The following is a 72,089-nucleotide window of genomic DNA, read 5'->3' as shown; positions in this document are numbered from 1 at the left end:
AGTTTGCGTAACAAATTGTCAGCTGTATGCCTGTTAGTGAAGCCGGTGATACAAAGAGTGGCCCGCCTGTGACAAATGTTACGTAGTGGTGTACATGCTTCTGCTGTTCCTGCTGGTGAAGGTGAATGACCAACCCAGGGGGCTGTCACAGTCATATAGTCTTTGGTTTGGCCACTTCAACTTGTCCACATATCTGTGGTTAAGTGGACAGTGGGCAGAATGGCATTTTTCAGCGCAATCTCTGCATTTTTACACACTTTTTGGTATAGTTGTGGAGTTGCTTTACGGGGGAAATGGTGTCGTGATGGAATTCTGTAACACGGACACAAAACCTCAATTAACTGTAAAAAACCAGCTGCATTTATTGTGGAGATTGGACGCAGATCTAACACTAACATTGCAGCCATGGCGTCTGTGATTCGCTTAGCGACTGGGTGACTGCTGTCATATTTGCTTCCCCTCACAAATGATTGTTTCACAGTTAATTGCTGAAATGTAGGACTGCTCATTTTCTTGACCTGCCTCTGGGATGACGATTCACCCACAGCAGCAGCAACAGCAGCAGCAGTGGAACTAACGCTTTCTTCAGAGGAATCAATAATAGTGCAGGAGTCATCCAGCCTTAAGTAGGATGCCGGGCTAACTTTAAACGCTACTGAGGATATTGATGAGGATGGTGTGGTGGGTGTATTTTGTAGTCGTCGGGATGTCGGTAAGCGGAGGGTCCTAGCTGATGATGGAGTGCTTGTATTTTTTTGGGAAGAACGTTCAGCTTTTCCCAACATTTTGCCATGAACTCTCGTTAAATAGCGTAACATAGACGAGGTTCCAAGATGGTTAAGGTCCCTCCCTCGACTGACTGTGGCTTTACATACACTATAAATGGCTATACAATTATTGTCTGGATTTGGGTAGAAATAATTCCACACATAAGAAGTGGATTTTTTTGTTTTATGCCCAGGCATGACAATGGCTTTTTTCTTGTCACGTGCCAGAACTGCTGCCACTGGTGCAGGACTTACACAAACAACCTCATCCTCATCAACATCCTCATTAGCGCCCTCGTCGCCTACACAAATCTCCCCCTTATCCTCTTCTAATTCCCAAGTGGCATCCTCAATTTGGGTATCACCGGCTACACTCGAGCTATTAAAGCACACATCAGCAGAATGCTCACGATTAGACATCCCACTGTTGGATGGACTCTCAACAGGGATTGTTGTCATTTGTGAATCAGAGCAAACATTCTCCTCTAATGCCTTACTGTTATCTTGCAGCTCGGCTTTGACGCATAACAGTAGTTGTGCACCAATTGTAGGCTGGGTAACTTTTTGGGATCTGCCACTAATAGTCAAAGGTGAAGGCCTCATTCTCTCTTTGCCACTGCAAGTGTAGAATGGCATGTTTGCAATTATTTTTTTTATCGGCACTTAACTTTTGCTCAGTAACACTTCTTTTTCGCTTCAACACAGTAAAAAATTTTTGGGTTTTTGTTACTGATTTGGAAACACTCTGTTGTTTGACATCGCCTTGGCCAGATGACGTACTGGGAACACTAACATCAGGACTGGTGACAGAACCTGGTTGCTCATTCTAATCATATGTGGACTGCTTTGAATCCATTCTGAGCGCAAAGCACTTGTAGTGGTAAAAATTATTTGGTAAGATGCTGCTGACAGATATAACTTTTGACAGCCAGAAATATTTATGCACAATTAGGGAGGACACCCCAAAAGCACTGGGGAGTGCTAAAAATTAGTTGGTAGATACTGCTGACAGATATGACTTTTGACAGCCAGAAATATTTATGCACAATTAGGGAGGACACCCCAATAGCACTGAGTGCTAAAAATTAGTTGGTAGATACTGCTGACAGATATGACTTTTGACAGCCAGAAATATTTATGCACAATTATGGGGGACACCCCAAAAGCACTGGGGACTGCTAAAAATTAGTTGGTAGATACTGTTGACAGATATGACTTTTGACAGCCAGAAATATTTATGCACAATTAGGGAGGACACCCCAAAAGCACTGGGGAGTGCTAAAAATTAGTTGGTAGATACTGCTGACAGATATGACTTTTGACAGCCAGAAATATTTATGCACAATTAGGGAGGACACCCCAATAGCACTGAGTGCTAAAAATTAGTTGGTAGATACTGCTGACAGATATGACTTTTGACAGCCAGAAATATTTATGCACAATTATGGGGGACACCCCAAAAGCACTGGGGACTGCTAAAAATTAGTTGGTAGATACTGTTGACAGATATGACTTTTGACAGCCAGAAATATTTATGCACAATTAGGGAGGACACCCCAAAAGCACTGGGGAGTGCTAAAAATTAGTTGGTAGATACTGCTGACTGATGTGACTTTTGACAGCCAGAAATATTTATGCACAATTAGGGAGGACACCCCAATAGCACTGAGTGCTAAAAATTAGTTGGTAGATACTGCTGACAGATATGACTTTTGACAGCCAGAAATATTTATGCACAATTATGGGGGACACCCCAAAAGCACTGGGGACTGCTAAAAATTAGTTGGTAGATACTGTTGACAGATATGACTTTTGACAGCCAGAAATATTTATGCACAATTAGGGAGGACACCCCAAAAGCACTGGGGAGTGCTAAAAATTAGTTGGTAGATACTGCTGACAGATATGACTTTTGACAGCCAGAAATATTTATGCACAATTAGGGAGGACACCCCAATAGCACTGAGTGCTAAAAATTAGTTGGTAGATACTGCTGACAGATATGACTTTTGACAGCCAGAAATATTTATGCACAATTATGGGGGACACCCCAAAAGCACTGGGGACTGCTAAAAATTAGTTGGTAGATACTGTTGACAGATATGACTTTTGACAGCCAGAAATATTTATGCACAATTAGGGAGGACACCCCAAAAGCACTGGGGAGTGCTAAAAATTAGTTGGTAGATACTGCTGACTGATGTGACTTTTGACAGCCAGAAATATTTATGCACAATTATGGGGGACACCACAAAAGCACTGAGGAGTGCTAAAAATTAGTTGGTAGATACTGCTGACAGATATGACTTTTGACAGCCAGAAATATTTATGCACAATTAGGAAGGACACCCCAAAAGCACTGAGGAGTGCTAAAAATTAGTTGGTAGATACTGCTGACAGATATGACTTTTGACAGCCAGAAATATTTATGCACAATTAGGGAGGACACCCCAAAAGCACTGGGGAGTGCTAAAAATTATTTGGTAGATACTGCTGACAGATATGACTTTTGACAGCCAGAAATATTTATGCACAATTATGGGGGACACCCCAAAAGCACTGGGGAGTGATAAAAAATAGTTGGTAGATACTGCTGACAGATATGACTTTTGACAGCCAGAAATATTTATGCATAATTATGGGGGACACCCCAAAAGCACTGGGGAGTGCTAAAAATTAGTTGGGAGATACTGCTGACAAATATGACTTTTGACAGCCAGAAATATTTATGCACAATTAGGGAGGACACCCCAAAAGCACTGGGGAGTGCTAAAAATGAGTTGGTAGATACTGCTGACAGATATGACTTTTGACAGCCAGATATATTTATGCATAATTATGGGGGACACCCCAAAAGCAATGAGGAGTGCTAAAAATTAGTTGGTAGATACTGCTGACAGATATTACTTTTGACATCCAGAAATATATATGCACAATTATGGGGGACACCCCAAAAGCACTGAGGAGTGCTAAAAATGAGTTGGTAGATACTGCTGACAGATATGACTTTTGACAGCCAGAAATATTTATGCACAATTAGGGAGGACACCCCAAAAGCACTGGGGAGTGCTAAAAATTAGTTGGTAGATACTGCTGACAGATATGACTTTTGACAGCCAGATATATTTATGCATAATTATGGGGGACACCCCAAAAGCACTGGGGAGTGCTAAAAATTAGTTGGTAGATACTGCTGACAGATCTGACTTTTGACAGCCAGAAATATTTATGCATAATTATGGGGGACACCCCAAAAGCACTGAGGAGTGCTAAAAATTATTTGGTAGATACTGCTGACAGATCTGACTTTTGACAGCCAGAAATATATATGCACAATTATGAGGGACACCCCAAAAGCACTGGGGAGTGCCAAATATTAAAAAAAAAGAATAAACCTCTATCCTCCTCTCTTCTCTAGCAATTTTTGTTAGAGCAATTGCAAGAAGAATATTGGATTCTCTGTCCCTGCTCTAATCAGCCTGTGACTACACCCAGCTCTCTCCCTCTGTCAAATGGCGATGGATTTCTGTGGAGACGTGTAGTTATAATCTTGAAGTATCGTGAGAACCGAGCCCCGAGGTCCGACGACGTCACGATGACGTTCGGCCTCAATTTGGATTCGGAGCGGGCGGGAGAGTACCGAGCTACTCAGCTCGGTACTCGAATAGGGAACCGGACCCGCCCATCTCTACTTCATACACTTAGTATTTGTCAACTGGGATCATGGACATCTGCAGTTAAATCAAGTTACTTTACATCAGGGCTGTAAGAAGAACGGAAAACCTGTCTGAAAAACAGATGCATGTAGGTAATAATAATGACTCATAAAAAACAAAAAAAAACAACCTGACCGCTAAAACATCCAGACTTGGTAATTCATCTGTCAGGATTCATCTTTATTCAGCACTTATATATTACCAAGTCTGGATGTTTTAGCGGTCAGGGTGGTTCCTGGATATCATTTGATATAATATACTTTTCAGTTCAGAATCTAGAGATCTAACTGTTTTGTTTTGAACATAACAGTAATTGTGCTCAGCTCCAATAATACATTTAGATCTATATTCCATCTATTGATAATCTATGGTTTCCATTGCGCTATACCTTTGTAAGATTGGCTGAATGCTTGCTCAGAGCTCATTAGTAATCTCTGTGTTTTAGTGGTTTATTTTATATATATGTTTTTACATGTTTTGAATTCTTTATGATTAAAACATATTTTTCATTATTGCAGCCTATCTATCTGATTTAGTACAACACACACTACTGCATATTTGTTTTTTGGGAGTCATACTTTTTTGAGGCTAGCAGTCCTCTTGCATATTAGTGTGTCGATTGCACCAGCCTATCAAGCACAGGGGGTTATCTTGTTGAATTAGGTAATAATAATGACCTTATAAGATTGATATGTTTTTCATTCAATTTTATTATGCCATTATTTATAATTGGGTAGGTAATCATAGGATAATGTGATCATACCAAGATATTTGCAGAGATTTAATATTAATATATGTTTACATTTTGACATAAAATCTCTACAGACTCAAAAGAGCTGACAGGTTTTTTTTAATTGGTTAGACCAATTATTCTAACCCTTCTGTTTAGCTGGGACACTTGGGATTAAAGTGCCTTTGCTCTGGGATGCCAAAAGAGGTAATTCTTTATATATTGTATAGCATATCTGACAATCAGAGAACCCAAACACAGGTTGTTGGTCTAGAACAGAGTTTCTTAACTTTAGTCCTCATGCACATCCCACAGCTCATGTCCTCAGGATTTCTTTAATCATGCACATGTGACATCTCTGATATGAGCTGTTGGGTGTGTGTTATGACTGGAGTTAAGAAACACTTGTCTAGACAGTTATTTAAACTGTCTGTTCTAGCCTTAAGGTACATTCTCAATGACTTAACATCTATCCACTGTGCATTGCCCTGCAGTGTACATCAAAAGGTGAATGCAACACCAACACTTATTTAAATAATGTTCTAGTACTTACTAGGACAGGAGTATTAAGTATATTGACTGCAGATTTTACAAACACCATACAGACCATAAATGCAATAGGCCGAGTCCATATTGGTCAACCCAGCATACGTAAAAATTGCCAATTACATGATTTTAGACCATAGAAAAATTAATAAGTTACATAAGATCTCGGAGCCCCCCAGATCTGCGCAAGGTCATCAAATACTTCCAGATGGAGGAACCTAAATCCCAGTTGCCCACCCCCAGAATGTAATCCACTATAATATTTGGAACTAAATGCACTGCTGACTGCTGAATGCAAGATGCTTTCCTCATGGTCTAAGGGCTGTGAGTGCTGCCCTGATGGCTCAGTTAAGCCACTACTATGACATTGTCTGTCTGGACCCAGACTGCTTGGTCCATGAAAAGCAATGTCCAGGTGCTCAGAACCAGGTAGATGTCAGTAGATGCACAGTAATGTAGGGAATCTGTTTCCCAAATCAAGAGACTGATATCCATAGGAACTACAAGCCAAATTGAAACTACTTAATTCTGTAGCCTGAATCCATGCAAACTACAGAGGAGCTGCTTTTATACCGGTGGTCTTATTGGACAGCCACATGCACTGAGAGTATTCAGGGGATGACCCCTAGTTTGAAACATAATACACCATCTGTGTTACCCTACTGCTAAAAGAGAAACTCTGCTTTTGTGGAGATTGATTGTTAATACATATCCTATCTATAAGTGTTTTCTATATACAGAAAGTTCCTGCCATAATCAGGGGGAGCCCATCATCATGATTGCTCTGCCTATATCCAGCCCCTCCAATGTAACACAAACCCAATTTAATATGCTTTGAACTGAATAGATTTCTGAAGATTGTAGGGGCTTCAGGATTGGTTAGTGCTGTGAACCATGTATCCTATTAAAGAGAGCAAAATGAAAATAGTTCTAGACAGTTTAGCTGTTAATCCCTAAAAAAAAGCCTTTAGCAACCGTATTCACCCATGCAACAAAGTGTCCAGGTAAAATGAGAGACATCACCATGAAATTGCGTAATGACTGATGGTTTTACACAGACACAAAACCATGTTTAAATACAAGGGGTGCAAATTAATTTATTATTTTGCGCATAAGGAAAATACTGGCTGTTTTTTCATGTAGCACACAAATGCTTGATAGCTAATTTGTACACTGAAATTGAAAGTTTGTGTGCTACATGAAAAAACAGTCAGTATTCAACTTATGTGCAAAATAATAAGCTAATTTGCACCCCTTGCATTGCAACATGGTTTTGTCCAGAAAACTTAAGTAAGAAAATTTACCCAATTTCTTGCCTAAGTTTCTTAATGAATCAGACCCACAGTGCTGAGTAAAATTTCAAATCAAGATCAATAAATAATAATATCACTAGCAGTATCCAGAACATTGTAGACTGCATTACAGTAATAGTCACTAGCCACATTTTGCCAAAATCTAGTCATCTAAGACAGTGTTTCTTAAACCTGGTCCTCAGGACCCCCAACAGTGCAGGTTTTCCATATCTCTTTGCTGGAGCACAGGTGTATTCATTACTGACTGACACAGTTTGAAAGGTGGTATAATTATTTCACTTGTGACTTGGAAAACCTGCACTGTGAGAGGTCTTGAGGACTGGGTATGGGAAACGCTGATCTAAGCAACACAGAGGTTACTGTATGTAATAAAGAGAGATAAGTTCACTTTATATCACAGTGTATTATATAATAATGTGAAATATTAAGTATTGCACTCACAAACATTACATACAGTTGCTTTGTATAAGATGTGTAGATAAAGTCTTGATCCTGTAGAGGAAGTTACATGTTTAGTAATAAACAATCATAAAGGTAAATTAACTTCTCAGTTTGTGGTTTATGTTTTGTGTTTCATCTACAGATTTTAAAATGTGGGGCGAACTTCTAGAGCGTTTAAAAGCAGGATTTTTGAACATACAAGATTTATTAAAAAGGTTCATATGTACATGAGACATATTGTCACTTATCCAATGTACATGCTAACAATCCTGAACATCTGAAATTATTTGGATTTAAAGGGGTTAATTTGGAGCTAGGAATGGTGATTGTATCATCCTACTATGCAGGAGTAAAACTAAATGGATTTTTAAGCTTGGCATGTTGATACTTTTGGGTTTGAACAATAGTTTTGATTTTTCTGTATTTTGCTGTGTATTTTTAATACACAAATACAAAATGTAACTTTTTGCTATATATTTATGCCGTACATTTTTCTGATGTTTTGTCTCGTTGGATGTTTAAATTGGTAGCGTTAATTGGTTTCAATGAGTGCAATTTGTGCTCCTCCCCACCACACAGACATCCATGTCCTGAGCAGCCTGTAAAAGAAATGAGCAAGTTGAGATGCATTGCTGGGTGGCATGGTCTGTCGGGCATTCCCTGCTCTGACATGGGTGGTGTGTGTCTCAAAATGATCATATTGGTACTTACTTATTATTCACTTTATTAAATGTGCTTGGATATATTGGGAGCTTCTCTCTCTTACACCCAGCACCCTTGATTAATGACTGATGCCTGTTAATGATTCTGCCTTCCTTGTGATTAACGCCTCTCTGAAACCTAATTCCATGTTGAATTAAACTTATTTAGCAGCAGGCAATCACTTCAGAAGAAATAAATAAATCATGTTAACGGCACTCATAGTAATTCATATCCTCAGTGCTGTATGTTATTAAAATGTACTTATCATGCAGATCGAAAGAGCTAAATGATAACAAATAGCATAACCTGTGTAAGTGTGAAATCTTTATTTCTTAAACTAAAGAACGAGAGAGGGAAAGAGGAAAGCAGGCTGCTTTCTACGTGTGTTATTTACAAAAGGTCAGACAAAACATTAGCAGTGTTTTTATCTCTTTTATTGCTCAATGTATATAACATTATGTATTTTTCCACAGGGTCTTATTCGCCTCAGTTGCCTTTTAACAGAAGCTCTTTATCATGACTCGTACGTCTGGTTTTCCTGTTTTGTCGACAATAATTTCTCTTCTGTCATGCCAGCATGAACATCTGCACTGGCGGAAGGGCTTATGGCAAGTTCTGCACAGCTGTAGAATTCCTGTGGGTATGACATCTGTACATGTGACTTCTTCCATTCTGTAGTTCTCTGCTTATTTATACTTGTATTTGTCCCCAGCACGAATCATAATAATAAAATAACTTACTAGAATAGAATTTCACTCAAAACTATAATCTAAACACAAACGAATGGTAGTTTCGGTTGGAGCAACACTATGAAAAGAGGGACTAATAAAGCTGTAAGTCACTGCTGCTGTATTTCTGTGTGAAGTATTATGTAACAGCAAGTCAGATAAAATAAGACGTGATTTGTGTGACGGCAGAAAATGAAGTGCTAACCTAATCCATCAATGTCCAAGGGGACAATGTAATATATTGCTAGTCAATCTCATAGGCTTCTCTCTCCTTGTAACTCACTGAGAATCTATTTGACTGCATGAACTTCAGACCAATAAATTTTGTTGATGAACATGAATACAGATAACTTCATTAGGTGAGGATCAGCATGGGTTTAGGCCTTTACTTTTAAATGCATGAGATATTTTCATGACTTTGTACCCAGAGACGTGAATGTTTTCGCAGGAATATGACTAAAAATGTTATTTAAGATGCCTGAAAAAGGTAGAGCATTTATGACATATCTATATTTATACAGATAAAAACAGATAACACATATACCAGCTTCAGGAGAGTTGATTGATATAGGTAGGCAATATAGTTGTATTCTCTGGTACAGATGAATGTCAAGGCCAAGAAAAAAATCAAATATAGTGTTCACTGTATGTTACTTCAGAATCACACTGTAGGTGAGATTAAGGTCGTTAAATGAGAAAGTATTCTTGATATATGAGCAGCTTCCTCCAATTTAGGACCATGTGAGAAAAAGGAAATATATTGTGTACACTGTGTTACTTTGAGTCCTTAACGTAACTTTTGACTTGGAATTTATTCATTATTAAAATGATAAAATAAGTTCTTTCAAAATGTAGTCTTTAATATAATATAAATCCCCTTTCTCTATTTTTACCCTCTTTACCTTCCTTCTCCTCTTTCCCACGATTACATTTTGATACTTTTAAAGATTATTTGTATGTATCCAGTTTATATAATATGTGATGTAATGTAATTTGAATTTTTTTGCAAATTATATGCCTACATTCTTCTATAATGTTTGAATATACTTTTTAGGGACTCCTGCGCCATCATCTAAATCTCTTACTTTCTGTATCCTTCCCTATTTTATTTTAAAAATGTATATATTGATTTTTCTTCAAAAAAAATAAAACAAGGAAAATATGTTCTCTCCAAATACAGGTGTGATGAGGCTTATTTCCTGAGGAAAGAAGCAGATGTTCTCACGAAACATGTGTTAGGACCCCCCCCCCCCCCCCCCACTGACCACTTCTGTCAGGCACGCCGGCGCTACAGCTGTCAGACTAAAGAAGCTCCTTTTTAGTTATCTTTGACTCATTTAGTGAAGCAGGTCCCGTTGATGAATATTCGGACTCCAAAGGTAAGTATGAGGCATAGGAGGATCTGGGGGCATAACTATGAGGCATAGGAGGAACTGGGGGCACAACCATGAGGCATTGAAGGAACTGGGGGCACAACCATGAGGCATTGAAGGAACTGGGGGCACAACCATGAGGCATTGAAGAAACTGGGGGCACAACCATGGGGCATTGAAGAAACTGGGGGCACAACCATGATACATTGAAGGAACTGGGGGCACAACCATGAGGCATTGAAGGAACTGGGGGCACAACCATGAGACATTGAAGGAACTGGGGGCACAACCATGAGGCATTGGAGGAACTGGGGGCACAACTATGAGGCATATAAGGAAGTGTGGGCACAACTATTAGGCATATAAGGAACTGGGGGCACAACTATGAGGCATAGGAGGAACTAGGTGCACAACTATGAGGCATAGGAGGAACTAGGTGCACAACTATGAGGCATAGGAGGAACTAGGTGCACAACTATGAGGCATAGGAGGAACTAGGTGCACAACTATGAGGCATAGGAGGAACTAGGTGCACAACTATGAGGCATAGGAGGAACTAGGTGCACAACTATGAGGCATAGGAGGAACTAGGTGCACAACTATGAGGCATAGGAGGAACTAGGTGCACAACTATGAGGCATAGGAGGAACTGGGAGCACAGCTATGAGGCATAGGAGAAACTGGGGGCACAACTATTAGGCAAAGGAGGAATTGGGGGCACAACTTTGAGGCATAGGAAGAACTGGGGGCACAACTATGAGGCATAGGAGGAACTGGGGGCACAACTATGAGGCTTAACATGAATTGGGGGCATAACTATGTGGAATAAAACTGGGGGGTACAAGTTTTAGGCATAATATGATCTGGGACACAACTATGTGGCATAATATGAACTGGGGGCAGTATTGTGTGGTATAACATGAACGTTTATTTGTAGGTCCCATTACTATTAATATTATAATGATATTAGTGGGATAAAATAATAAATAATAAATATATATATATATTGTAACAAAAGGAGGCATTCAGCTGGCAATATGCAGAGAAAGCAGGGAAGTAGAGTAAAACATTGGCACAGTTATGTACCTAGGTGGAGATTAAACCAGGTAAAAACATATGTGTAGTTTAAAATTGGTTTACTTACATGATTTAAAAGCTGCTTCCTCTCAGCAAACAGACAGGGTGGGTCTGATAGTCTAAACAGAGCCAGGGATGGGCGTTTCCTTTTAAAGAGAAGGTGGGTGTATCACCTGTCCATCAAGCTAGGCCTGTGGGAGGAGTGTCAGGTATAAAACACTGCTTGTTTCATTGTTCAGGGAGATCAACGCTGGGCTAGCTGGCTGATCTGGACAGAGAGCTGGACTATGTATAGTAAGTGTTGAGGGTCTCCATAATTGCTGTGCAAGTATACAGTGTCAAAACATTATTACCATCCTGACAATAAAGAAGCATAAAAAGGAAGAAGTTGTACGCGTGTGCTTCTGCAGTAGCGGGCTCTTTCCACAATATATATATTACACACACAGTGGTCAAATAGGATATTTAGTAATTTTTTTACGATCAAAACAGTAAAAGAAGTGGCGTATGGCATACCACCATATACAAACAAATTGCGACCACTTTCCAAGCACTCCTGGGCTTGAAAAGACTTTTGCTGGCACACTGGTAGAAAAGGGCTGCCAACCCCTGTTTAAGGACATAGTGGTACATTATCAGAGGAGATGTTGCACTAAGCTAAAGGGGGATTAGAATGCAGCATCTTTCATTCATTGTCTTGCTGTGTAGCCTAAGTAGTTCAGGTTCCTTTCTGATAACTCTAAATGTGGTTATAATTGTTTTATGCTTATGTCCACTTTGCCCCATCCATTTTTTAATTAATATATACAGGGAGCACTATAGACCTGATTCATCTTCGCACTTAATGTGAATGCAACATGTGTTTAAACAAAAAAATCACTGCAACTTGCACGCACGTACGCCTGCATTGAAATTATTAAAGTTATTTTATCGTTTACCAATAATCATTGTCTGCTGCGATTTGTGTGGTTCCAACTCACAAAGTGATTTATTAGCAAAAGCAAAAGAATAACAATTAAATAAATAAGTACAGTCGATACATACGCCAGGCCCTGCTGGATCCAGCTTACAGTCATTCAATCCTGAAGTCTGTGGTCAAAGAGACTGAATGCTGGTTCCAGATAGCAATATATATACATTTGATGTTACAGTAAATACAATACAGGTAACTTGGCATGTTTCCATAGGTTCAGGCTCCAGGTCAGTCCAGTATAGTGTAGTTCATAGGTCCGTTCAAACGACACACTCCAAGGGTGGGGGTCAGCTCTCCAACAGCTGCATACTAATCTTCCCGCCGAAAGCTAGTTCAAACTGGTCTACTTACATTACACACACAATAACATTCTTATCATTTATTCCCTATAATCCATAGCTTGCATACGCATGGTGCAATTCTTCTCCGGATCACTAAGAATAAATAGGTGATTGGAATAACACCAAACATGATATGTTTCCTGTACCCTGAACCTTAGATCTCAATAAAGTGCTTCTAACATTATCATATTTAACTATAAATTCAATATCATTAGTTTATAAACAACTGTGGGTTGGAACTATTATAAAATGAACTATGGACAAGTGAATGTGTAAGTGTATGTGTGCGTTGTTTATCGTGCGATTGCGTCATACCTCGTGGCATATTAATCACAATCGTACGTTAAATCAATATTAATCAATATAGTTTCTTTCATCCAATTATTTGACTTTGACAAAATACAAGTGTATCTCAAGAAACATTTCCATTTGAATCTGGGTATAAGTACACTCTGGCTAAATGTTACTTGCCATATATAGACAGACAGAACACAGTGAAGGGTAGGCACATGCGTATGTGCAATATAAAGCCTCATTAGAATGCATGCAAAAAAATATATTTTATAAAATAAATTTACTATTAATACTATAATCAAGAATAAAAATAAATCAGAATGTTCTTACTGTGTACTGTACATAAAATGCATTTTTATCGTTTCTCTTACTTGAAAACACATGTTCTGGCATACATATATATATATATATATATATATATATATATATATATCTATATATATGTCATCAAAATCAGTCAGCACTTACAACTGCCCTGTAACTAGTGCAAGTGACACAGGTAAAATACACGTAGCTAAGAGATGCCCAGAGCTTGAACAGGACGAATGTGCATGTGCTCGACCTTGACATGCTCTTACTGTACTTTGCCTACGTTATTCCGTCCCTTCCCTCCTCCATTCCGCCCTTCAAGTTGTAGACATTCAGAAGTGCCATTTGCGTTTGGACTTGAATTGCATGCAACTGTAAGTTCCGTTCTGGGGCACGTGCAGAGCTATTCTACGTACGATACGGCATGCAAAGGGACTTAATTCCGAAGATCAATCTTTCTTTTTGGGTGTCCTATACTGGACACTGCTTTATCACACACAGACTATTTGATATTCACTCTAACAAGGTTAACCTAAATATCACATTTAGTCACATTATAACTCAATAACACAAAGTACACTATATTTTTGTATTTTTTTTTTCATTAATTTTTCATTAACAAAAATTACTGATCTAAAATGAATTTGAGTCAGCTGAACATTCCCCTTCTAATTATATCACAAGGAGGGATATTGGTGAAATATCATCTCACCTGTGCTAGATGAGCACCTATATTTATATTAATATCATATGTGCACTTTTTGTGTCTTTTTCACATAGTGCCTAATTGAGAAAAGGAAAAAAGAAAAAGATGCTGTGACAGAACTACAGTGGCTAAAGGGTGTGCGGCTGCTATAGGGCCCAGATCTGAAGGCAATGCCCCTCTGAGCCCCCCCCCCCCCCAGGTTCATGCAGAACTCTCTGAGATCCTGTTCTGCTCTGAAAAGAGCAGAGTCCACTTCTGAGTGGTGCATCCTCAGAAAAGCCCCCTCTTGGTTCTTTTTAGAGCAGAGTGGGGGACCCAGGAGGCTACAGAGACTTCACTGGGCCCTTACCCAGGTTTTGCTATGGGACCTGGTGTTACTCTGTTTCACTCCTGGACTTGTGTGTTTCCCATAATTTTTCAATGTGATTCTGAAGTAATATACAGTATACACTATATTTTTTCTTCCCCTTGAGTTCCATCTGTGCTGGGAAAACAACTGTACTATATATCTTAAGGTAAATCTCTGGGATTCCCATTTTCTTTTGGCTGTGAACTCTGAAAGTGTTTTAACTTTCCCAATTTACAGATTAAAATATTTGCTTTATGAGGTGGTGCTATTACAATTCCTTCCTCCTGAAGCTGCACAAATGATACATTATATATACTGTGGCAAAGAGGCTTATTTGTCACTTCTATAGGGAAACGGGTAAAAACACTGCTAGTCTGCAGGCGCAGGCTGCAGACAGGGTTACATTTTCCATGGGCTCCTCTTTCAGCACATACACAGGTGTTCTTTTGCCTGGTAAAAGCGAGTCAGCGAAACGCGCGTCGGCGTTTGCCTCGCTAAGTGTAATGAAATAATTCTAAATCACGCTGCTATCAAATATAGGAATAAGATTAGGAAGGTTATAATGTCCTAACAACAGATAGTCAGTTTAGAATATGATACGCTGATCCTAATTCTCATAGCACGAGCCTATAATAGCTCAAGTGAGATTATGTTATTAAACATTAAATAGGACATACGTGAGGCTGCGACATATCTAGGATGGGTGGTTGATTATTTCTAAATGCCTCTCAACATTCTCACGTTTCATGTTAACTTGTCTAATGACTCCGGGAATTCAAGGAGTTATTATCCCTGTAGCAACAATAATGTGATACGTTTCTGTCTTATATCCTTTTAGCTAAAATAAGGTTTAATAAGTTTAGTAATCATTACTGTTGAGGTCAACAGTGAGTTTGATACATATCTTGCTTGAATACCCAATTAGTTAATCACATTTGAATACAGTAGGAGGATTTATATTATGTCAGGATACCCAAATCCAATGGGTCTCATTTAAGGGAGGCAAGATATCTATTCATTTATATTTAATCGATTAAAGATCTTAATAATCTGGTTATTATGAAGATGCCTCTACCCAGGATTTATTTCCTTTCCTCCTGGTATTAATTCAATCTGTTTAATCATATGATCCTCTATAACCTGTATTCAACAATAGGTATTTCAGCAGCTCGAGGAATATACATTCCTTTACAATACTTATTAAAGATTAATAGAAGGATACTTTTCATTAGCTCAGCGAGGACTGGCAGTTTTTTCTGCCATTTTAATATTAATTTCATTTTTTCACTCTACACATTTTGTATAATTTTTGTTTTTATTTTGCTACTAGCGTGATTCAGGTAATCTCTAGGGACAATCAGATTATTTTAAAATGAACTAATAAAATTTAAGTTTTATATCTCTATAAATAGTGAGTGCCCCTACTATACATGTGTTTCCTCTATACCTCTTCTGGTTTTTGTACTAATGAAATGGTTCAGCCAAGCTGTGTGATTCTCCAGTAAATGCCATGCCTTATCACAATACATATACACACACAGCCCCCTCCTCTCTCTCTGCACATGAAAACATATCATATAAAATATCCCTACCTTATCTACCTATGCTCATTAATTGTATACTCAATTTAGATCACCGTGTGCCTTGCTTAGAAAACAGCAGAATTCCAAATTGTCTGAAATTCCTTTTTCTTCAAGTAATTTATCTGGTGCAAGGAATGCTTTGATGCTCTGATGCTGTTTTAAAGTACAGTATTATCATGGGACCAATATGCAATGGTCATCCATACAGCCCTCTTTCATCCGTGCATGTTATAAATAGCTATATTATGTTTTGAGTCAACCTCGTTTTAAAAAGACAGCATAATCCTAGCATAGTTCCCCTTACATGACTTATGAACTGATTGATTTCACTAAACTAATGATACATCCTGGAAACTTTCAACATTAGGAAATCCTCAAGCTTGAGCAAGTAAACACTGTCCTACAACAACCTTATATTTGTTTTATAACAGCATATTTTGCCAATGTAAAGTAAACATCGACTTGGTAGAAATGCTGCTCTAAGGCAAATACATATTTCACATGGATCCTGCATATATTAGAGTCTGTGGTGTAAACATGCTTACTGCTACATTTTTTATGTGCAAAAGGAGACATAGAATGCCTTCTAATATGCGGACAGGCTTATTCACAATAAAAGGGCAGATTTAATAAAGAGTGATAAGTCTTTTCCAAGTCTTTTCCTCTTTGCCCAATATATGAAGAGTGTTAGTTTGTGTGGGTTCTATTTATCAAGTATCAGGGCGACACATGCAATACAACACCTGTTATGTTCCCTGTATTACCCTGCCCCCAGAAAATACTTGTTGGGGTGGTGGGAGTAGACATAATATATCTTACATGTAACGTTGTGTTTATGTTTTTATTTTTATTTTTTTAAAAAAAGACCATGATTAGTAGTGCTGAACTGAGACCGAGTCAGTCTTATCACTCTGGATAGAGAATTTCTAAATAGAATAGTAGACCATGGCGAAAAGAGGCTATATCACTGCTATAAATCATGAGAATTCTGGGGAAAAACAAAGATTGGTACAATTTAATAAGACACTTGTCCACACTTGGGAATTCACCAAATCTTGGATTAAGGGTTTTTAGCAAGTTTCAATTGTGACCAAATTTTTATAATTCAGCAGCAAATTGCAGGTCTTGATTTCTCTGTATTCTGGTGATCGGCCCCTTGGGGGGGGGGGGGGGGTTGTTATTTCCAAGAGTAAATTCTTGTAGTTAGGCACCCCCTGCTTAATTTTACTATTCAAATTGGGGTTTGGTTCAATACCCAGAAAAATTATTTGTTAAAAGATTCAGTGGTCTATTTATCAAGAGTCCCCCGATGACTAGATTTTCTATTGCTGCGTATAGCAGCGATAGAATTTTTTTTAACATGCTATTTATTCTAAAAATGTCACCAGGGCAGCTTAGCGATGCTCAGAGACTCCTCTTACAGCTTGCCAAGCCAGTCCTGGGACCCTGTGCGCATGCTCCACCTGGCATGTCAGGACTTGGGCTTCCAGTTCCAGATTATGCAAAAATAAAAAGCTGTCCTTGGTAAATAGGCTGCTCCATGCTTCGCAAGAGGTCCCCCGGTGGCGGCTACCCGCCTGTGATAGCAGGCAATAGCCTTTACCGGGTGGGGGCATTGGTTAATAGGGAGAAGCCCTAAATCCTGGGAAAATCGCATTTTCACAGGATTTAGAGCTTATCACCTTTAATAAATAGACGCCTTAATATTTGGCCAAATAGAATATAGGTTTTGGTTCATCTCTAATTTCATCCAAGGGTGAAAAGTTTTAAATTAACAGTATGCAGTGCTGTATCCCTTCCTGTTCTATCTATCAATACTCTTCCAAGTGTTGGGTATTAGTTGCTATTGACTAGCATTTCACGAACATTCTGGGAATAGACCAGTTCAAGTATACATTTATTTTTATTTACGAGTCTGTTAAAATTGTAGAATGAGACATGTTTGCAGATGGGTGGATGACAAACTTGTATGAGGTTTTATCTTCACAGATGTGGTGTGATGGGGCAGGTAGGAAGGAACACACTATGCTTTATTTCACTATTGGCATATATGCCACTTTCATCTTGCCAGGTATTTCTACCATGCCTCCTGTAGTCTGATGTATCCATAAACTGTGATTGACATTTCTTGTAGGCTGAAGAGTAGTCTGGAACTACTGGAACTTTCTGCATTACACAAACAGAAATATATAAATATAGCTTAAACACATAAAAAACAACATTAAAGTACGGTAATGGGCAACTTGTAAAGCATCAATAAATAGTTAATTCTTATAAATATGCTGCCAAAAAGAGAGATAGTTAATATGACAAAAAGAGTAAAATCATTATAAACTGAAAGATATTGTTTTTCAAACATCCCCTTTAATAAGGGGAAATCTAACAATGGACGATTTGGTTCAGAAATAAAAACCAACCTCCCAACATAGCAATAAATAAATTGTTAACCCATTTGTAACCTCACCTGATATTAAATAGATTTAAAAGGGTATTAAATTATTAAATAGGTTGTCTTCAAATGTAGACAATTTTGGTTGATTTTACCCTGAAATATCAACAACTTTCTCATTCATTTAAATAGACAATTCCTTTTCAATGGGCGCAGAAAGCTTGTTAAAATGCATTACTCACAGAAATGAATGGGAAAAGCTCATTTTTTTCCCCCATTGGGGGAAAAAAGGCATTAGCAGCAAAGCAATGTAATACTACTACAGGACTGTTCCAGTGTGCCCTGGCTGACAGGACATGCTAATGTTTGAAGTTACACAATAGTATCATATTTTTTTACTTAATTAAATGGAACATTCTCCCATTAATTTCAGTTGGTTGTGCATTTTTATGGCTTTCTGCTCCCATTGAAATATACTGAATATATATATTAAAATTAATAGGAAATCTCACTAATTTCACTGGTTTACTAAAAATAGGAGATATTATCAAAATCTGCATTTAATAGATTTCCCCCATCGTCTACCTCAAGTGTTTCATGTTTCAGGCACATTGGTTATTTACTATGTTAGCTACATAAAAACCTAAGGATATGCTCTGGAGAAACTACCATTTTCCCTAAGAATAATTTACATAATAAACAACACATAAAAAAAAATAATGTGTTGCTTGTCTCAAAAGAGGACACAGCTCAGCATGACTGTATAGACAATTCTAAAGAATATGTTTGCTAAACGTATGCTTTTCTATAGCATAGTCGCCTACTCTCCCAAAATTTTTGTGAGCCTCCCAAATTTCTAGAAGTTCTTCTGGGAGAGCAGTGTTACCTCCCACATCTAGACACTTCCACTGTGAAGTGGGTAGGGGCAGGTCCTAATAACGTTCACAACGAATCATGTCAACCTAGCCCCACTCCTGGCTGTATTATTCAATGAATCGTGGCATTTGTGAAAATGGGGGAGGGGGGTAATGACACAAACCGCGCAGCCACGCCCCCCGCACTCGGCACCAGGATCTCCCTTCTGATCCTAAAAGTTAGCAAGATTTATAGTATACTGAGCAACAGCTTAATATGCTGCTTTGCTCATTTTAGAAAGCTGACTGATTGATCGACTACAATCCCCCGGGCCCAGATAATAATGGTTATTTACAAAACAACAAAAAGTGCATAACCGCCAAGTTGTATGTGCGCCAATGCAGCTACAAACTGACAAACACCTAAATTAGATTGTGCATAGAAAAAGGGTACTTACATACTACTAATACTTTAGAACAACCCCCTTTGTTCATTAAAACTTTCCATTGTTATCTTAAAATACTGCTCAGTTTATCTTAATTTATGGCTTAAATTAATCATAAAAGTAAGTGTATTATCGGGAATATATTATACATGTCACTTTTATGTGCGTGAATCCTTATTACATTGGTCGGAGCAGATCAAGAAATGTGGCTTCACAAAGAACTGTAAGGTGCAAAATGCTTCCCAATAGAATTATGGCACAAAATCCAATTGCTGAGTCCTTTTGCACATATAATGAACAGTTTGATATGCTGCTTTGCTCATTTTAAAAAACTGATTGAAAAAAAAGTCACTGCACTAGCCTGCAACCTTTTTCTTTAACTTCGCAATAGCTTTTTTAACAAATTCAAGTACTTCCCTATAAAACCTGTTACTGTTTCACAGTAGAAGGCACGTGATAACACAGAAGAGCATTTTCATGGCAGTTTGTTAGGAACTCCCAAGCCAGTACAATGAAACTCGGGGTCTGGCCTGAAGGCCCGGTGTTCGCTGGAGCCCCTAGTGGTGGGGACAGACTTGGCCACGGGCCGACAGGGGGTCGTGTAACGTATACTGACTTAAGGAGAACCCAGGTGTGGAGTGATTGGCAGACAGTAGCGGCCAGGAAAACCAAGGTCAGAGGTCACAAGCACAGGTTCGAAATCCAGGGACAAGCGAAAGGTCAGGTGCACTAGCGGAGGAGCAGGATCCGGTATTCAGGCAAATGGTCGGGGTCAGAAGCGTAGGTTCAGTGGTCCAGGAACAAGCAAAGGTCATACACGGGAGTTCAATCAAAAGATAATAATAACCAAGCCGAGTGAGAACAAGCAGGCAGCAGAACTGAGGACAGAACGCTATAACCGGCAGTGAGGCTGCAGACCTCACTGCCCTAAATACCAAAGGCCACCAATCAGAGCCTAGCTCTGAGTCTCACACAGCCCCTAGTACTAATTAAATTAATCAGCCCACAGGCGGTGTTATTTTGCGCGCATGTGCCCGGCTACCAGTACCGCCGGGACGCAGCGCCAGAGGAGAAGCGTCCGGCCGTTGAGGAACTGGAAATTACGTCCCGGTCGTCAAGGTGACGGCCGGGACGCCAGAGGGCACAGGAAGCGAGTTTTGCACTTTTATGTTTTACACGTTAATTTAAATGACTCATATGGTAATAAAATGGAATTATATAAAGTCACTCTGACTATTAGTCCTACAACAATTGCTAATGACAAAGCTTTAACACAAATCCTACATATCCAACGCTAACAAAAAAATACATTGATCTTAGCTTACTTTTTATATTTTAGATATGAAGCAGTTGTTTTTATTGGTTTTTTTTATTAAAGTGCTTAGAAATGTGATAAATGGACCAAGCTAAGTCCAAATTAATGAAAAGTGGTACATGCTTGTCACTTATCACATATACTACATGCTTGACTGAATTGCGGAAATTTATGAAGTGCTCAAAAAACAAAACAAAACATAACATGTAAGGAAATATACTCCTGGATGAATTATCGAAGCTTGTGTACTACTGAACTAAATATTTACAAACACTAACAGACCATACCAGTGGTCACTACAGGAGGATGACCCCATGGTGTCAGACAGCTTAGTGTTAATAGATATGGATGATTGCTGCATGATGTAGTACCAGTGGAAGTGACAGCAAGTCTTTTGGATCTGAAGGGCTGAAAAATGGTACATGGCCGCGCGGCCCGCACCTTAGAGGGAACGTTGTAAAGCAGACTGGTAAGTAATGAGACTAATGGTGAAAGGGTGCTCAAGCCCCATCGAAAATACTTTGTCATTGGTAATAAAAAATTACACAGTATTTAAGTGATCACTTTAGGACTATGAGATTGGTTTCTATATCTGGTAGGATAAATTAATATACTCCCACTGCCTTAGTTGTAAGATCCATGTTTATAAAAACCATTTAAATATAGTGAGGGACAGGCAGTTATCTGTTATTCATAAATATTCCACATAACTTTAAACTTTGTACTGAACACTGCATACATACTGTACTCTCACATTAAATTCTTCTAATACCTTACCTATCCCTCTAATTTAGTATCACCATACAGAAATCCATCAATCTCCCTGAACTTTCCTCCTCCTTGAATAGTTTCTACATTACTATACTATATCCATAGACAAGAACAGTCTATCATAAACATAAAATGTGAAGGAAATGCAACACCTCAAGACTTTAATCACAGGAATATAAATGTGTATTTGGTAATTTTTAACAAATATAAAAAATATTTAGGTAAACATAAATACTTACAGGAGATGCTGAATACTGACAAGGGGATTTATAGTCAATATCATAAGTGGTATCATGATGCCTGAAAGAAATATGTAAAAAAGATAAGTAAATAATATTGCTAACAGAAATACATTTCAATGTGTGTCTTACTTTCCTCCAGTTCTTGATGCCCACTCTTTGTATGTGTTGTGCAAATAAGAGAGGGCTGATAAACATTATTTTCATATGAGTGCAGAGTGCAGTGCAGTGGGTCAGGCAATATAGTGCCAGAGGGGCGATTCGGGTCCTCACTGAGCACTATTGTATTTTGCACTCCAAAAAGCCAATCACAATGCATACTGGGGAGCACAAAGGGCATGTGAAGGTCAGCAGTCACAACAGTGAGCTACTGAAGTAACCGCTGCAATGGGACATCATAGATCTTCTCTTTGAACGCTAAGGGGAGAGAGGAAATCATTTCTGCAAATGTGCAGATCTGATCTTCTCTTTAAGTAATACACTGCTGTTTCTTAAAAATTTCTACACATGCAGTAGAACTAGAGATGCTCACTGACCCCCGTGAAGTGGTTTTGGATCTGGATTAGCTTTGTGTTTTGGTTTTGGCAAAACAGCCCTCGTGTGTTTTGGTTTTGGATCTGAATTTTTTAGAAAAATTGCTAAAATCACATACTTTTGCTCTTTTTTTTGTTCCTACATTATTATTAACCTCAATAACACTAATGTCAAGTCATTTGCAGTCAATATTCACCAACTCACAGGTCACAATATTATTTTCATACACTTTCAAACAAAGACTGCAGCAGTTCTGGCACATATTAAGAAGAAGGCCATTGTCATGCCTGGACATAAGACCAAAAAATCCACCTCTTATGTGTGGAATTATTTTTACCCAAATCCTGACAACAGTTGTCTAGCCATTTGTAGCGTTTGTAAAGCAACAGTCAGTAGAGGTAGGGACCTTAACCATCTAGGATCCTCATCCATGTTACGCCATTTGAAGCGAGTTCATGGAGAGCTCTTGGGAAAATCAGAAATTTATGCAAAAAAAATAACAACAAACAGTCCAGCATCAGCTAGTTCCCTTCTGTCATCTATATCCCAGCACCTGCATTCTACACCCCCAACACTTTCATCATCAATATCCTCACAAGTGATCGGAGTTAGCCCTGCTTCCAAGTTGCTAATGTAAGATGACTCCTCCCCTATCCAGGACTCCTCAGAAGAATCCTTGTGCGTTAGGCCCACTGCTGCTGCTGCTGCTGCTGGGGGTGGATCTTCAAACCAGAAGCAGACAAAGAAGAAGACTACTAATAGTTTACAACAATTGACTGTTAAACAATCCTTAGCAAGATTGAAAGCTGTCACCCAGTCGCAAAGCGGATCACATGGCAACGATGCTAGTATTAGATCTGCGTCCAATATCCACTATTAATGCAGCTGCGGTTAGACAATTACTTGGTCTTGTGTCCCTGTTACCAAATTCCATCACGACACCATTTTGCTTAAAAAAGCTATTCCTCACTTCTACCAGACGGTTCGTAAAAATGTAATTATTGGGCTACAAAACGCCATTCTACCCACTGTACACTTAACCACAGATATGTGGACAAGAGAACCTGGCCAAACTAAAGATTATATGACTGTGACAGCCCACTGGGTTGGTGATTCGCCTTCACCAGGAACAGCAGCAGCATGTACCTACGTCACATTTTTCTGAGACAGGCTACTCTGAGTGTATCATCTGCTTCACTAAGAGGCATATTATTATTATTATTGTTGTAGATTTGTAAGGCACCACAGTGATCCACAGCGCAGTACAGTAGGGAAGACAAGGACATACATAAAACAAGACATACGTAAAACAAGAACCGAAGGACAGACAAAATGAATGGAGACATGAAAACAAAGGGTATGGAGGACCCTGCTCATTAGAGAGCTTACATTCTAATTCTAAAGGAAAGAGGGCACAGCTGAAACAAGAGGAGCGAGTGGAGATTGGGATAAATGTGAGGGTGCATCAGTGTGAATAGTGTTATCGAGGATAAGGTCATCTCTAAAAAATGGATGAATTTTCTAAGAGCATCTAAAGATTTGAAAGCTGTGGGAAAGTCTGATTGAGCATGGTAGGGAATTCAATAAGTGGTGAGCAGCACGGGAGAAGTCTTGAATGCAGGAGTGTTGTGGTGGTTATCAGAGACGAGACAAGGCGCAGGTCAGAGGTAATACCGCTGACAACCTGTTTGAAAAACTAAGGGATGTCATTGCAAAATGGCTTATCCTGCTTGGACTCTACTGAGGATATGTGATTTCTGATAACGCCACCAATATTGTTAGAGCATTACAGCGGGGGGAATTCCATCACATTCCCTGTTTTGCTCACACAATCAACTTGGTGGTACAGAATTTTTTTAAAAATTACAATGACATGCAGGAGATGCTGTCTGTGTCCGGAAATATTTACGGTCATTTTCGGGATTGTGCAACAGCATGTAGGAGAATGCAGCAGCTGCAAGAAGAATGAATTTGAGGGGGAATGTACTTTAGTCCAGCAAAGTAGTCACCTATGAAGAGAGTGCAGACACGGTTAGCTTGAGTGAAGTGATTCCTGTAATTAGACTTTTTGAGAAGCAGCTAGAGAAATTGAAGGAGGAAATGAAATAAAGCAAATCCGCTAACTATATTGTAATTGTAGATTAAGTACTTAATTTGCTTCGCCAGGATCTAAGAGTTATCAACATATTGAAATCAGATCACTACATTTTGCCAACTGTACTTGATCCTAGGTTTAAGAGCTATGTCTTTATTTCCCACTGTCCCAAATCACAAGAGATGCAATGAGCTCCTGGTCAGCAGACTACAGCTTAAGTGGTACAGGACACAACGACGTCTCCTCCTTCAATTTCTCTGCCAACTACATCTATGAGAAAAATAATTTTTCCAAGACACCCAGTGGTGATGCAGATGAGTCAGCACAACATTTTGACATTTGGGCTGGTGTAAAAGAATTGCCCAAAAATCGTGACAGCTCTGCCATAAAATGAACTACAAATTCCATGAGGAAGGCCATTATCGGCAATTACATTAAAGTACACAGACTTCTGTGATGGTGAGGAAGATGTACACAATGATGAGAGTGAATATGATGACAGTGTAGATTGCAGGTGCTGAAATCTAGCTAAGAGAAAGAGCTACCTGATGCTGGTTTGCTTGGTAATATTTTGGTTAGAATGGCATCTTGGCAATTTTATGTTTTTCTACAGTAAACGTTCAGCTTTATTAGAGAGGTTTTATTTTCTTCAAAACGGTACAAGCTTTTTATTTACATTTTTGTTTCCCTGACTTAAAACCACCATGCACTTGAACATAGGCTTTAGCACATGAGGTAGAGGGATTAGTATCATCATGACTGAGACTGGAGAGTGACAACAATGTCACCACTCCTGTTTCTGTATGAGCTATGGAACAGTAGAATGTCACTGGATACTTTTAAGAACACCGACAGCCCTATTATTACAATTTCTGTTTCAGCACTGAACCCTGCCACCTCTCCTGTTTCTGAGTGAGCTATGGCACAGTAAAATGTAAATGCAGATTTAGACCAAGCCAGCCTGCCCTATAATTTCTATTTCAGCAATGGCAATTAGCAATTTTACAATGGAGCTCTCCTCTTTGTGTGTAACCTATATAGCACCGTACAATTTGACTGCAAATTCAGAAGACAAGCCTGCCAGCCCTAGTATTTGTATTTTAACAATGACAATTAGCAATGGAGCTCTCCTCTTTGTGTGTTACCTATATAACACAGTAGAATGTGACTGCAGAATTACACCAAGCCTGTCAGGACTAGTATTTGTATTTTTCTGCAATGAGAATTAACAATGGAGCTCTCTTCTTTGTGTGTTACCTATATAACACAGTAGAATGTGACTGCAGAATTACACCAAACCTGCCAGCACTAGTATTTGTATTTTTCAGCAATGAGAATTAGCAATGGAGCTCTCCTGAATGTCACTGCAGACTTTGTTGAACACTGCTACCCCCTCCTCTTTCAATTATATCTATGTTACTGCCCAACTGCTCTACACACTGTGCTACCCCTTCTGTGTCCCTCTTTCAAATGGCGCTAGATCGCCGTGGATGGCGGTATTTATAGATTTTCAAACTAGCGAGATCCGAGGACGTAACAATGACGTTTGCCTCGTTTTCGATTCCAGAAAAGTGCGAAAGTACCGAGCTCAGTACTTGGATATGCTAAATTCGGGTGTGTTCAGTTCTCGAGGAACCGAGCCTGAGCATCTCTAAGTAGAACTGATTATTTAAGGAACTCAAGAGCACTACTTAAATAATCCAGTCTGTGCATGTGTAGATCTTGTGAAATAATGACAGTGCCTTAATTAATATCTTAAGTAACGCTCAAGCATTACCTACATTTTTCTAAAGTCTCGTACTTAATTAATGTGCCTAGAAAAAGCCCTTACGTAAAGCACTTTAGAGCATATTTGGAGCATCAACATAATACAAGGCTCTTGAAAACACTGAAAAATGGGTTCTTTTGTGTACATGCAGATTTATCCGGCATTATGTATAGGCACATGTGTATACAAGTACTACCTATCTGATAGGGATCAATGATCCACAGCACGTTCTGGTGTGTCCATTTTTTCCAGCAAGAGGGAAACAAGACAACACATTGTAGACATAGGGTGTCAGTAGCTACATTAAAGGAATATATATGGGATAATATACCTATACCTTGAAATTTAAGAAAATTAGAAGTCCCCAACAAGTGCAGAGAACAAATAAAGTCATGAGGTTGCATGTACAAGGCACAGAACTTTGAGGTGACTTGTATTTGAAAGCTGGGTTGTGTTATTCTTATAAAAGATGAGTAGTGGATATTTATAAAGATGTCAAATATTTGAGCATTTTTACTGTACTTTTTTGATTAATGTTTTTTTATACTTCCGTTATATACTAAGGTTACTTGTTTAAATATGCATTTATTTTTGGTGAGAGAAAGAAAAGGAAAGTTGTCCCAAGGCCATGTTTTGTGAGGTGAATCAGACTCCCAGGTAGTGCATCTACAGCTACGGTAAATTTGAGGAATGAGCAATGAAGCAAATAAGTAGTAACATAGTGTATGAACAAGTTTGTGCATGGTTGAGAAGTATAATTGCAGTGTCCTTGGGAGTAGTGTAAGTGATGGTGTACCTGTCCAAGTACACAGTTGGCATACCAGCAGGGCCGCCGAGAGAGGGGGCGGGAACTAATTACCTGGGCCTGGACACGCCAGGGGGCCCGGACCAGGCCCTCACTGCCAGCTATTTTCTTTTTGTCTTCTTACCTATATAATTTTTTCTTTTTGCCAAGGGGGGAGGTGGTCATGTTATTGGCTCCTCCCTCTCCATTAGTGGGGGGAGCAGGGTAGTAAAAGAAAAATTACAACCTTACCTCATGATGGCGTCGGCACCCATCCTCCTTCCTGCTCTGTTGGCACTGAATGTCAGGCGTGATATCATCATGTCTCGACATTCAGTGAGGAGCATCGCAGAGAGTAGCCACGCAAGAAGACAGAAGTCAGAAGAGAAGAAAAGAGATGAAAGCGGCCAATACAATGGTAAGTAATGGAACCGAGGCAAGGGGGAGGAAAGCAGAAAGGCACCGAATGATGAAGGGGGGAGGGGGGTAGAAAAGCACTGAGTGATGAAGAATGGGGGAGAGCAGGATGGCACAGAGTGATGAAGGAGAGGGAAGCAGCATGGCACAGAGTAAAGAATGAGGGGGGGGAGCAGCATGGCACAGTGATGAAGGAGGGGGGACAGCATGGCACAGAGTAATGAAGGAGAGGGGGCAGCACCATGGCACAGAGTAATGAAGGGGAGCCAGGTGAAGGAGGGAAAAGCAGCATGGAGGGTGCAGTGTGATCATGAGGGGGCACATCATGGTTGTGATGCAGGGGCACAGTGTGATATTGAAGGAGCACAGTGTGATCATAAGGGGGCACAGCATGGTTGTGTTGAAGGGGCACAGTGTGATCATAAGGAGGCACAACGTGGTGATGAAGGGGCACAGTAATGTGTGTGTGATGGCACAAGGGGCTTGTGGTAATGTGTGTGTGTGTGTGTGTGTGTGTGTGTGTGTGTGTGTGTGTGTGTGATGGCACAGGGGGCTTGTGGTAGTGTGTGTTTATGATGGCAAAGGGGGCTTGTGGCACTGCACCCTTCTGCCAATGGTGTACACAACAATGCAGGTTTATTTCTGTATGAGGGTGGCCTAGTTTTCTAGTTTTTCACCTGCTAGCCACACCCCAATGATGCATAGCCACACCCCCAATTGTATGACCACACCTACTCCCACTTTTGCCATGCTCAACTATAAGGGAGGCCCCATGAACTTGTTGTACCAGGGCCCTGATTTCCTCTTGGCGGCCCTGCTTACCAGTGTTACTAATTTTGGGGAGCGGTGCACAAGCATTACATCCTTTTAATGGCATGCATTGTAAGCACACTTTGCCCAATGTAAACAATTCAAACAGACAAATAAACCACATATAATAAAAGAAGCTGCAATGTCCCCTCATTCTCATATTACATTAGGCTATAAATGAGTATAAAATGACAGTATCTTAGGAGAAAATTATTTTATTTTGTGAAAAGAGGTGGCTCTAAAATGTTATGAGGTTGGATTTTAATGTACGCTTTATCAGATGTGTCAAAGTCAAATAATTGTATGAAAGAAACTATATCGATTAATATTGGTTTACCGTGCGATCGCGATTACTACACCATGTGTCATGATGCAATCGCACTATAAATAACGCACCCATACTCTTACACATTCACTTGTACATAGTTCATTTTATAATAGTTCCAACCCACATTATGAACAAATGTTATTGAGTTTATTTTTAAATATTATAATGTTATATGCACTTTAGGGAGATCTAAGGTTCAGGTTACAGGAAACATATCATGTTTGGTGTCTGCTTGGAGCTTCTGAAGTGTTGGTATTTTTGATTACTGCTCAGTAATGTTTTACCCTGTACTGTCTATTGTTTGTGCATTGTACGGCGCTGCGGAACTCTTGTGACGGCTAACAAATAAAGGATAATAATAATCAGCTATAAGAACGCACTTTGTGTATGCTAGTTATGGACTATAGGGATTTAGTGATCAGAATGGTATTGTGTGTATAGTGTAAATGGACCAGTTTGAACTAGCTGTCGGCAGGAATATTAGTATGCATCTGACCCCCACCCTTGGAGAGCTGACCCCCACCCTTGGAGGGTGTCGTTTGAACGGACCTATGAAATACACTATACTGGACTGTCCTGGAGCCTGAACCTATGAAAACATGCCAAGTGATCTGTATTGTATTTACTGTAACACCAAATGTATATATATTGCTCTCTGGAATCCGCTTGCAGTCTCTTTGATCACAGACTTCAGGATTGAATGACTGTAAGCTGGATCCAGCACAAGCGCGGCAAATGTATCAGCTGTACTTATTTATTTAATTGTTATTCTTTTGCTTTTGCTAGTAAATCGCTTTGTGAGTTGGAACCACACAAATCGCATAGACAATGATTATTGGTAAACAATAAAATAACTTTAATAGATGTTTCCCTGGAAAACATCTAGTTTGTGAAGGTGTCTTCAACGTGCACCTTGAACTGCACTGGGTGGACCATCTATGTGTGCAAAACAAAGGCATTCAGTGCACTTCATAAAATAGGTTTATTGTCTGAATCTTTAAATATAGTAATTTGTAACACCTCCTTTAGCACCAATAAATTCACCCACATGCTTACTACACCTGTTAATCAATCTCTATACTACTTTCTCTTTACAGAACTACCTGCTTAATGTCATGACACAACATTTTAATTTGATTATGATCAGGACTCTGACTCCAAAATGAAAAAAAAAACAAATTATGTTTACCTATTAGTAATACTTAAATGAAGATCATATTGTAAGCAAAATTAATGCAGAAGGACAGCTAATTCTCAAGAACGTTCTCTCAAAATAAGTTCCTTAAAATTAATTAATGATAATCATTAATTTGATGGCATACAGGGTCTTCAATCTCCATGTTGCTTTTTCGGTCTATGGAGTGTTAGAGCATAGCAGCCGGCAATGACAACACAAGAGTGGAGTAAACGATTTTAAGGGAATAGGACACAAAACTAGGGAATTACAAATACTGATGTCCATGCAAGTACAAAATGTACATGTCAGATATAGAATTTTATTATTTCATTTTTTGTTAAAAAAAAAAAAAAAAAAAGAGGCAGTCAAGCATAACCATGTCCCTTTAATATTTACACAACATACTGTTTACTACATTTGAAAATGACTTTGTCTACCCGTCTATTGCTGTTTATTTGTAGCTATTAAAATGTCTGCCTGACATGTGACAGTAATTGGAGTTGACAATGGTGCATTTCTAAAGTCTTCAATTAATCTGTCTAATGCATTATTTTTTTCTGTGATTCAATGCTAATTCACTTTCTATAATAAGCCGTTTAGTTTAGTAATAATTAGAAACATATAATTTAGTCTCCATGCGATTATTTGATGTAGTTTACTACTATTACACTTCATAAGAAATTGCAATAATAAAGTATTTTTTCTGTTTGAGTATATCCAAAGAGAATTACAATGATGAACTAAATCATTAGCAGGCTAAGGTCATCAGTTACGATTGGTTCAGGCAACATGTGGCTCTGTGGCTGTTGTGGAAATACAAGTCCCAGCATGATCTATCAGCAAGTGACTGCCATAATATGCAGGGACTTATAGTTCCATCTGCTATCTAATCTAAGCCTTATTTAGTGGGCTATTAACTATGACAATTGTATGTAGTATTCGCTTCAGTACAGAGTGAGTACAAGATCATCCACACAACAGAATTCCTCTTGGCAGCAAAGAACGTCCTACAAAAAATATTACCAATCAGTTGTTATTGTTCCAAGCAGTAAGTGTGTGTAAGTATAACAAATAAGGTTTTTAGAGTGTTTAGAAAAACCTAAAATAAAAACTGTTTTATATAAAGACCTACAAATATGTATGTTAACATTTGAAAAGCTTATCAAAACTGAAGATATATGAGACGAAGTTATGATTGGGGATGAGGGGTTCCTACGCTTAACAGATTTACTGTCAGTAATCCAAGCCTCTTTTAGCCAACGTGGAAAAAAGGTTTACTAAGCAAATATAACTAGAACTTATGTACATGTAAATGTACATTTTTGTATTATGGGATATTTTGCACATCTATTTTAGACAATGTTCTATAGAAGCTTTTCTTGCTTAGCAATGAATGTACTGACATTACACTGCAGTACTATAATGGAGTGTTTATGAATGAAGTGAGTGAGGTTACTAAAATAACTGGTGTCAGAGGTGGGTTTATTAAAATATGACATTTTTATTAATTGGATAATCAGACAGAACGTGAGTAATAAAATAACTGGTGGTAATACTTTATTGATCATAGGAAATTAAACATAAATGGTTAAACAAAGGCTTGATGTTTAGTTTTATGATTGGGCTTCCGTGTTTGCCTGTGCTCCATTTAAACTAAATTGGCATGAATACAAGCGGATAATTTTCTTGGACTGAAAGGAAATGTCCTTTTATCCCAAATCAAATGCTAATGAACAACGTTTTGATTGGTTGGATCTGACAGACCCCAATTCATAGAACAAATTCCAGCAAGGAGACAGTAGGCAACAGCACCCCATGATAAATGTTACAGTGTACATTCAAATAAATCTCAGCCTGCAATCCACTCCATGGTGCCTGACTAATCCTTGCATGACCAAGGAAACAGGCCACAGTGCTAAAATAGGCAAGAGTTTGTCAACAAACAGAAGATAATTGCATTAGTGCCGTTGCATTCAAAAGTGTTTTAAATGTTCCCAGTGACTACAATGCCAGTTTTGTACATGTAGACTCAAAATAATAAAAGGTACATTGGAAAAGCAACTCTTAAAATGTATAACATATTTCTTATATTTACATTTTTCGATGATCTTCACTATGGTGTGGCAACACAGCTGTATAACCAGACTCTGGAAGGCCAGTCTGCCTGCAAAACAATGAATTACAGAAATTACACATTACAAGTCTTATCCCGTCATTTTTATCTGAAATAATTTGCATAGTTTACTACATTTAGATGGGTTGTGATTGGCTCACAATCAATCATATATAACCATCTATGGCACTAAGAACATTGCTGCCCAATTTCTCCATGTTGACTGCTGTCAAACCTCAATTGACATTGATAATTAATTAGGTCAGAATATCGCAGCTGCGCATATAAAGTGTGAATATAGTACTGCAACATTGTGGATTTTCCTTCGCAATCCGAAGGGAAACCCTCAATGTTGCAGTAACATGAAGTGCCTTCAGGTTCATTCTGGAGGCACTTTGCTCTTAATTGAATATGCCCTTTAAAGTAAGCCATTTTGAGTGTAAGTTACTGTGAAACAACCAGTGTCGGACTGGAGCATGAAGGGCCCACCGGGGAATGCAACACTAGGGGCCCACCAAAGGGGGTGTGGTCAGCCATCATAGAGGCGGGACCAGACACTAGAGGGGGAGTGGTCAGTCCACGAAGGACAGCCAGCACCTTAGTGCAGTATATAAAGAATGCAGTGTGTGTATAAAGAATACACAGTCTTGACCTGCCCCTTAGATTGGGCAGAACAGTCACCAAAAATCACGATTGTCCCACTAGACCAGGATTGGCTAACCTGTGGCACTCCAGGTGTTGTGAAACTACAAGCCCCAGCATGCTTTGCCAATATATAGCAGCTTATTGCTGGAAGGGTATGCTGGGACTTGTAGTTTCACAACACCTGGAGTACCACAGGTTAGCGGAGCCTGCACTAGACTCAGATCATTTGACAGACTGTCCTACCTGTTGTTGTCACTTTTACCACCTGTGGCTGCTGGTTTCTTTAGTTGCGGCTTGTCTGGATCCTGGAATGTTGAGGGCCCTATTTGGAAAAAATAATGGGTACATTTAGAAATGTCAACCATCCCTGCCATTAAATCAACAGCACCCACATTTAATAATTAGGCCTCTCTCCAGCCTCAACATTAAAGTAATAGTGCTCACATTTGATGAATAGATCTATTTCCCTCCAACCAACCCCAACATTAAATTAATAGTATTCCCATTTAATAAATAAACCTATTACCCTCCCTCCAAACAGTCCCAGCAATAAATTATTAGCATTTATGTTTAATACATCCATTTCCCACGACCATTCCTAGCATTAAATAATTAATATTCACATTTAATAGACAGTCCCCACACTCAGCCCCACATTCAATTATAGACCCAAACCAACTCAGCATTAAAGGTCCCATCACTCCCTCCCTATAGTGTTCTCTGTGCAGCCCCCCCTCACTATAATTTAGCATAGGCAGCCCCCCTATAGTTTAGTATAGATAGGCAGCCCCCCTATGCCACACAGTAGTGCCTCCAAAACAATGCTATGCCACACGGTAGTGCCCGAAATGTTATGCCACGCAAGTGTCCCCGATTCATATTAAGCCTGCAATAGTCCTCTCAATTCACGCACATGTATATATATATATATATATATATATATATATATATATATATGTCACTCACCGGACCGTGAGTGCCTCCTCACTGGTGCGTGGCTCTCCAGTATTCCTGCCAGCACCTATCCTGAACCCTGGCCGCCTGCCATCCTGATGGTCTGCGCATGCGCAGTTCCTAAGAACTCTTCTGACCTTTGCTTTTAGTTAATTGGTTGATCAGGCAACGCTCCCTATTTAAAGCACCTGTGTTCATTACCTCGTTGCCTGATCTTGGAGTCTCATTCCCTGTGAGTCTCTGAAGGTGTTCCTGTGTACTTTTCCGTGTCTTCAGCTTCCTGCTGATTCCTGCTCAACTCATTGCCGGTTTCCAGACCGCTTCAAGTCTCCCGTGTTCTACTATGTCTTCAGCTTCCTGCTGATTCCTGCTCAACTCATTGCCGGTTTCCAGACCGCTTCAAGTCTCCTGTGTTCTACTCGTGTTCGCTATCTCCAGTGATTCCTGCATTGCTCATCGTTGTTCTATCCGTGTCAAGTTCTCTGCCTATGTGCTGACCCGGACCCTGATTACCGCTACCACTCCCCTGTGGTTTCTTTACTCGTGCTGGTCGTGCAGTGTTCTCCACTTACCCACGGAATCCTCTATCTCCCTGAGACTGTGTTATTACTCCGCATATCTGCTGGCAAGTTTACCTCTTTGTTCAGTCGTGAGATACATCTGCTAATTGACCTTCTGCTATTAGCCTGGATTCCAGTAGTGAATTCGTCTCTGTCAAGCAGCACCTGCCACACCAACATAGACTTGTGCATATTGTTTGGGATCAAGTTCCTTGTGCTCTCAGTGTCTACATTCTATGTTTCCACTCATCAACACTTGTACACCTCCTCACCTATTAAGCAGTGGTACAACTTGCTATACGCAGACCACTGACTTCCCCGCTACCTACCTGCACCTGGACAAGTCTTCTCACCATAAGCAGTGGTACAACTTGCTATACGCAGACCACTGACTTCCCCGCTACCTACCTGCACCTGGACAAGTCTTCTCACCATAAGCAGTGGTACAACTTGCTATACGCAGACCACTGACTTCCCCGCTACCTACCTGCACCTGGACAAGTCTCTTAACCATAAGCAGTGGTACAACTTGCTGTACGCAGACCACTGACTTCCCTGTTTCCTTCCTGCACTTCTTCACGTCCATCAAGATCCTCGTGTTCATATCTACCTAATCATTAACCAGATTGCTGCTAGTCATTGACTTTTCTATTTGCACCCTCTCACCATCTGCTGAGTCATATGTTCCGCTAGTCACCCTGCTAGCAGAGGACCATTGTGTAACCCACACTACTCTGGTAAGATCATCATCTGGTGATATCCTGGGCAAAGACTCCTAGTGCCCGTGACAATATATATATATATATATATATATATATATATATATATATATATACATACACACACACACTATATCTTGCATGTGATAGTTGATTCATCTGTACTATCTGTACAGCATAAAGTCCCTAGTGATCTCAAATGGTGACATTATTAGAATTTCCCTTTACAATGTAAAATCAACGCTGCATATAATTATCCTATGGAAAGACAACACTGCACATTGGTACTGATACCAGATAAATGGTGCCCCTCTCTCAATATAGATCTAAAGCGGGGTGTATAACTCTGAATAATTTTTCAGGGACTCTATTATGGAAAAAATCCTTATCTGTTAATCCTGCATGAGATCATATACTGTGATATATATATATATATATATATCACAAACAATATAAACAACTGGTTAATACTTACCCAAAAGTTGATTGCTGCAGCCTCTCTGCTCTTCTCCCTTCAGCGGCACGGGAACATCAGCTGAAAGGGTGAGGGGGCAGGTCACATGATCGCAGCTGTGATCGCATGTGAAAGATGACTGGCTGTCAGTGACAGCCAGTCATCTTTCAATTGCGAACGCAGCAGCGGGGACGCACCGGGGACGACGTGAGGGGTCTCCAGGTAAGCTCCGCCCACTGGTGAAAGAGGGTGTGGCCGTACGGTAGCTGGGCCTACCGGTGGTTTAACCAGTAGCCCGCTGGGCCAGTCCGACGCTGGAAACAACAGCTAACCCAAGTTAAGAGACCATATCAGATCAAGAGCAAAATTAAACAGAGTCAAACAACCAAACAGTGAAGTCATAATTCATCTTCTTATATTAATTCTGACAAGTTATGAAATTGCACATTTCATGTACAACTGCATTGTGCAACTAGGACCAAACTCAACTATTTTGCTACCTAGGATAAAAAGAGCATGGAACCCTTTCGTACCACACAAACCAATTTATGCATTTTATAATAGGGCATTCTGTGAAAAACATTACGTCAAAACTTATAACTTATCTTTTAACTTTCTTTTTTATTAGATTGGTCAAAGAAAAAGAAAAGCATTTTAATTGATATTCTGTAAATTGCTGAACACTCAACCCCCTTCCTGTTGTCTAAGAAAATTGAGAAGTCTAGGGTATGGGAGGTGTTTCACAATGCTGTTGGAGAGCTGCAATAATTAGCAGGCCTTTATGCAGGTTTATTTAAAAGGACAGGGCATTTGTGTGAGCAGGACTGGTGTGAATATGCAGTCTTTATGGAGCTCCTGCTTTTGTGGGCTGTCACATTTTAATCACACAAAAAGTACTTTTTCAATTATTCCAATAGAGTGCCTTGAGCATTTTAGGTTATTTTCACTTCCTGCCCTTAAGAAATCTAAAATGTGTCCTGTAGTAGTGGAGCAATAAGTGAAAAATATTAGGCAATAATGAGTGTACAATCAAAACTACTGGAAATGTACAATGCTATAGCAAGTAGAAATGAATATACTAAAAAGAGAGGACCAATGACTCAACTGCACCACCACAAACAGCCTCGGACTATCCACCGGTAGGCCCAGCGGGGTTGAAGCTCCGCCCCCTTCATTGTTAGGGCGGGGCTTGTTGTTGAACTTTGTTTTGGATGGCGGCGGCGGCGGTGACACTTCCTGTAACCACACTACCGCGCAGGTGCAGAGAGCCGCGTCTGGGCTCTTTGCACCTGTGCTGTAGTGTGTTTTTCAGCAGTTTTGAGCAGGGGAGGAGGACGTCCTGTAATCAAGCAGCGGCCGCCCAGAGGAACATGAATCAAGGACCGGAGCTTTGTAAGTAACGCAATAGTTTGTTTTTTTCATGTTTGTTTATAGCTTGCGCATTGTCAGGTTCTACAGTCGCTGAGGTTGGATTTTTTTTGTGACATTGACACTTTTGTATATTGCGTCGCTTCAGACTCCGCCCCACAAACCTTGGCACACTTTAGCTTACGGAGGCGTCCCCGGGGAGCAGAGGGTAGGTGTGCGGGTAGGTGTGCGCCTAGTTGTGCGCGTGGCAGATCATCCAGCACCTGGTTTATGCAGAATGTAAGTTTGACGCTAACTGGACTTTATTTGGGATATAATGATAACTGTGTCTCAGCCTGAGATCCCGCTCTCCCTTACCTTATATTCTCCTCTGTTACTGATATATCAATCATCATGAAACTACATAAATAGGTCAAAGAAACAGGGATAGTGAATACAGTAGGACAATGAAAGCTATGGCTGACATCAAATACTACACATTTGCACTAGTAAATCCCTCTTTGCATATAAAGTGATAACTCTTTGAATTCTACCTTCAAATCTGCTGCAGATACATTTCAAAGCCATGAAATTGGTCATCATAAATCCCAGTTGATGACACATTAAGGAGGAACTCTGCCCAGGCTCTCTCGCTAATGGAGAAGACTCAGGATTTACCCTGCAATAAAATGGTGTATTTCCAGCGGTATAAAGCGTGAGGAATCAGCACCGCGTGTGTCTTCCACCTCATCTCTCTCTCACTGGGTGGTGGAAGAGAACAATAAGGCTCATTATTTGGGTATCAGCCAGGGAAGTAACCTGCTGTGCTGGACCTCTCCATGGAAATTCACAGAGCAGTTGTCACAAACTCTCATGTGCTATGTCTGAGTGAGAACTTGGCTTTATAAAGGATGTTCTACACCTGGGACATCTGTCACTTTATGTGACACCACCGAGACCGCAGGACGGACAATGACAAGGATGAGAGGAATTCTGCGGTCTCAGATAATCTCACTGAATCCCAAAATATTCCCTGGTGCTAAAAAATAAACTCTGCAAAGCCCTGGTCTCTGGAGAGGGAAAGTTTCCATGTAACTGAATTATAACTACCCCCCCCCCCCTCTAATTACCACTCTGAATACAAAAATATTGTAAAAATGTTGTTGTAGATTAAGAACAGAACTGACGTATTCCTCTGTGGACCATTTATTTGTCCCCAATGTAGTTATGAGGGCCAAAATCATCCTTACACCTGAATAAAACCTTATAAGCTCAATACATGATGGGCAATAACAACATATGAGGCGAGGGTTGGAGGTAACAAAATGATGCACTTATCATAAGTAACAGTCTTGGTGCATTAGGAGACTACAGGAGCTGGTACTGGAGTTTCTTCCAAACCACAAGTGTTTTGTTAATGGGTCCCATGTAGTTCCCTACCAGTAGAGGGGGCAGGGTCTAATGCATTGCATCCAAAAAGGTGCACATTTAAAATAGTGCTATAAGTTGTCCTCCATGGCCTGACCACACCCCCTTTACTGGCCACACCCACTCTTAAAGTTAGCCACACCCCAATATAGTGGGCCCCTATCACTGCATTCCCCCGGTGGGCCCTTCATGCCCCAGTCCGACACTGACCACAAATGTTTATGATAAGCAGCTATTACTGGAGGAAATAGATATGCAGAAATCCATCATGAACTTGCACCTAAGTCATCCTATGGAATAATTATGGAACAGAATAGGTTTTTTATTAACTATTTAAGGTTATATAATTCACTTCAGAGAGTCACTAAGTAAAGAACTATAATGACATATGTTCAGTCACCAGTTTTCTGTAAATAAATTTAAAGAAAAGTTACCTTTTAATATGGGGAGTATTGATGTTATCCTCAGTGACCATTTTTTTGAAAACATCTCTGACTTCATAGTCTTCTTTAAGATAAATCTGAGACAAATGCTCATTAGTTGTAGTTTTCCAGTCCTAAATAAAAATAAATGAAAAAAAGCTAATTACCAATAATCTATCCTCAGAAAATTGGCATATTATAGTATATGTAATAAAACTACCAGAAATTATTTCCAAAATTACATATATGTCATTTAATGTAATGTCTTACTGAAGTTACAGAAGGTCACAAATAGAGATGAGCAGGCTTGGTTTTATAAAACCTGAGCCACCCCAAACATCACAAATCTGAGTACTGAGCCAGCTCGGTACTCTCCCCCGATTTCTGACATCGGAAAAGACATTGAGGCAAAACATCATTGTTGCGTCGTCGGATCTCACGGGTTTTGGATTTCCCAAGTATCTCCCTCCCCAGTAGATCCGGCACCGTTGCTCACACAGACAAAGGAGAGGTAGCATTATTCTTGTCAATCTCCAGTTCCAAATTCTCCAGTGCCATTGCTCACACACACACACACAGGTGGGGTAGCATTGTTCTTGTCCCTCTTCAGGCTCCAGTGCCAAATTCTCCAGTGATGTTGCTCTGTCGCTTAGTAACCAGCCAGCTTGCTGCAGTCTTTGGCCTAAACTGGATGAAAATAATATTGTGACCTGTGAGGCGCCAGGCCTCCTGGATTGCCCCAGTGTAAAGAGAATTCTCTAAAATTATTATTATTATTACTATCATTTATTTGTTAGGCGCCACAAAATTTCTGCGGCGCAGCACACCGTACAAACAGTAGACTATACAGGGTGAAACAGTACAGAACAATAAACAAAAACCCCTTACACAAATTAGGAAACGCTTTGCTGTTTGCCATACAGAACATAATTTTATATGTAGTGATTTAGGTGTGCTTAGCCGAAATCTCAATCAACCCTTCACTTAGAGCAAAATAATACTCATTTGTAATTGATGGTATCTTACAATGAACATGAATGTCCAGCGGTGTAAAACAAGGGCAAAAAACAGTCACGCTATGACACAACAGTCTTTCCAGTGCAAAAGAATTACACTAACAGGCTGAAAATTACTCCAAAGTGCGTTCAGCCTGGATAGTATGAAATTATCAAAGTAACATAGGGATGTGGTCGCACACAGATGGGACTCGTTATCTATTTGTTCACGGCAAAATTTTTCCATCCAAAGATAGACATATACATTCAGACTGTGTGATGTAATCTAATTAGATCTATAATATACAGCATTTAATGAACTTTGAGATCGCTTCTCTTTTTTCTCAGAAATATTTGGAGATCAGTTGTATCAATATATACAACATCAAGAGATTTGATGATTAAAATCTTATAAAGAGATAACTATGGGGATTATTCTCTTGATGTTTTAATAAGGATTCCCTTTTTCCTGTACTGCTGTCGGGTGTTTTTGTTTTAACACAATACATACACACCACTCACCATTTTTAATACTTCGCAGTTTTTTCATTTAAAATATATAATAAAAGTTAAGTTTTATATTTATATATGGAATTCACCTATAAGGGACTGGAGTGCCTCTTATGTTTTTCTTTTTCTTTTTTCTATATGTAGTATGAAATTACTTATACCAGAGTTTCCCAAACCCAGTCCTCAGGGCTCCCCAACAGTGCAGGTTTTCCATATCTCCTTGCTGGAGCACAGGTGTATTCATTACTGACTGACACATTATAACAGATTCACAGGTGGTCCTAATTATGTCACATGTGATCCGGAAAACCTGCACTGTTAGGGAGCCCTGTGGACTGGGTTTGGGAAACCCTGACTTATACACTAAGCATATCAACTTAAAAATGTATTACAAAATGCTAACATGTACATTATAACAGCACAAAACTAAAAACACATTCCGAGAGTTTTTTATTTAGTCTTCCTGTTCACTGAACTTATTTATTGAAATTATAAAATGTGAATATTTGATTTCAATGAATGCAAAAAAAAAAGTTAATGTAAATATTTGTTGTCACATCTTATTTTATTTTATGGCGAGCACAGATTTGCATTTCTATTGTATACACAAAAAGGCTACAAAGTGAAAGAAATCCTTCCATTGGACATTCAGATTTATGAAAGCCTGTGGTTTTCGTTTGCTAAATAACATACCAGCAACAACTTAAAAGGTTATTTATTATCAGATTTGCCCCATATCTCTCTGTAACCAATGTCATCAAAAACTGTGCCATGGGAGTAGAGAGTCTCTCCATTTAAACTCAATGTGGAAAGCTTCATATGCCTGAAACTGACTTGAAGACTCCTAAATAATAGAAATAATCTATCCAGACAGGTGGATTTATATACAGACACATGATCGGTAGTGACCCTAAGCTTGACCCATTGACCATACATGCCAACTTTTCCTCATTGGCTTCAGGGAGATCCCAGGGGAGGTGGGCATGTGGGGGCGGGGCTGGATGCATCGCATTATTTTGGCCCCACCCCCTAAACGATTGTCACAATTTTGGTCAATTACAGAAGGGGGAGGGCTAAGATGACACCATTTTTCTATAATTGAGCCCCGCCCCCACCACTTATCTATTGCGAGGGCGTGTATCGGGAGGTTGCCCTGCTCTCCCGGGAGCCCAGGAGCTGTCCCAGAAATGCAGGAGTCTCCTGGACATTCCAGGAGAGTAGGCAACTACGCGTTAAAGTAAAGCAGCTAATGAATCTCTAGAGACTGAAGTGTCTTTTACATTTCTGTCTCCATTACTGAAGTCATGTTGTCTTACCTGTCAGTCTTTGATTAAATCTTGGTCTCCATGAAAATGGCCACCTCCATAGGCATCAATACATGGACATAGGACACAATTTCTGAACTGTGTCATCATGCCACAGATGGCGAAGCCAACCACGTCTTGTACTGGCTCAGCATTAGGGAGAATGCCAGACTCTTCAGGGAGTGAGGGAGATCACCTCTATTTCGGGGAGTCTACCTGACATTCAGGGAGAGTTGGCAAGTATGCCATTGACCCTTTCTAAAAAGTCACCATGTGAACACTCTGCACAATCATTTGCGAGATTGCGGACAGAGTGGAAAATCCGCATTTACTTTATTTAAACGTTTACTCCTTTTTCTAAGATGACTGCTCATTTGAGTCTCATTCATGTAGAGTTGGACGCCAAATGTAATCTGGTAACAAGGTATGCATGAAATAAGCACATTTATGTATATACTGTATGTTCACAAATCACAAGATGCGTCCAGCTATACATCACTGGCATATACGCCATGTTTACATCAGAAATAAGAATAATATATGCTTACACACCACAAAAGCCTAAAGAAAGAGTATGGATATCATACAGATGTAGTTTGACAGTGTTAGTAGTAAATGCGAATATCACATGTCCAATATAATAATGCTATTAGTAAAAAAAAGTTATTAATAGATGTGAAAGTCACATTTACCATATGAAATATAATTAAATACAAACACAAAATACTAATACAAAACAAATTAAATTAAATACCACCGTCCATTGTTTTACCCTTTAAAAACTAAATTCTAGTCTTTTTTCCTGCCACAGTCTAAATGGAAATATCAATTAAGTAATGTGGCTGCAATTTCATAGCAGCCATGCTAATGAATTAAGTACTATCAGCTGGAAGGGTCAATACACAAGCAGCCAATCATAAACAAATAGCTAGTGCTGCAGTTCATCATAAGCTTCAACAACAGCCCTCCAGCACCCTACAAAATAAAAGCCTTATGACAGGTGTATCTGTATCCAGGTCTACTTCAGTTGCAATCTTCTGAAAATGTCTTATACTTGAAATAGGTCATCTACCTGAAATCAACTGATGAAGTCTCAAAAACACATTGTTTCTGAAAATTTACATATATGTTGTGAATAACTGATTCTCCTTAGCAACATTTGTAACCATAGAAACAAGCCATACACTGCACTGTTCCCATGATTACAGATGTTGCTAAGGAAGGTAAGTTATTTACAAAATATCTGTCAAATTGCAAGTGTGTGTCTCAGGTTTTACCAGGGAATTCTAGATAATCTATTTTAAGCATTAGGAGTAATTCCATAAACTAATAGTGCCAAGCATAAATTTGTTAGTGAAATGTAAGTCATATTTAATAGAGATCCACACAAGGATTGTTTAAATACCATAGATAGATACTTTACTTTTCATTAGTTTACTTTATTAAATAAATGTATCTTTGCCCTAGACAAAATTACTCATGTACATGAATAAATAAAAATATGGCATTCTAATCGTCTTTAAGGAACAATGTAAATGATTATGTAAACTTAAAAGACACATAATAAATGTTCCATTGCAAAGAAAATCAAATAAAAACATATGAATATTTTTTAAAAGCATTACAATTAAAAATTAGCTATGATCCACACAAAGCAAAACTGATGGAGGGAAAGATTTATAGCAATGTGAATTGACTTCAGTCTATGGGGCATATTCAATTGTTGCAGTTTCCCGCGGCGTTAAATTTATTACCGTTATTACGGTAATTCCAAGCCGGATTTCAGCTCGCAGCTCCCTGAGCTGCGAGCTGAAATCTAGTGTTAGAGGTACCATAATAACGGTATTTACACACACTATTACCATAATGATGTTAATAGTGAGCACGCTGTGTTACTTTTACATGTAACGCCAACAATTGAATATGCCCCTATATGTTGTTTTAACACGCGCTTGTAGTGATAAATGTATATTCTCTTAAAAAATTACTTTACAGAACGTTTTCAAAAACAAAAGCAGTCCTCAATTCATTGAAACAATATTCAAAGCACTGTAAGCCATGTTCTTACATTTTTCCTTTGTTTTATCTTATGGACATATTTAAAGATGAATACATAATATACCTGCTTGCATGACATTGAGTAGACTACATTCCTTTTGGTATGTTGACAATCCCTCTCTAGCCCCTCTGAAAGCCCTGCTCCCAATCTTGTTTATGTGTGATAATCCACTCACAACAGCTGCAGGAACCTTTTAGTTGTCAAAAACAACAACAATTGTATTTGGATGAAACAGCTCAATGAACATCTACAAGCGCCTATGCACACTGCACGGTTAATGGCCAATCAAATTGTTATAGACTAGGGCTACAGATTGCTGTGTGTATGGGCTCTAAACAACCACCGGTTCCAATCAACCAATTTAGCCACACATGGAATTTGTTAGCCAATACACATCTCCTCTAAGCCCATCGTCTACCACCCTCACAAATCCCCACCCTCAATAAACAATAACTTGGTGACATATCCTCACGGTAAGTAGTGGGAATATTATTATTCCCCTTTAAGTCCATAAAATATGACACAGAGCAGGCAGAGTTAGCAGAACCCTATATTTGTTTAAAATTAAATGTTGACATTTTAACAATGATTTGTATTTTTAAGTTTCCAATCATCCATAGAAAGCTAAAGTTTTTTGGAAAGTGTTTTCTTGCGCAATATATTCTTTCCACATCATCAATATATGCTGCAAGTTTGAAACCATAAAAATATTCTCAAAACTTGATCCATATTGATCTCCTACTTCCTGAACATTTGTAAATGTTACAGGGGTTACTTCACCTTCAGACTACAAAGTATGTGTCTTATTTATTGGACTGGTCTAAAACAAAAGTAAGCTAAGTAATCATAATGATTGACAGTATTAGTGCACCCTCTAGTGTTCACACAGAGGAAAACAAAATCCGACTGCCTTTTATTCAATAAGTACCAACATATTCTACAGCGCTGTGCAGTGAGGAAATAAAACAGACATATTTTATTTATATTACATAAACATGAGTTGAAATGAACTGTGTGAAGGCCCTGTTCACTACAGCTTATAATAACAGAATTATCAATAACACTAATAATAATAATTATTATTATTATAATAATAATAATAATAATAATAAACGTTAATATTCTCGTTATATTCATACATTTCTTATGTATTTTTCACAAAAACATTTACAGAAAGCTAAAACAAATGGTTTATTGTATTGGGAACTACTCTTCCCACTGTTGTGGTGTGTTTTTGGAAGTGTGTATTTTTTTATTCTGTCTATATGTTATTTTTTTTAATTTATGTTATATTATTAAAGTTTTCGTGAATGACTCCATAGAATAACAGCTAGCCCCCTCCCCCCTCTGAAAACAATGTAAAGTGCATTGAATCCTACTGGGAGAAAGTGCTATATGAAAAAAATAAACATTAAATTACTAAAATAAACAAAACAGAACTTGCAGACCATGCTGAACAGTCATTGCAATAATAACCCACCCAAAATTAACTGCTAAATTAAAAATCAACATCTTGAAATGAATGTAACTCTATATGAATGAATATATAGTGTTACAACAAAATAGGCGACATGAAGTTTCTTCCGTCCACAAAATGCACCTTCACCTTATCCTTCCTTTTAGGCTCAATATTAGGTATTCCCACTTATCCTATTGATTTGTGTGTATAAGTCCGAGGTATAGGAGAATTGTGACATATGTGAGTCTTAAACTAAATATTCCAAATTAATATATGACAATCTTAATTAATACAAGTTTCCCAACATAGCATTACTTTTTCCATATTAATGATTTATATTCTAAAATATAAAAAACATATACATAGCTGTGATGAATTTATAAACATTATAGTGTAGTTCTGAGTAAAGGAGGAGAATCAGTATAACAGTGAGGGTTTAATGGTGGAGGCAGGGACAGAACAGTGCATCACCGGGCCCCACAGAGGTAGTGGTAGAGGATTACCGGCCCGCTCACTGCCGGGCCCTATAACCGCTGCACCACCTATTGTGGAGGGTTTAATAATAAATTATGGGGTTAATGATGAAGGGAGTTAATGATATAATGGCAGCTTATTGAGGAAAAGTTAATAATAATTCACAATGGTGGAGTTCTAATGAAGCAGAATGGAAGGTGTTAATTATGATTGATGCAGGGGTTAATGTTGATGCAAGAAGGGGGGCTTAATGATGACTGAGGATAGGGGGTTAATGATAACTCTATGGATGGAGGGTTAATTACTATGATTGTAATGATTGCAACATATTCACTATAGTTCTCATTGCATCTACTACTCTACAGATCTCATTATAGCCCTTTCCCTATAGTTCTCATTACAGTCCACTCCCTATAGTTCTCATTCCGGGCCCTTCCCTATAATTATCATAAGAGCCACCTCCCTATAATTCACATTATTGCCAACTCCATAAAGTTCTCATTGCAGCTCCTTCCCTTATAGTTTTCATTGCAGCCCAGTGTTCTCCCCAGAAAATGTTGCCAGCTGTAGTCAGATATGTGCGTATTCTGGAAATGTTCTTTAGGTGTATGTAATATGATTTAGATATAGAGTTGATGTGGGGAAGAAAAGACAGTTGTGAATCAAGGATTACACCTAGGCAACGAGCTTGCGGGGTGGGATTTATGGTCATGTTATCAACATACAAGGCCATCAACAAAATTGCACAAACATACATCTCCTCACTTGTCTCAAAATATCTCCCTACTCGACACCTCCGTTCTGCACAAGATCTACGTCTCTCCTCCACTCTCATCCCATCCTGCCATTTTTGGTTACAGGATTTTTTCCGGGCTGCACCCAATTTGTGGAATTCCCTCCCACGCACAATAAGACTTTCCTCTAGTCTTCAAACCTTCAAGCGTTCACTAAAAACCCACCTCTTCAGACAAGGTTATGATATTCCTCAACCACCATTTTAATTTCCCTAGATTACCCTATTACCATCCTCCTGTTTGTTCCCAATTGTAAAGCGCTACGGAATTTGCTGGCGCTATATAAATAAATGTTGATGATGATGATGATGATGAGGTTGCCCACACTTGCCAAGAATGGTCAGACTGGTTGTCAGTGGTCTAACACACACTGCTGGCTGTAGAGCTCACATAGTGCTTGTTAGGGAGGGGCTGCAGTGTTCTCCCCAGTACCTATATCCCGGGTGCTCCACTCGCCTGTTTTAACTTGTCACCTGGCGTTTGAAACCCAAGAGAGTCCTGTTATAATAGGGCAACCCATTGTTTCTCCTGCTGGGGAGAACACTGCAGACCCTCCCTATAGTTCTCATTACGGACAACTCCATATAGTTCTCATTGCAGCTCCCTCCTATAGTTCTCATTACAGCCCCTCCCTACACTTCTCATTACGGCCCCTTCCCTGTAATTATTATTATAACCCCCTCCCTAGAGTTCTCATTACAGCCTTTTCCCAGTAGTTCTAATTGCAGCCACTTCCCTATAGTTATCATTACAGTCATTTCCATATGGTTCTCATTATTGCCAACTCCATATACTTCTCATTGCATTCCATTCCCTAAAGTTCTCATTACAGCTCCCTTCCTAAAGTTCTCATTACAGCCCCATCCATACAGCTCTCATTACAAACCCTTCCATTCAGCTGTCTCATCGCATGTTACCTACCTTTAGTTGTGACCACTGGCGCCGTTCTGCGGCTCGCTGTGTGCTCCTTGTTGCTCAGAACGGAAGTGAAAACACTTCCTATCTGAGCACTGGATTGTGAGGCTGCTTCATATCTTTTTGGAACGCTCAGGCAGTCCTCCGAGAAGTCTGTGAAGTCAGGTTAGCCTCATGCATTTAAAAATGCATGCGGCAAATGACTGTCTCCAGTGACAGGCATTGGGGGGGTCTCCTGTGCCTTCCTCCCTTTAATCCGGCTCCGTGCTGATGAGGGTGGTGAATGAGTTTAAGGAGTGAAAGGGAGCATAGAGAATAGACTTGAGGGGTATAGAGGAGTAGGATGAAGAAAAGGATTAAGGTAGAGATAGAATGGGATAGGAATAGTTATGATGTGGATTAAAGGGGTTAGTTATATCTGTAAGAGGTGTTAAGTGTATGTAGAGAGGGTGGGGGACATGTATATGCTCTGACATTTATTGGCAGACACAATATAAAACATTTTTTAAATTTGCCTGGATCCTACATTTATTTGGGACAGAGACTCAATACCAAGAGTGTCCTATTTAAACTGGGATATTTGGGTGGTATGTTCATCAGCTATGCATATTGGTGTCACAAGGATTTCCAGGGTTTCATCTGCACTGTGCTCTAAATTACCAGCTCATAAAGCCAGGTTTTCAGGTGATAAAGCTGTGTAAATTATTTTAATATTAAACTGTTGCATACTTCTTCTTTTTTTTACTAAAATAAGATATATAAAGGAATGAACTTAAACATATAGGAGATTTTGAATAGTTTGTGATAGATAAAATAATATCATGTCATTGAATAAAAAGAAAAATCACAAGATACTCACTTCAATATTTGAATTTCCAAACCTTCTATAGGTAGAGTGACATAAATTCACTTTGCCTAAAGGAACCTCTTTAACATTATAATCTTTAGGTTCAGCCTCACGAGCCTGATGCCTAAGCAAAAAACAAAAAATTATATTGTTTTTAATCTTAAGTTTACAAAACTGATGCCATAACAAAAAATTTGAAGGTTACAATATAAATTAACACAATTGATCAGCAATATCGGCTTGTTCTAAAAAGCTAAGACATTATATCCCCATGCACTGAACTGCCAGCCAATAAAATTAGACCCAATTAAAATATGAAAACTGTTTCTAAAATAATAAAAGCAGAAGTTTTAGTTGCATATATTTTCATGTATAAGCAATCTACCACTTTCAAGGTGCTTCAGCTAACAAGTTAGTCCTAACTCTAATTAGCGCTATAACATTTTGTCACTGCGATAGGATTGATTTGATTAATTAAAAGGTAACAGTAATTGAAGATTAAAGTGACATAATTGTAACAAGACTTTGCCTTCTAAGGCAAGAAAGGCGGGATGTTGCCATTCCAAGCTACTACTGAATTTAGAAATAGATATATGAATGTTTGCTATCCAAAGGTAATACTGAATTTAGACAGAGAAACAATATAAGTGAATATTTGTACATTCTACTGTATATGTATTTAATGCACTTTGTGATACTGCATAAACACTGTTTATGATGCAAACATTAGATGAAGTAAGGGGAGGATTGGGAACTTAAAGTGGTCCTGGAAAAAATTATCAAAGTGCATTTTTGTAGGTGGGACCAAATCAATTATAGGTGGGGCCAACACAAAAGTAGGCGGTGTTAGTCCTAGGCACATCATTTGTAGGCAATGATAGTGTAACTTGTAATAATAGATGAAGTCACAAAAATGTCAGGAAGAGACAGAGAAAGTGGAGCTAACACACAAATAGGCAAATCATTGCTTCAATGCAACAATTCAAAAAATTTATTTTTCGTCCAAAAAATAAACAATTAAATGAAAATACTCCCATGAATGAGCCATGCAAAATGTACTGCAAGATAAACCAGGTATTAGGGTTTTGCATGATAATTTGGCAAGTATTAGTGATAAATACACAATACAGAGAGAATCCTAGTGATTGCCATATACAGACTACATCCTAGTGTCAAGGTCAGATGCAGAAATATAGGATCCCCGGATCTACCTAACTTGGCACTACTCTACTCTGACTACTCTACCCTGAGGCGCAGAGTCTCACGAGACAGATTGTCTTCCCCAGGAATGCCTAACAAGGAGGTATGGGTTTTGCAGCCACTGCCCTGCAGGTCGTGGCCCTCAGAGAGAGAGTTAGACGACATCAGTATGGAGAACACAGGAATGGGAGGAACTCTGCAGAGAGATGCCACTCTGCGGCATCTCTCAACCAGAGATTACCTGGTTGAACAGCAATCAGAGAATCACTGGAACAGTGAGCTGAACACTAGGTGGTGATAATTGTGAATGAGTGGCACTGAACAGCAACCAGGGAATCATTGGAACAGCAAACTGAACACGGGGAGGTGATAATTGTGAATGAGTGGCACTGAACAGTACACAAGAAATTACTGGAACAGCCAGCTGAACACTAAGTGGGGATGGTTGTGGATGAGTGGCACTGAACAGCAACCAGGGAATCACTGGAACAGCGAGCTGAACATAAGGAGGTGTTGGTTGTGGATGAGTGGCACTGAACAGCAACCAGGGAATCACTGGAACAGCAAGCTGAACATGAGGAGGTGATGGTTGTGGATGAGAGGCACTGAGCAGCAACCAGGAAATCACTAGAACAGCGAGCTGAAGCAGCAGGAGCAAAGGGAGCCACATCTGTGCACTGTCAGGGCTTGACACACAAAGAACAGGCACCTGACTGCAGGTCCAGGTGCCTTAAATACCCTGCTAATGATTAAGGCACCAATAGTAAAGAGAAGGTTTTAAAAGAAGATCAGATCTGCATATGAGCAGACCCAAATCCAAGATGACCACCGCCATCGGACGGGCGTGACACTCAGCGCCGAGAGGGACCCAAATGTGAGCCTGGCGTGTGATACCTAATGACTGATATTTAATACAGAAAGCATCTTAGTGACTGATATACAATACAAAAGAGCATTGCAGTGACTAATATACAATATAAGAGAGCATCCTAGTAACCAATATTTAATACAGAGAGAACATACTAGATACCACCATACAATACAGAAAGCATCATAGAGACTGATATACAATGAAAATAACTTCTAGTGACAGCCATAAAATACAGAGAACATGTTTGTGAATGCTAAACAATAAGAACAGTATACTAGTGACCAGTATCCAATTGAGAGAGTATCTACAGAACTATATACAATACAGAGAACATTATAGAGAGCACCCTAGTGTCAGCCATACAATAGAGAGAGCATTCTTATTACAACCATACACTACAGAGAGCATTCTTATTACAACCATACAATACAGAGAGCATTCTTATTACAACCATACAATACAGAGAGCATTCTTATTACAACCATACAATACAGAGAGCATTCTTGTACTTACCTTATATTACAGATAGCATTTTTATGGATCCTAAATGAGTTGGGCCGGATCATAAGAGGAGCAGAAACCATTAACATTTCCTCAGCACCACTTACTATCAACCTCTTTCATGGGGTTGCTTGTCCCTTCTCTTTCTGTCTCCTTTGTTTCTACATCTCAAACAGTTCAGTAGATTGTAACCCATCTATTTTTTCTTTGAGAGTACCACATTTTAACAGTGCAAAAATGTTCCTTTTCATGTTATTTTTAGCTTATATCTAACAATATGTTTGCAGTATGCACCATCTTGTTCATTATGTCCCAAATCACCTAAATGGCTCAACAATATCAAGCCAATAACAACCTTATATATCAATGCTGTCACTGTAACATATATCAATGAGCACAGTGAATAACAGTGCCTTCTAATGACATGATGCATATTTCAGCAATTTAATTTATCAGAACAGTATACGAACTGTGTATTGTTGTGTTCTAAGCCTCTTCAGCTAAGGTGGTAAGGGCTTAGCTGGGCACTTGATAGCAATGGTCAACACAGTGAGGCAGTGCCCTGAATGGGCTATAAGTGTTTGTTATTTTAAAATATGTTGCTGACAATTAAAAAAGTCTAACTTACTGGGTTGAGATCTTTATATTTCCACCTAAGCACTACATAATTGAGCTTGTATAATACAACCGGCCAGCATACAGTCGCTTGTATTACACAAGGATTAGATAAATGTTTCCATTTCCATTGCACCAGATCCTCTGCATTTAAGTGTGTGCTTCTGTTTTTATGTTTGTATATAAAAAACACTGCTTATGGGGTAAACATTAGATGTAGTATTATACTGCCAGTTACTGTCTATTTGTAGTGCAATATCTATTGACCAATAATAAGCCTTAAAATATAATTTTTGATTGCACTTTTGAAGACAGTGTTCACATGTAATTACTTTGCCTTTAAAAGATTTTTTTTTTATTTACAAGGGCACAGTGATGGGCTTTGTAGTTGCTCCATCATATGCTAATACTTTCAAGGATTTTATTTTAGAAAAAATGCTTTTTTACTCCAGATACTAAGGAATGGATAATCTTTTACATATATATTGACAATATCTTCCTAATATGGAGCAGTTGAAAGTTAAACATGATGATTTATGATATCAATGGATGATATCAAGGGATTAGACTCAGAAATTGCCTGTACAGAGTGTCATCTCCTGGGTATTCCTGGGGCTGCGAGTCTGAGTTGCATTCATTCGTTATTACAGATGAAGAGCACAGATCAAAGGTAAATCTTGTATAGTGTGTACACATGAATCGCCAGGCTGATCAGAATTTTAATCGCTTTAGATAACAAATTGGTCTAAAGTTTTTGTAGTGTGTACCTTGCCTTAATTATCTCCTGATATGTAAAAACAATCATATTGGCTCACAAAGTCCTACAAATTTGAGTACTATAATCTCATGTGACAAACAGCACACACATAATTTACTTTATCAGTATTTATTCAACAATAACTAAACCAACATGAAGAAGCCACATGGGAAACACAAAAGGTAGAACCCCCTTTAGCAGCAATAACTTTAAGTAATTGCTTTCTATATGCATTTATCAGTCTCTTACATTGTATTCGAAGATATTTGGACCCCCTTCCCCTTATAACTGCTTCAGATGATGAGTTAGGGCATTCATTTTTGCATTGGTCTCTTAGGGTCCCTGCCACAGCATCACAAATTGGGTGAACACTGGCCTTTGACTTGGGGATCCCAAAACTTTAGTTCTTTTCTTTTTAAGGTATTTAGTTATAGATTTTCTGGTGTACTTAGGATGGGGTCCAAATTTGGCCAAGCCTCAGTAACCAAACAGATGGGCTAATATTTTTCTGTAAAATTGTTTGGAAGTAGCCTTACAAACCTGCCCAGACTGATGAGCAGCAGCAACTGTTTAGTCTGAGATCACTGCAGATGTATTTTCTCCCATCATCATCATCATCATCATCATCATTTATTTATATAGCGCCAACATATTCCATAGCGCTTTACAATTGGGGCCAAACATAATTAACTAATAAACAAACTGGGCAAAACAGACAAAGAGGTGAGAAGGCCCTGCTTGCAAGCTTACAATCTATGGGACAATGGGAGATTGACACATGAGGTTAAGTCTACATTTTGCATTTTGGCCCAGCCAGACTGCAAAGGTAAAAGTGACTCATAAGCTAAATTAACCCGTCACACAACAATGTTGGTCAGGGGGTAGTTGTCTTGTGTGAAATTGTGTAACAGGCTAAAGGTAGCGAGGTTAAGAGGGTGGCTGAGGAATATTATAAGCTTGTCTGAAGAGGTAGGTTTTAAGAGAACGCTTGAAAGTTTGTAGAACAGAGGAGAGTCTTACTGTGCGAGGGAGAGAATTCCATAAAGTGGGTGCAGCCCCAGCATGGCGTTACATAAAACCAGAGTGCACCAAAAGGTTCTGCTTTTATATAGAGGTAACAGTGAATCCTGAGGATCAAATAATCAAGTGGACTAGATTGATAAGCAGCACTTGGTTGAAATTATTTTCTTTATTGCTATTACATAAGTAAGGGACTTTTCATACACGGATTCGTTTTTTTGTTTTGTTTTATTAATAAGTAATGATAAATACAATGTTATTGTTAGTAGTCGCGGTGGTGCAGAGAGTCGCGGCGGCCGCGGGCACCGCCGCGACTCTCTGAGGCCCCCTGCTGGCGTCCCGGGCCGTCACTATGAGGACCGGGACATCACTTCCGGTTTCCGCGTCCCGGTTGCCTGGTCAACAACGCGGATGCTCCAAGCTCCCTGATTGGCTATTAAGATCTCTGAGGAAGTTGTATTATACAATGAAACGCGTAAGATAGGTTGCCTATATTCACGGGGCAATTATTACTTGTATGCAGAACCTATTCACGGAGCTCACATCGATACCAACGTTAACATTGGAACTTCAAATTCTTTACACAAATTAAGGATCTTGGAGCGGAGATTGATTGCATCAGCTTTACCGCAAGAGACCTTACTCAATCACATATCTCTAACAGGACGGAACAGAGACCTCCGGTACACACATACACGTAGAAACCAGGAGTGTGGTGTGCAGTGCGGGAGGAGGACTCCAGCTGTAACCCACCGGCAGCACGCCAGCAGAGGTAAGCAGCGCCGACTGAGAGAGACATTTCTTCTTGAGCATCTGGTAAGCTCATGTTTTCTATACTACGGATGGTATCTGATTATACCTTTATGACTATGTGCAATGAGGATGCTGGATTAGGCTGTGTATATCGCTTAACATAAATATTCACCGGAATAGTTCGGGACATTAATATCTCAATCGGTGACTAAAAGCGGACAGCCACGGAGTTATCAGGAATTTTTTGTATATATCCAGTTTAGTGTGGATCCATTCCGTCATCAAGAGGTTCTATTAAAGCTGTTTTATCAATACTGTTACTCTAATTGAGGACCATAAGCGTGCAGCCACAGAGATACTATGAATTCACATATATCCAGTTAGTGTGGATTCACTCTGTCACAAAAAGGTTCCACCAATGTTGTGAGCTCACACGAATTTCTTTTGAATCAATATACATATGTTTGTTATTATTACACTCTCGGGAAACGCTGTTATTACATAGGTGCACCTAATGTATGAGTTTCCTCGTGTTATTACAAGAATGTATCTGCATGCATTATGATTATGTACATGTTATTTTAATGATATATTAAATAATTTTAAATTCACATTGCATTCGCTGGTCTTTGGAGGACTTTCTAGTATTACTGCATTTTTTATTTGATACATCATTTCTTCAGCTGGCTTCTCCATGGACCCTAATAAAGTCCAAGCAATTCAAGACTGGGTCCTTCCTACTAACCTCAAGGTTTCTTGGCTTCGCCAACTATTACCGGAGGTTTATACATTCCTTTTCTTCCTTGGTGGCTCCTATTACTGCCCTCACCCGGAAGGGCGCAGACGCAGCTAATTGGTCTTTGGAGGCGTTGGCAAGCTTTTCTGCCCTTAAAGTTGCCTTCACATCTGCACCCGTCCTCAGGCATCCAGATCCGGAGCTTCCGTTCATAGTAGAAGTAGACGCCTCGGATGTAGGAGGAGGCGCCATTCTCTCTCAAAGAGATCCTCAAAGTAAAAAATTACACCCGTGTGCATATTTGTCCAGGAAATTCTCATCTGCAGAAATTAATTACGACGTTGGGAATAGGGATTTACTGGCCATCAAGTGGGCCCTCGAAGAGTGGTGGCATTGGTTAGAAGGAGCAGTTCACGTGATTACCATCTTCACAGACCACAAAAACCTTCAGTACATCCAGACCGCCAAAACTTTAAATCCTCGACAGGCCCGCTGGGCTTTGTTTTTCACCCGGTTCAACTTTCTCATCACTTACCGTCCAAGATCAAAGAATACCAAGGCTGATTCGCTGTCTCAGAGTTTTATGGCATCTTATTCTCAGTCTCCTGACCCGCAACCTATAATTTCCTCGACCTCCATTCATCTTGGTCTAACTCAGGATCTTGGGGCCACACTCCGCCACTTTCAGAAAATTGCTCCAGCTCCGACACCCGCTAATAAATTGTTTGTCCCAGTGCATTTGAGAAAGTCGGCCCTCACCAAATGTCACGATAACCGCTCAGCAGGTCATCCTGGTATCCGGAAAACCATAGAAATACTTTCTCGCTGGCTTTGGTGGCCCACCTTGTCTGCTGATGCAGAAAACTATGTCTGCTCTTGCCCGGAATGTGGTAGAAACAAGTCTTCTAGGATTCATTATTCTGGTCTTTTGATGCCTCTACCTACCCCAGGTAAACCGTGGACCCATCTTTCGATGGATTTCATAGTCGACCTCCCACGGTCTTCTGGACACAACACCATCTGGGTAGTTGTCGACCGTTTTAGCAAAATGGCCCATTTTGTTCCATTACCCAAATTGCCGCATGCAAAACTTTTGGCCACATTGTTCATTTCACATATCTTCCGTCTTCACGGCCTCCCAGACGACATTGTTTCAGATCGAGGATCCCAGTTCATTGCGCAGTTTTGGAGGGCATTTTGCAACTCACTTGGAATCAAAGTCAGTCTATCGTCTGCTTATCACCCTCAGTCGAATAGTCAACCGGGGAGAGAACTAACCAAACTCTTGAGCAATTTTTGCGTATTTATGTATCAAAGTTTCATGACAACTGGTCTTCTCTTTGCCTTGGGCAGAATTTGCATATAACAACTCTTGCCATTCTGCAACTGGCACATCCCCTTTCTTATGTAACTACGGTTTTCATCCTAAAGCGAATTCTCTCTCCTCTTACCATGTTACCAGGACTCTTTCCTTTACATCTCGGCTAAAGCTCATCTGGAAAAAAGTACACTCTGCTCTACGTCAAGCCTCTTGCAGGTCCAAAGTCCTCACTGATCGTTACCGTAGTCCTTGTCTATTAAAAGTGGGTGATCGAGTCTGGCTGTCCACTCGAAACATCAGGTTGAAGCAACCCTGTAAGAAGCTAGGTCCGCGGTTTATCGGACCATTTCCTATTGTGGAAAAGATCAATCCGATGGCGTTCAGACTCCAACTTCTATCATCCTTAAAGATTCCTAGTACCTTTCACTGTTCTCTCCTGAAAAAGGCGGTTCCACCCAGCAGGTTCCATCTTCACTCTACAATTAGACCTCGGCCTCTGCTTGTGAAAGGTGACCATGAGTTCATCGTGGAGAGAATCCTGGGCTCAAGAAAAGTGCAAGGTCAGGTCCAGTTTTTAGTGCACTGGAAGGGTTACGTCCCGGAAGAGCGATGTTGGATACCTCAGAAGCGTCTGCACGCTGAGAGACTCAAGAAGGAATTCTTTAAGAAATTTCCCACGAAGCCAGGATGTCGGGGTTCCTTGACTCCTCCTCAAGGGGGGGGGTACTGTTAATAGTCGCGGCGGTGCCTGCGGCCGCCGCGACTCTCTGAGGCCCCCTGCTGGTGTTCCGGCCGTCGCTATAACGACCGGGATGTCACTTCCAGTTTCTGCGTCCTGGTTGCCTGGGCAACAACCAGGATGCTCCAAGCTCCCTGTCGCGGCGCCCCGTCAGCTGGCCAATAGGCGGGCGTGCACACGCAGGGCTAGTTAGGTGATAGCCAATCATGGCTATGTAGATGTTCAGGAGGCAGTGTGTTTGGGTGGTCTGTTTATTATGCAGCTGACACTGCATTTACTATTGGCCACCAGGTACATTATCTATTAGGCCACTCCTCTGGACACTTCTAAGGGCTCTTCCCTGATTGGCTACTTGGTCTATTTAAGGCAGTGAGGACTGAGCCTCACTGCCGGTTATAGCGTCCTGTTTACAGTTCTGCTGCCTGTTTTGTTATCTCTGTGCTTGGTGTTAAACCTATGATAGACTTCCCGTGTATCACCCTCGCTTGTTCCTGGACTTTGAACCTGTGCTTCTGACCCTGACCATATACCTGAACCCGGATTCTGCTTCTCTGCCAGTGCCCCTGACCTTTCGCCTGTCCCTGGATCGCGAACCTGTGCCTGTGACCTCTGACCTTGGTTTTCTCTGTACTTTACGCTGTCTGCTGCCGGCATCAACTCTGCCTAAGCCCCACGCTGCTGTCCGCCAATCACTCCATCCCTGGGTTCTCCTTAGCCGTTATACAATTCTCGACCCTCTGTCAGCCTGCGGCCAAGTCTGTCCCCACCACTAGGGGCTCCAGCGAACACCAGGCTCTCGGAGTAGATTCTGAGTTTTGTTGTTCCGGCTGGGGAGTTCCTAACAGTTATGGGTTACTTGTCACATAATATAGTTATCAAATTGTAAGACTTGGTGAGGACTAGATAATTGTTAATTATGTCCTGATACGTAAAAATACAGTTTTGAAAGACGGTGTACTTTGTTTTTCACAAAACTGTATCACTTTTATATCTTTGTATTTTTCAATTGAGAGCAAAACTTACCAAAACGTATCCCGAAATCCTCCAACATATAATACAACCAAGGAAGAGCAGTGAGCAGATGCCTTGAGTGTTTCCCGAAAATAATAATACAAAAAACCCAAGTCGCTCAATCAGTCTCTAAATTCCAGTTATGAACTAATTAAGCAAATTATCTTTTTTGTAGTATTGCTTTGGCAAGCACTTATTTTATATGACGTGTTGGAGGGTTTTAGTGTACCTTCTGGTAAGTTTGTACTTTTAAACTGAAAGCAAAAAGTAATGTGTGACTCTTTACAGTTAGGACTATTTAATGGACCTTGAAAGTGGTGGATAGCTTATACATGTGTTTGCAAATGTATTTAACTAAATTGTCTGCATTTATCATATCGTTTAAAAAGATACTTTATAGTAAAATTGGGTTTGTTTTACTGATTGGCATCTAAATACAGTTAGATCATGCTTCTACTGTAGTTTAGGAGTGTACCTTTTGGGCAATGTTAGTAAATACCTCTCATGGTCAATGTAATTCCAGGAATTACAGCAGCATAAAGCTATCAATATAAAGAAATGATTAGCTGGATGCCCCATCTTCTCAAAAATCTACCATAACTCCTCTCTCTCAATAGCCCTTCCACTCTACCCACCGTTATAAATTACTATAATCATTCTATTTTGTTTTAAGTAAAAGTACAAATGTAACAAGCGTTAACATGGCACCTGATGCATCATGTTGCAATGCACTGTGTATAGAACACATTGCTATTATATATTATCAGTGGCGCACGCAGGGGGGGTTTCTGGGTCTCCAGAAACCCCCCCAGCGCTAAAAAGTGCCCTACACATTGGCACTGTAGTATACAGCAGCCGCGGCGCTGTCTAAGAAGCGTCCGCGACGGTGCTGTATTGTATACAGCACCACTGCGGACGCTTCTTTGACAGCGCCGCGGCTGCTGTATAGTATATTGCAGCCGACACAGAGCTGCCGCGCATGCAGCACGGTGGCTAAGTGGTTAGCACTTCTGCCTCACAGCACTGGGCTCATGAGTTCAATTCCCAACCATGGCCTTATCTGTATGGAGTTTGTATGTTCTCCCTGTGTTTGTGTGGGTTTCCTCCGGGTGCTCCGGTTTCCTCCCACACTCCAAAAACATACTAGTAGATTAATTGGCTGCTATCAAAATTGACCCTAGTGCAAGGTTTCCCAAACCCAGTCCTCAGGGCTCCCCAACAGTGCAGGTTTTCTGGATCACATGTGACATAATTAGGACCACCTGTGGATCTGTTACAATGTGTCAGTCAGTAATGCATACACCTGTGCTCCAGCAAGGAGATATGGAAAACCTGCACTAGGCCCTAGTGTCTTTCTCTCTCTGTCTGTGTGTGTGTGTGTGTGTTAGGGAATTTAGACTGTAAGCTCCAACGGGGCAGGTACTGATGTGAATGAGTTCTCTGTACAGCGCTGCGGAATCAGCAGCGCTATATAAATAAATGGTGATGATGATGCGCAGCAGTTCTCTAGGGTTTTGTTTTTTTCGGGGGCGGAGGAAACCCCCCCCCATAAAAATCCTCTGTGTGCCCCTGATTATATCATTATTCATAGTACCCTCAATATTATACCACTAGACACAGTTCCCCTGAAACTGGACTGGACTGAGGACATTTAATTCATCACCCATTTCTCACAGTTTATTGTTCTTTTTAATCCTTGGCCCAGTATATACATCAGAGCATCGGTGTATTACATGTATTTTTATTTCATGTTGTTAGGTACATTTTGCCCTTGCTATTACCTGCAATAATGTATGTATTAGAAATATAAAAACTGCTGCCATATTGTGTGAAAATAGCAGGACAGCAGAAGTCATATTGCATGACAGGATGGAAAGTTCTGTTAGATAAGGTATTTAAGTTAACTAAGGTAATTACCATTTGTCTCAAATGCCATTGTTATGAGGTGTGGCATAGATCTGGGCTGTTAGTAATCAAAACAACATCTGAGTGACTGTTAAGATAGCTAGATGGCAGCCCAAGTTAGTTATCTAGGTCAACAGGTAGCCAGGAGGTACTAGGAGGTAACTAGGTTTGAACCACCAGATTATGTGAAATGTGTCTCCACAGTACAATACTGGCTGAAATAGCATCGGAACATTTATTAATATGTATCAATATAAATGCTATTGTATCAAAATGTACCACAGACTTAAATTGTGTAATGCTGCAGATACAATGCGTCAAATGTCTTAATGTTTCACTCAAGTGTAACGTGTCATACTTTGATCTAATATTTTAACCCTTTGTTAAGTGTATCCAGTCAAATAGTTAATTCAGTTAAGCAATTGCATTGTATAATTAAGGTAACATAGACAATATGTCCAACAGTTAGATAATTTACATGTCCACTGACAGACCCCTGCTGAAAGGGTAAGGACATCTTGACCATACTCCCTGTGTGGACAGCAAGCAATATAAGGAGAGCAGAATGTCAATAGATTCATTCTATCTTGGAGGATCTTGTTGTATATAATACCAGCACAAAGGACTCTGGACTCGGCATGGTCTGTGTGAGCCAGTATCCCAGGCTGTGGACATAGAAACTGTCTAGCTAAATGGTAACGGTAACACTGCGGGACGATAAGATTCTGAAGGATACTGAGATTGTTACTTTGGCAAGCTGACTGCAAGAGGCTGCTGGAGGGTACACGCTACCATTTACCCTGTACTGTGTGAACTGTCTTATGGTGTTGTGCTGTCGTAAAAAGGCCTTACTTTGGATATATTCTGGTCTGCTCAAGTGACTTGAATCCCACGGACAATATCCGCCATCCCAGCTAAGAGTGGTTTCCTCACACATGAGTTCCCAAAACATTAAGCCAGCAGTTACAGTACACCCCGCCCCCAGAGTGTTTACTGTGCCTCCCAAACATTATGTCAACAGTCACAGTGCCCAAAACCATTATTACAGAAGTAATACAATTTACCAAACATTATTTCCGCTGTTATAATACACTCAAACATTATGCCAGCAGTCACCTACAAATATTATGCCAGCAGTCACAGTACCAACAAAATATGCACTGCCCACTGCTCCAAATATGCGAGCAGTTTGTGTCTACAAAACATGTAACTCAAACATTATGCTAGCAGGTTGCTTTGGGCCACCAATACTGCTGTTGTATGTTTGGTGGTAATATTAGCTGCAATACTGCAATATGTGTGGCAATCATAGCCAGTTCTAAATGTGCTTTATTTATTTATTTGAAAGATTAACAGGAGTAGTATTTTTGGTATCCTAATCCTAAACCAGTGTGACTGTGTCTGACACCCGAACAGAATCATTAGGTGACTCTTATGAATAAAGCAAGTTTCATGCTGCCAAGTACTTCGATAAATAAGTATAGCAACACTCAACATTGTCTCCACAGAAACAATTCACTTTAGCAGTCACTTTATAACTAATTAGATTTTAGAACTCCAAGCTAATTTTAAAATGAGCACTGTTTAGAGATTTTGGCTGTAAAATACGACACTGCAGAAAACCACGTAGATATAGAATGTTTTCATTCGTGAATGAGTGTTACATGATTAGACAAAACATGTGAAAATACAAAGTCTCAGATCTGTCAATTTATAAGACATGTTAAGGACCATTCTCTCTCTTACCAGCCTGACACCATGGTTGGCTTATCATAGTGCATATGATTTGAGCGCAGATACAGGGAGCCTTTCCTTTCCAGCACATCGCTTTTGAAGTTGCCCATTACATATATTGCCATTGTAGGTAGGTTCGGTCTCTAACTCGTATAACCTCTCACACCAGCTCCGTTCTAGAATCCCAGTGATGTAACAATGCATTTATCACGTCAGACACAGTACATTCGGGTATGCATCCGCAATGCCAAAAATAGTGCCATAATCATCTAATTTTTACTCTCCCATTAAACACTACAACCTCAGTTAACAAACACTATAGCAAAGTCTAATAGCCACCAGCGTCAGAGCTGACCGAGCGAACCATATGATGAAGGTTTGCAGCAACCCACTATCTGCTTCCATGGTAACACCGACGCTAACAGGCGCTGTACTTTACAAATCCATCCGCGGTGACACTTCTGTTGTATAGTACATGACATATACAGTAAGAGGTCGATGTGACATAGTAGTAACGTAGTATATAATAGGAGATTGCCTCGATATTACCAATTAATATCTATGCTCTTTTGTTGTTTCTGGTCGACCAGCGAAATAAGTTGCAATTCATCAAGCATCTGAATCACGTAGAAGAGAAAACATTAGTTTCAGGCAAATAGACATTTGGAAATGGTCAAAAAAATGGAGCCGTGAGGAAGTCTAGAAAGCTCCCACGAGGGATAAAGAAAATCTGGACACCCATTTAACACAGTTTTCTCGGTCTGTACACATCTCCCCATAATGTTGCTTTAGTTGGCAAATGCATTGAAGCTGTTTATGAATGTTGGATATTAAATAACGTGTATAGGATGAGTTAGGTATATATAATGACTTTATACTATTACTCCTTGGATACTAGTCTTCATAGCAAATTGTACTTTTTTTAAAAATAAAAAAGTGTCTATGTACATGTTACTTTAACAAATACTCCTTCAGTAATTACAATACATTTCACGGTAATAGATGCCAAGTGATTATATGATGGCATGATTCATAAAATTACATTAAAATATGCTAGATTTCAGTGATATCATTGATAATGTTTGCAATGTTCTATGTCACATTATGTCACATTATTACATATTTAATTACGTCATCTGTGATTTTCTGACTGATGCCATCAGATAAGTAAGCTTTGTGTACAACCATGGTGGTTTCCACTGAGTTAAAATAAAAACAACAGTATTATACTTGTGCAATATGTGCCACTTGCCTTATCCACTGAGGTTCCTAAAACCTATAATGGCACCACCCTACTTCGCTTTACCGTAGATGTCAGTGCCCTTCGTACTCACATGAACATTGTTTTGCACAGTGATATTGTCACAAAATATAGTTAGTCACTACACACAAATTAATGACTAAAATCATGGCCAAAAAGTTAAATGAACATACCGTTAGGACAAAATTATATGTAGTGCACAAATTATTCTGTAAAGTATTTGGAGCATAAAACACATTGCCTAAATGTAACATTAGCATTAATACAACAAAAATGCATATAATAAATATATACAGTATGTATTTATATATATATATATAATTAGATATATACCAGACATGCAATGATTTTGAGGGAAATATTGCAGCATAGAGGTGAATAGTTCACATGCAAGCTATGGTCAAAATGTGATACAGTGATATCTACAGTGATATCAGTGCAAATATCTAATGTGCATGTTATGGGAAAAATACAAGTCCCTTCAAATACCTTCAAATTCCCTCCCATACCCCCAAATAGTCACTAAGCCAACATATATAAAATATAGCCCAGGCAACAAGATAGCTCATATGCTCAATAAATCTTCACATACCCCATATAGTAAATATGCCAACACATAGTCAATGTACCTCAGATAGCCTCACATGCAATTAGATCGCTAATATAACCCATGTAATCAAAATATCTCCGTATGGCCTCACTTGCCAGTATATAGTCAATATGTCCACATAGCAAAATGCTTACAAATCTAATATGGTCACTTACCCTCACATGCCTCTAGATAGACAATATGCCCATATATAGAGATGAGCAGTGTTAAAGAAAATTTCTGCTCAAATGTATTTCCTCTGCAAATGGGCCATTTTGCAGATGTGCAAAGTTCCAACATTACAACACAATCACCAAGTCAATTCCATGGAATGGCCATTTCATACTGTGGGCCTGATTCATTAAGGCACGCAAAAGGAATGTATGGAAAATAAATAATATAGTCATTAATGTAAAAACATTTTTTTAAAAAAAACCATGAAATTAATTTATCGTGATGTTATTAATGTGTACTGTACATAAAATGCATTTTTATTTTGCAGTTACTCCAGATTGCAAACACATGTTCTAGCATGCGTACGCGACCATCATCACTATCACTCGGTACTTACACCCGACTTGTAGCTGGTGCAAGTAATACAAGTGAAAAACACATACCTTGAATCGGATGCTGCTGCATGCGCTCGAGCTTGGCATGCCCTTAATGTACATTGACCAGAGGCATACGCCCATTCCCCTCCCTATTCAACCATGAAATCGTAGCATGTATTAAGTGTCCTATGCGCTTGAAGATGAATTTTATACATTTGCATTCTCTGGTGTATAGTTCTGGGCATGCGCAGTGCAATTTAACGCAAAATACGCCAAGTATAGCCATCTACGTTCCTAATGAATCAGGGCCACAGTGTCATACACCCCCATATGCTATATTCATGCATATAAAGCCTTGTTATATATCCTTCTCTCACTGCATGACCCAGGCAGTACTCATCCACCCCTGTGTCAGATCCAGTCCTTGACAGCAGAGGCAGTTGTTGAACTTGCCATCTTTATTTTCTGTCTGTGTCTGTCTCTGTAGCTCATTTTAGCGTGATGATGTAAAAAGGAGGGGGGGGGGTTCATCACAGGAACTTGGCTCAACCTATAAGCTGGCCAGCCTCAGTGTAAAAAAATATATAACCATGAAAATTTCTTTACATAATAAGATATAGTTCTAACCCGAGAAACTTGTGGGGCCATGATATTTGGCAAGAATGCATAGTGCCTTGTCACATCTGCAGACACTTAACAACTTGTCTTAACAATTTACTTAATACTTATTGGTGACACTAATACATACTTGCCGACTTTCTTCAGCTCCCTTCCGGGAGCCAGGCAGTGAAGGGCGGCGGGACAGCCAAAATCGCTGCATTTTGACCCCGCCCCCTGTGACGTCATGACGCAAACGCGTCATTTGACAGCGGGAGCAGGGCCAAACGCCGCGATTCACCGGGAATCGCGGCGTTTGGGATCTAATTCTGCCCATTTCACTAGGAAGTGGGGCACTTCCTAGTGAAGTGGGCAGAATTCGGGAGATTGCCACACTCGCCCGGGAGTCTGGGAGACTCTCGCAAAATGCGGGAGTCTCCCGGACATTCCGGGAGAGTTGGCAAGTATGCACTAATAGTGCCCAGTCCCAGGTGGACCTGGTAGCGTTTTACATGAACTGCCCTCTTGTGGTTACTACCCAAAGAGGCCACATAAAATACTTGCTCTGTTTATTTCTCATTTTACACAGACTAAAATGTGCTTTATATATTGTTTTGATACAGGTTAAAGGTTTTTTTTACTTTGAGATGTATACACACCTTACACTGTCCCATCCCCTAGACCTGACACTGTTTTCTAAATATAGCAGGGTGGCAATACTTTATGGCCTGAGTCCTTAAGGAAACTAAAGCAAAAAAGAGAAGTAACTTTGCACCTGGGCAAAACCATGTTGCATTAGACAGGGAGGTAAATTTAAAATGTGGGGACAGATTTAAAGTTGGGGTAGGGCATGCCCTAGGACAACTTTAAATTTCAGGATAAAAATAAAGCTATCAAGTGTCTGTATGCTGCATGAATAAACAGCCAGTATTTAACTTACATACAAAATAATAAACTAATTTGTACCCCTTGCATTGTAACATTGTTTCCCAAACCCAGTCCTCAGGACCCCTAACACAGGGCCGGATTTACCGTTAGGCAACCTAGGCACCTGCCTAGGGTCTAGCGGCTCTCGGGGGGCACAGCTGGGGGGGACAGGAGCAATTTAAAAAAAAAATGTCAGCCCTTCCCCCGACTCGCGGCACCCCCCCACCCCTACATCCGCGACTCGTGGGGTGGGGGGTGGTGCGAATCGGGGGAGGGGGGATGGTCAGGTGCCTCGAGTCGGGGGAGGGGGGTCGGGTGCCGCGAATCAGGGGAGGGGCCACACGGGGCTAGTGTGGTGGCTGGTCTCCTCCCTCCCTCCTCTGTGTGGCCTGCTGTGTGTCACATGGGACGTGCACCACATGACAGCTGCCGTCCCATGTGTGAAGGGGATGAAGACTCCACAGCTCCTAGATGGAAAAAGGTAAGTTGGGGGAGGGGTGGGGTAGCATTGTGTGTGTGTGTGTATTATGCAGGGCCGGACTGGCCATCTGGCACTTCTGGCAAATGCCAGAAGGGCCGATGGCTGGATGGGCCGGCCAGACTCCTCCCGTCTTCTTGGTGGCTTGTTCCTCCCCAGGAACCAGCCACCTCTGCTGCGCGCTCCTCAGCTCCCTCCCCCGTTATGCTGTGCAGTTACACTTGTGAGTTTCCTGGGGGTTTTTTTACTGAAGGGGGAGGGGGGGTGGGTGCACCTGCCTAGGGCCTAGCGGCTCTCGGGAGGCACAGCTGGGGGGGACAGGAGCAATTTAAAAAAAAAATGAAAAAAAAAATGTTGACCCCCTCCCCCGACTCGCGGCACCCCCCCACCCCCACCCCCGACTCATGCGGGGGGTGGCGCAAATGGGTGAAGGGGGGGTCGTGTGCCACGAATTGGGGGAGGGGCCACACGGGGCTAGTGCAGGGCCATCTTTTCCATTGGGCACGATGGGCGGGTGCCCGGGAGCCCCTCGGGCAAGGGGGCCCCATAGGCAGGGCTCCTAATTAGAATAAATAATCCTGCAGAAGAAAAAACCTTGCTCAGTGACCTTCAAGGGTGGGGTAGTATTGTGTGTGTGTGTGTGTGTGTATTATGCAGGGCCGGACTTGCCATCTGGCACTTCTGGCAAGTGCCAGAAGGGCTGATGGATGGATGGGCCGGCCCGACTCCTCCTGTCTTCTTGGTGGCTGGTTCCTCCCCAGCTCCCTCCCTCGTTATGCTGTGCGTGACACTCGTGAGTTTTCTGGTTTTTATTTTTTACTGAAGGGGGAGGGGGGGTTGGGTGCCCGCGATTTTCGGGGGGGTCACATGGGTGCGGTCATTCTCGCGCAGCGGGGGTCAAGAGTGTGGAAGAGCCATGGGTGCTGGAAAGGGGGTGAGAGAGCCAGGGGGTGCTGGGAGAAGGGGTGAGAGAGCCAGGGGGTGCTGGGAGAGGGGGTGAGAGAGCCAAATGGGGTGCTGGGAAAGGGGGTGAGAGCCAGGGGGTGCTGGGAAAGGGGGTGAGAGAGCCGAAAGGGGGTGCTGGGAAAGGGGGTGAGAGAGCCAAAGGGGAAGGGAGTGCTGGGAGAGGGGGTGAGAGAGCCAAAGGGAAAGGGGGTGCTGGGAGAGGGGGTGAGAGAGCCAAAGGGGAAGGGAGTGCTGGGAGGGGGTGAGAGAGCCAAAGGGGAAGGGGGTGCTGGGAGAGGGGGTGAGAGAGCCAAAGGGGAAGGAGGTGCTGGGAGAGGGGGTGAGAGAGCCAAAGGGGAAGGGGCGCTGGGAGAGGGGGTGAGAGAGCCAAAGGAGAAGGGGGCGCTGGGAGAGGGGGTGAGAGAGCCAAAGGGGAAGGGGGCGCTGGGAGAGGGGGTGAGAGAGCCAAAGGGGAAGGGGGCGCTGGGAGAGGGGGTGAGAGAGCCAGGGGGTGCTGGGAGAGGGGGTGAGAGCCAGGGGGTGGTGGGAGAGGGGGTGAGAGAGCCAGGGGGTGCTGGGAGAACGGGTGAGAGAGCCAGGGGGTGCTGGGAGAAGGGGTGAGAGAGCCAAAGGGTAAGGGGGCGCTGGGAGAGGGGGTGAGAGAGCCAAAGGAGAAGGGGGCGCTGGGAGAGGGGGTGAGAGAGCCAAAGGGGAAGGGGGCGCTGGGAGAGGGGGTGAGAGAGCCAGGGAGTGCTGGGAGAAGGGGTGAGAGAGCCAGGGGGTGCTGGGCGAGGGGGTGAGAGCCAGGGGGTGCTGGGAAAGGGGGTGAGAGAGCCAGGGGGTGCTGGGAGAAGGGGTGAGAGAGCCAGGCGGTGCTGGGAGAAGGGGTGAGAGCCAGGGGGTGCTGGGAAAGGGGGTGAGAGAGCCAAAGGGGTGCTGGGAAAGGGGGTGAGAGCCAGGGGGTGCTGGGAGAGGGGGTGAGAGAACCGAAGGAGGTGCTGGGAGAGGGGGTGAGAGAGCCAAAGGGGAAGGGGGCGCTGGGAGAGGGGGTGAGAGAGCCAAAGGAGAAGGGGGTGCTGGGAGAGGGGGTGAGAGAGCCAAAGGGGAATGGGGCGCTGGGAGAGGGGGTGAGAGAGTCAAAGGGGAAGGGGGCACTGGGAGAGGGGGTGAGAGAGCCAAGGGGTGCTGGGAGAGGGGGTGCGAGAGCCAGGGGGTGCTGAGAGAGGGGGTGAGAGCCAGGGGGTGCTGGGAAAGGGGGTGAGAGAGCCAAAGGGGGTGAGAGCCAAAGGGGCTGCTGGGAAAGGGGGTGAGAGCCTGGGGGTGCTGGGAGAGGGGATGAGAGCCGAAGGGGGCGCTGGGAGAGGGGGTGAGAGAGCCAAAGGGGAAGGGGGCGCTGGGAGAGGGGGTGAGAGAGCCAAAGGGGAAGGGGGTGCTGGGAGAGAGGGTGAGAGAGCCAAAGGGGAAGGGGGTGCTGGGAGAGAGGGTGAGAGAGCCAAAGGGGAAGGGGGCACTGGAAGAGGGGGTGAGAGAGCCAAAGAGGAAGGGGGCGCTGGGAGAGGGGGTGAGAGCCAGGGGGTGCTGGGAGAGGGGGTGAGAGCCAGGGGGTGCTGGAAGAAGGGATGAGAGAGCCAGGGGGTGCTGGGAGAAGGGGTGAGAGAGCCAGGGGGTGCTGGGAGAGGAGTGAGAGAGCCGGGGGGGGTAGAGGGTGCAGGAAGACGTGTGAGAGAGCCGGGGGAGTAGGTGGTACAGGAAGATGTGTGAGAGCCAGCGGAGAAGGTGGTACAGGGGGTTAAGTGAGAGGGACAAAGGAGAAGATGGTGCAGGGGCATAGGTAAAAGAAAGTGTAAAGGGAGAGACATCTTAAGAATTCGAATGTCAGGGATGCAGCTATCATAAAACACAGGTAGTAATGAAGAATGGAAATGCACAGAGGGGACAAGTGTTAAAAAAAATAAAAAATCAAGCCTTCATACTCCATTCACTTATATTTTCTATACCCCCATTCCTAAATTTCTGCTTCGACCACTGCCCTCTGTTCCTGCTCCCGACTGCCTGTGTGAGCTGACAGCTGCTGATCACTCCTCGCCCAGCACGCCCAGTAGAAGAACAGAACACAGGAAGCCATAATCAGGTAAGTTCATATATTTTCTCGTGTGCAATGTGTTTTTAACCATCCTTTCTTGAACTAGGGACACTACAGCGTATCCAATAATGTTTAACAGTATGTATTGCTCATTATTGCGCTGTAATGTTTTTTGCATATTTATCTGTACAGAGATTTTTAATTAAGAGGAAAAAACATTGCTTGTCATAAATTTTATCTGTAATTGTGTCAATATATCTATTTTTGTTTGCATTGTAAATTATGTATTAAGCTGCTTTTTGGGACTCACACTCAGTATCTGAAATGTACCAATTTTTATTTGTGAATGAGTTTTTGTCTGGGCTTTACTAATTATTTGGGGGCACTACTATGGCATAATGTTATTTGGGGTCACTATTGTGGCATAATATGATTTGGAGGCACTGTTGTGACATAATATGATTTGTGGGCACTACTGTATGGTATATGTTTTGGGGGCACTACTATGCCATAATATGATTTGTGGGCACTTCTGCATGACCAAATATGAATTGAGGGTAATACTATGTGGCATAATATGACCTTGGGGCACTATGATGTGGCATAATATGAACTGGGCACACTACGGTGTGGCATCATATGAACTTCTGCCAAAGGCAAGTCTTTCATTGTTGAATATGATGGGAGCCCAAAGAAGTTGCTGTATCAGGGCCCAAAATTCCTCTTGTCAGCCCTGCCTGTGCGTCAAGGGGGTAGACGTCTCCAGGTAAATAATCTAAATGTTTCCTATCTAATCAAACTGATGGATCGCATCCAATTATTTCTCACCCACCTCCTCTATCCCCCTTAATTTATATACTGTGTTATTTAAAATTAATAGAAAAGACGCATATCCAATTACTGAAGTAAAACAAAAATATTTTTCTCTGACATTTAGATGGAAATACTTTTAATGCGGCCGTGTGGTTTCAACTGATCATTCAATAGTTAAGTTTTTTTTTTAGATATATGTTAGTTTTATTTTATGTGGAATGATTCATGAAAATTCTGCCATTACTATTACCTATATGTGTGTGTAAGTACTCTGTTCGTTGTTGCTATTTTGTGGGAGATTTGAAAAAAGCAAAACATTGTTTCCTACAGTGGCATCTGTATAATTGGTGGTATTGCTGTAGTATGAGGTGGCAATGTTGTAGTGTGTTTGGGGCTTAGTATTGCTAATAAGTATGATAGGGTATTGCTGTAATGTGGGGGGTGATGCTGGACGCTGTAATGTGGGGCGGTGATGCTGGTTGCTGTAATGTGGGGGTGATTGATGTCGTATGAGTGTGTGTGGGGGGTTATTTATTGCTGTAATTTGGGTACTAATAATGTATTGTCATGGTATTTATTGATGTAATTGGGGTGCTAACAATGTAATGTTGAGGGTCATTAGGAGAAATAAATACCCCACACACACACACACACTCATACTACATCATGTTGTACTGCACCAGCAACGTGCACTGCGCCAGCATCAGTGTGCAACAATATAGTGCATGGGGCCCACAACACGTGGCCCTGTGTGCTTTAAATGCCAGGGCTGATTTTTAGTCCCAGTCCGGCCCTGGTATTATATGTGTGTGTGTGTGTGTGTGTGTATTATGTGTGCGTGTGTATTATGTGTATTATGTGTGTGTGTGTGTGAGGGGCCACTGCGTCCGTGTATTATGTGTGTGTGTGTGTGTGTGTGTGTGTGTGTGTGTGAGGGGCCACTGCATCCGTGTATTGTGTGTGTGTGTGTGTGAGGGGCCACTGCGTCCGTGTATTATGTGTGTGTGTGTGTGTGTGAGGGACCACTGCGTCCGTGTATTGTGTGTGTGTGTGTGTGTGAGGGGCCACTGCGTCCGTGTATTATGTGTGTGTGTGTGTGTGTGAGGGGCCACTGCATCCGTGTATTGTGTGTGTGTGTGTGAGGGGCCACTGCGTCCGTGTATTATGTGTGTGTGTGTGTGTGAGGGGCCACTGCGTCCGTGTATTGTGTGTGTGTGTGTGAGAGGGGCCACTGCGTCCATGTATTATGTGTGTGTGTGTGTGTGAGGGGCCACTGCGTGCGTGTATTATGTGTGTGTGTGAGGGGCAACTGCATACGTGTATTATGTGTGTGTGAGGGGCCACTGCGTGCGTGTATTATGTGTGTGTGAGGGACCACTGTGTGTGTGTGTATTATGTGTGTGAGGGGCCACTGTGTGTGTGTGTGAGGGTCCACTGTGTGTGTGAAGGGGGGGGGGGGCAAACCAATATCTTGCCTAGGGCCCCATGAGGTGTAAATCCGGCTCTGCTCTAACAGTGCAGGTTTTCCAGGTCACAAGTGAAATAATAAGTACCACCTGTGGATCTATCAAAATGTGCCGGTCAGTAATGAAGACATCTGTGCTCCAGCAAAGAGATATGGAAAACATGCACTGTTAGGGGTACTTGAGGACTCGGTTTGTGAAACACTGCATTGTAATATGGTTTGTCCAGGGTCAAACTTACTCCATTACTTTACTCTCCTTAATGAATCAGGCCCACTATGTCTAGGGGCCTTTGCTAGATAGTTTCTGTTAAGCTGTGTAGGAGCTGAAGGCATGATCATGCCAGGTGGCTGCTGATTGGATGGCAGCAGGAGTGGCTACAATATTGTTCCTTATGGTAGGTTCCTTTCTACAGCGGCTTCCACACATTGGGGGGAATTCAATTGTCCGCGTTACTGCCGAAAAGTAACATGGCCTGTGCACTATTACCGATATTACGGTAAAAGTGCGCATTATTACCGTTAATACGGTAATCTTTAGTGCTGGTTTTTGCTTGCAGCTCAGAGAGATACAAGCAGAAATCAGGGTTAAAATTATTGTAAGGATGTAAGCTCACATGAGCAGGGCCCTCTTCCCTCCTGTCTCCTTACCGTTCTTCTGCTCCTTGTTTACTACATCACCCAGCCTGGAGTTTCTGAAGCATTGGTATTTCTGTTTATTGGTTTGTACTGTTTTACCCTGTTTAGTCTACTGTTTGTACTGTGTACGGCGCTGCGGAAACCTTGTGGCGCCTAACAAATAAAGGATAATAATAATAATTGTAGTAACGGTAATAAGTTTAGCGCCGTGTTAATCGCGGCAGAATTGAATTCCCCCCATTGTGACATATGTTGTTCACAAGCAGTAAGTTCCGGTCCATTGCTGCCTCACAGCGCTGGGGACATGGGTTTATTTAGGGTCCTATCTATATGGAATTTCTATACTCTCCATGTGTTTTCGTGGGTTCCTCCCACAAATATACCGACAAGTTAATTGGCTGCTACAAGAATTGACTTGTGTGTTGATGAGAATGATTACATTTTCTCAGCACAGTGCTGAGTAATATGGTGGCACTACGTAAATAAACTATAATAATAATTAAGTAGAAACAAAGATAGCAATCACTGGCATGCTTTAGTGGACAAATTGGAACTCAACTTTACTTAGCTTGTTGCCATGGAGTGATGCCTGGTTTGTTAGGTGTGGTTGATGTTGGTCTTATTTCTCTGCTAATCAGGGTGGATGTCCAAGACATACAAGGATGTTAAACGATGACAATTGAAATGAAAGGTATAACCATGGAATG

The 72,089-nt window shown here is 40.9% G+C and overlaps 1 protein-coding gene across 1 annotated transcript; it reads right to left on the bottom strand.

Moving 5' to 3' along the window:
- Positions 1–17,667: 17,667 nt before the first annotated feature.
- On the bottom strand, positions 17,668–61,224 carry CFAP95 (cilia and flagella associated protein 95). Its single transcript, XM_075191726.1, has 6 exons — positions 61,050–61,224; positions 47,887–47,998; positions 38,530–38,651; positions 31,971–32,039; positions 21,963–22,023; positions 17,668–18,114 (listed from the first exon to the last, which is right to left on the bottom strand). The coding sequence occupies exons 1-6, from the start codon at positions 61,160–61,162 to the stop codon at positions 17,932–17,934; spliced, it is 660 nt and encodes a 219-aa protein (XP_075047827.1). The 5' UTR covers positions 61,163–61,224; the 3' UTR covers positions 17,668–17,931.
- Between the last annotated feature and the right edge of the window lie 10,865 nt (positions 61,225–72,089).

Source organism: Mixophyes fleayi, chromosome 1, assembly GCF_038048845.1.
Source record: "Mixophyes fleayi isolate aMixFle1 chromosome 1, aMixFle1.hap1, whole genome shotgun sequence".
Taxonomy (NCBI): Eukaryota; Metazoa; Chordata; class Amphibia; order Anura; family Limnodynastidae; genus Mixophyes; species Mixophyes fleayi.
This window is presented reverse-complemented; position numbering and strand designations above follow the sequence as displayed.

Coding starts and splice junctions, on each gene's coding strand:
- CFAP95 (XM_075191726.1), bottom strand. CDS start 61,162: ATGGCAATATATGTAATGGGCAACTTCAAAAGCGATGTGCTGGAAAGG. Junction 22,024..31,970: donor AGTGAAGATCATCGAAAAAT/GTAAATATAAGA, acceptor TATTTCTTTCAG/GCATCATGATACCACTTATG. Junction 18,115..21,962: donor GTCAGTATTCAGCATCTCCT/GTAAGTATTTAT, acceptor TGTGTAATGCAG/AAAGTTCCAGTAGTTCCAGA.